The 72089-nt window shown below is 34.3% G+C and overlaps 3 protein-coding genes across 5 annotated transcripts; all 3 read right to left on the minus strand.

The window, feature by feature from the left end:
• Positions 1 to 3562: 3562 nt before the first annotated feature.
• LOC110654170 (uncharacterized) lies at positions 3563 to 5361 on the minus strand. The gene is made up of 2 exons (XM_021810071.2): positions 5154 to 5361; positions 3563 to 5062 (listed from the first exon to the last, which is right to left on the minus strand). Exons 1-2 carry the CDS (start codon positions 5238 to 5240, stop codon positions 3743 to 3745), a joined length of 1407 nt encoding a protein of 468 aa, XP_021665763.2. The 5' UTR covers positions 5241 to 5361; the 3' UTR covers positions 3563 to 3742.
• A 96-nt stretch (positions 5362 to 5457) lies between these two features.
• On the minus strand, positions 5458 to 9897 carry LOC110654161 (uncharacterized). Its single transcript, XM_058138056.1, has 7 exons — positions 9595 to 9897; positions 6641 to 6683; positions 6470 to 6548; positions 6307 to 6352; positions 6113 to 6211; positions 5831 to 5899; positions 5458 to 5735 (listed from the first exon to the last, which is right to left on the minus strand). Exons 1-7 carry the CDS (start codon positions 9790 to 9792, stop codon positions 5463 to 5465), a joined length of 807 nt encoding a protein of 268 aa, XP_057994039.1. The 5' UTR covers positions 9793 to 9897; the 3' UTR covers positions 5458 to 5462.
• A 2672-nt stretch (positions 9898 to 12569) lies between these two features.
• Positions 12570 to 50745, minus strand: LOC110654176 (ABC transporter B family member 25, mitochondrial). 3 transcript variants are annotated; one of them, XM_021810077.2, is made up of 19 exons: positions 50283 to 50742; positions 49785 to 50199; positions 49637 to 49698; positions 49428 to 49471; positions 49224 to 49326; positions 48883 to 48990; positions 47578 to 47661; positions 47350 to 47410; positions 46413 to 46558; positions 46194 to 46310; positions 45847 to 45932; positions 40138 to 40226; positions 39086 to 39141; positions 38775 to 38855; positions 38638 to 38703; positions 38460 to 38552; positions 36984 to 37048; positions 17828 to 17963; positions 12570 to 13254 (listed from the first exon to the last, which is right to left on the minus strand). In XM_021810077.2, the coding sequence occupies exons 1-19, from the start codon at positions 50544 to 50546 to the stop codon at positions 13111 to 13113; spliced, it is 2220 nt and encodes a 739-aa protein (XP_021665769.2). In that variant the 5' UTR covers positions 50547 to 50742; the 3' UTR covers positions 12570 to 13110. The 3 variants fall into 3 exon arrangements, 1 of the variants encoding a protein (XP_021665769.2); XR_002494687.2 differs by lacking the exon at positions 12570 to 13254 and adding an exon at positions 37903 to 38082 and having other exon boundaries at positions 17895 to 17963; positions 50283 to 50745; XR_009144703.1 differs by lacking the exon at positions 12570 to 13254 and adding an exon at positions 37892 to 38082 and having other exon boundaries at positions 17914 to 17963; positions 50283 to 50745.
• Positions 50746 to 72089: the final 21344 nt, after the last annotated feature.

A 72089-nucleotide genomic window follows, 5' to 3' on the forward strand; every position in this document is an offset into this window, starting at 1 on the left:
TGCACAACACCACTATGCTTTAAAATTCATTGATAAAGTGAATGAAATATGCATTTTACTTTTGCTTTGAATTGTTGAAAGTATTGTGACCTTATTTATGATGTTTTGATTTAAACTGTGAAAGTTACTGTGTATATTTCAAATGACAATGTTTAGCAAATTGTTAAGATAAGTTTTGAAACCACAGTGTCATGACCATATATTTGAACACCTCACTAGCACGACTAGTGGGGATAATTAGTTTCGAATTTTGATTCCTTCTCTGGAGAAGTGCTGAGGTGTGCTAGTAGAAGAGAATGTGAATGGATATCCATATATTTGAGCTAGCTAGCCTTGTGATGTGATTTCTCTTTAGCCTCTGGCTATTGAGATTCTATTTGTTTCGAATGGCATGATCTATCTGTGGGTTTTATGAAATGTGAGTTGATATTTCAAAATGAAATTGTTTGGGATTAAAATCTCATAATGCATGATTTGTATTTAATTCTCATGCTCAGTCAAATTTTTGAATAAATGTGATTTAAATTCTGCATAAAGATTATTTTAGTATGTTGTGCACCACTGAGTCCCAATACTCAGCGATGGCTGTTGTTGCTGTCGCAGATTTAGAGACTAGAGGAGCAGCAGACTGAGCTGCTGAGGATTAAGGATTTATCAGCTTAAAATTATCGGGTATAATTTATACCCTGCCTGTAAATATTTATTTTGATGTATGTATTGCACATAAATGTATGGACATGTAAATCGGTCTTGAGCAATTTGTACAAAATTTGTATAAAGTTGTAATAAAATTTAGTAGAATTTTCATACTGTAGATTTTGGTATGATGTATATATATATATATATATATATATATATATATATATATATATATATATATATATATATATAGTTTGTTGTCTTTAATGAATGGAAATGTTTTATTTTAATTTGAATGAGATTGATAGATATCATTTTACTGATGATTGAACTTTGGAAATTGAGAAATGTTTACTGTTGAATTTTGAGATTTGAGAAATTGTTGAGATTGATTGTAAAATTGAAGTAGTGGTTGAGAAAATTTTTGGAAGTGCTTTTTACAGGTATTTGAAGAACTGTTTTCTCAAAATATAAACGGAACTCTGTCAAAATTTTTATAAAATTGCGAAAAAATAAAATGGGCCAAAAGTTTTAACTAGTTTTTAATTTCAATTAAATGTTTTAAACACCTATTAGAAAACGCTCACCACTTAACAAAAGTAAGAAAATTGTTTTAAAATCCCTTGTAGGGTACTTAATGAGTTATCAGTAGGTGAAGTTCGGTAGTTCATTAGGTATTCTACGGGATCATGTTATGCCGTACAGAGGGGTAAGGTGTGACATGCAGACACAAATTTTTGAGGAATATGGAGAGACAAGAGCTCAAATAATCTCCCCACTCTGCATCCCCTCCTAAGGATCTGCCCCATTTACAAGGCCTCTACCTAACAACCAAAGGGAGAAAAAATAATATTTAGTCCACTTTCACACACTTGTCTGACATATATAAGGTTTAAATTCAAATTAGGGACATAGTAGGTATTAAGAAGGCTAAGATATGAAGTAGATCCATAATAAGTGTGGGTGATGTTCATTTTAGTACCATTAGCAGTATGAATGGGTGGCAAGGAGGTGATAGGAGTTTTAGTGGATAAAATTTTAGAATCAATAGTCACATGGTAACAACATGCAGAGTTAAAAAGCCAAGAAGAGTTACCTAGACATGAGAGTGGAAGAAGATGAATTAGAAGAGATAACCTATTTGAAAGGAGCCTCAAAATCACTTATTGTGATAGAAGTAGAACCCTTAGTAGTAGTAGCAATAGCAATAGAGGAAGATCCAGTCTTCGAGACAAACTTAGATTTAGAAGAATCACCCTTTGATCATAGAGGTCGAGTTGGACAATTGCCAAGAATATGACCTATACCATGACAATATTTGCATTCGATAGTATGACAATTAGCAATGTAATGACCCAGTCTAATTACAGTTCTTACAAAGTTGGATTCCATTTTTTTGAGATGCAGATCGAAGATGACTAGTAGCAAAAGCAGCTTCAGAGTGTAAGGTTTTATCAAGGTTAAGACAGGTTTCTTCAAAAATAATTTCTTGAACAGCATTATCCAGTGTAGGAAGGGGATCTTAATGGTGCAAGGATGCTCGAACAACTTCATATTCAGGGCAAAGAGCCATAAGGACTTGAATGAGATGAAGATGATCTTCACTGAGATGGGCTTGCAATAGTTGATTCCAAATCGGTTAAACCAGGTCATGAAAATCATTCACAGATTGTTTGGATTCTTACTTGAGATGATGAAGAGTAGTCCATAATTGATAATAGTGAGCAAGTTCGGTAGTGTCATATAGGTTAGCCAAGAAATCCCATACCTCCTTAGCAGTTTCATAATTAGTAAACTGAATATGAATGGATGGAACAAAGGTATTGCGAATTTAAGTGATGATCTAGTGATTTTTGCTATCCAATCTTCAACATGATCAGCAAATTTGGAATCAGTTTCATCTGGTTCCTTACTAGATTTTGTGATATCACTAGTAACAATTCACCAGAGTTTATGACCAATGAGAAAACTTTTCATTCCTTGAACCCAGAGATCGTAGTTGGAGCTAGTCAAAACAATTGTAATTAGCTTTGCAATATCGCATTTGTCCATTGAGGAACAAACTTTGACAAAGGAAAACAGGATATCAAAATTTAAATGAGTTGGGAAGATGGTTTTAATGAAGGAGGTTTGATTCAGAAATACTGATTTCAAGTAGCACAGAAAAAAAAAGGTAAAAGAAAAGAAAAAGAGGGGCAAAAATCAGATAGAGCAGATATTGACATAGGGCTCTGATACCATATTAACAAAAAAGAATTGTTGTATATTCACTTGTATATTCTGTACAATTAGATTGACTATTTATACAATGAGAGGGAGGCAAGAAAGGAAAATATGCGCAATAATATTCCACTATAACTAGGTCTATAATCTTGCCATTATGACTCTATTATGATGCCACAAATCAAGCCAACAAATTCTTACAATAATAGACCCTAACAAGATGCCATAGATTATGCTAATTAAGGTAATTAATGAAACCCCAAAGCTAGAATTTTATATAGGTAGTACATAACTCAACTAGGGAAAAAAAAATATTATAATAAGAATGTGTTTGATAGAAAATTAAAACTTAAGAGTTAAATATTATCATTGTAAGTTTTAATCTTCAAAGAGGTAACATTTAACCCACAAAAAAGATATAAATATTAATGAGATAAAAAGTTAATATAATCTATTTAAATATCCAAACAAATTAATAGGGATTAAAAGTTATAAGATAATAATTATCTCTTGTTAAATGCCCTAAGAGTTGCTAAAAGAGAAGGCAACAAAGTATAACACAAACAAACACTAAATAAGGATAGCAAACCAAACAATATAATAATTCCTAGGGACGGAAACCAGATAAATGAAAACTAAAACCAAATCACTGATTTTTAAGCCTGGTGAAGGCAATCACATTATAGAATCTTTTCAAACATTTTAGGAAACAAAATCCATAAATAGCTACTGTAGTAGTCTGTAGCATCTTTTAAAAACAGGCCAGAGGCCAATTGCAGCAATCTCTTTACATAGAAATAAATTTATCAATTCTTACTAGAAACAAACAAGGAAGAAGTCCTCCTCTTATTCAGGGCAGGGAGCCAGGGAGGCATCGAGCTTAAAGCTGGAGATCCAAATCAGGCTGCTTCTTGTTATCCATTAAGGAAGACTGTATAGCCTTCCAAAAGCCTTGAGAACTGGACTCTGCCTGATGACCTTGGGGCTTAGCTCCTCCAACAAAGTTCATTGCATTGAACATTGGTTTTTCTTGAGTTGGTAGAACTTGTGCTTGTTGCTGCAAGAGCACATTCTGGGTTGCTGCAGATTGTTTCCATTCCATTGGCATGTTCTGGTTAAATGCAGTAGCAGCTGGAGCAGCATTGCTTGACCCCTCTCCATTTGGAAACCCACTCAAGGAGGAGGTGGAGCTGGTGGCTTTACTAGTACTTGAAAGTTGACTAGTTTGATAGGGCAAGCTTGTAGGCTGGGAACGGTTGTTTAGCAGCCATGACTGGGATTCCTTGTTGATCTGAGATAACGGAGCAGAAGGAAAATCCTCATATCCTGTAAGAGGAAAATAAGTACCTGATGGAGTATGGTTAGTTCGATTTTGAATAGCACTAATTTGCATGAGAGTTGCAATAAAAAGGTCCATATTGTCACTGGATTTGGAAGAACCAGAAGCATCTCTGTTTGTGCTTTTGTTAGGACCTTGCTTTCCAAGCAAATTGTAATCAATGAGTCCACCATCAGTGGTCTGAGGCTTTGCTCCTGCTAAACTGTTGTAAGGAGGGATCAATCCTCTTCCAAAACTATTCATTCCTCGATCAGTGGTCTGAGGCCTTGCTCCTGCTAGACTGTTGTGAAAAGGGATCAATCCTCTTCCAAAACTATTCAGTCCTCCATCAGTGGTCTGAGGCCTTGCTCCTGTTAAACTGTTGTGAGGAGGGATCAATCCTATACCAAAACTATTCATTCCTCCACCAGTGGTCTGAGGCCTTGCTCCTGCTAAACTGTTGTGAGGAGGGATCAATCCTCTTCCAAAACTATTCATTCCTCCATCAGCAGTCTGAGGCCTTGCCCCTGCTAAACTGTTGTGAGGAGGGATCAATTCTCTTCCAAAATTATTCATTCCTCCGTCAGTACAGACCATCTTTCCTTTGTAAGAACCAGGAGGGTTAGAAATGATATTGCAAGGCATTTGACCACCATTACCACCATTCAGATAAGCAGGATTCTGGAGGGCCGATGGTGCAGGAAGTAGACTATCAGCAGTCTTACCAAAACCTGGTGGTGGTGTTGGAGTCCAAGAAAGAATATTTGGAGCTTCAATTGGACATTTTCCTAGTTTCTTGTTGGCAACACTTTGAGCTGTTGGTCCTAGATCTTTAACAAATTTCATTAGACTTTCTGCATATTGGGGACCTGCATTTGAAACCTAGGCATCCATCCACTCAAATAAATCAGCATACACCTAAGGATAAAAATAAATAATAAATCGCATGCTTGTCTCTTCATGAAAAACTTACTTGGGCCAGTGGTTTTGGGGCATTATAAACTGTTGAAACAAGCTTCTCATTCTCACTGAGCGAGGAATTCTGAGACAAATATGTCATACGCCTCTCAGTTGCAGAGGAATTTGATTCCCTAACATCTCTTGTCACTGTTGAAATCAAGCAAGAATAAAATGTGTTGAGTTTACTTCTTTATAAGGATAAATAAATGCTTATATATCTAGCTTGTATTTCTACAAAATTAATAACATCCTCTTAAAGTCATTGGACTAGCAGCTCAGAAGGGAGTTAGGACTTCAAACCTTAGTACTAGAAATTACTTTATCACATACCAGGAACAATTCCGTAACTCGTTTGGCCAATGTAAGGCTTGTATTGGGGTAAAGGATTGGCAGTTCTCTTGAGAGATGGTTCATTAAGGGAAATACCATCTTTGTAAGTCGCAGTTTTAGCGGTCCTAGAGCGCAAACCTCCAGCTTCACTTTGTGGCTTTCTACCAGGGCGTCTTCTTGTCCGCGAGTACTCCAATTGAAAGTTTTCAGGTTCAGTTCTCAAAGCATGGAAAAGCCTTTGAGCCAATTCACTTATAGCTCTAGCCTGGAAGCAATAACGTTTGCATTAATGGACATTCCTAAAAAACTTATTGGTATGATCATCAAGCTGCAGGTTTGAAAAACAAATAATAAGCCTACCTCTGTATAATACACTGTTGTTGAAGAATTGAACTTCATTGCATTGCTGGATATCAGAAATACATCACGCTGCAGGATGATTCAGAGAATTTAAAAATCATTTTTAGTGGAGTATGTGAAGTTCTTGACACAGCATTCAAGCTGATAGATAATTCTCAATTAATGACTAGCAGGGCAAGCATGGTACTTGTACTAATATACTGAAGGAAATAAAGCACCAGAAAAGAAAATAAGGTATTATTTATAAGAATTTATATAAATTCTTCTGATTTTGAAGCAAACCTCAAACTGTTGTAAGCTTGTATACATTCCTTCTTGAAGTTTAGCCCTCATTGTGCCAAAATCCATTGGCTCTTTAATAATACTGTAATAGCCAACCACCTTCCATAGTAAAAGAAATAATGGGTTCACTATGAATTAAAATTTTTTCAGGGTAACAGCAGTTGCATACACAACAATAGAAATGAACTGCCAACCTCTTGAGGATCAACTGGCTGTGCAAAAATTTCTTGTGTGTCTCTCCTGTGACAGAAAAAATGACTTGAGATTATATATAAATTTAAAAAAAAAAAAAAAAGGATTCTTATGCTATTCATATATTACTCAAGAAGATCAGAATAAGAATATGAAGTAATTTACCTCTGCAGTATGTCAAGGACAAACTCCAGTGTCTGTTTCTTCGGTATCCGTTGCAGAGATGGCGAATTTTCCGTTTGTTCTTCGAAAATAAAGTGGATTAATTAGAACTAAAAACTCAGAAAACAGGATTATATTATGCATATGTTTTCAACTGAGCTTTAAAGGGCTCACCAGCTTTTGTTGCATAATCTTCAGGTTTTGGTTCTTCTCCTTCCTGTTTTACAGCTAAATGTAAGAGTATGCTAGAATATAACCTTACACAAATGGTTGAGAAAATGAAGAACTCTTATCAAGGAATCTTGGTAGTTGATTAAAGTTTAATATTGTAATGGAAGCACTTATATAGGAACTTCTATTTCAGGAAAAATAAATCATCAATTACCAATGGATATTAGATCTCTAGGACAAGAGGGCTGACACAATCTGATTTCCTTCTGATAGTCAATGCTAATAATATATGTTGGGGTATATATTCTCAAATTAATTTGACTTTTTTTTTTCACTCCAAACATGGTTGAGAATGAGGTATAAGAATGAAGATTCTCCATTTGCAGCCTATAAATTGAATGAGATTAATAATTCTCCACTAAAGTTTAACTTATATGTGGAAAATATTTAGTCAAAAAATATTTTTGATTATTTAATTACAATATTAAATTAATGATATATATATTTATATAACTTATATATAAGTGTTTTCATATTTCAATAAAATTATCAAAATTTAGAAAATGGAAAATATAGAAAATAAAAAAGGAAGTCATTTTCCTTAAAAATAACTTAATTTTTCATATGTTCATTAATCTTTCTGAGTGCTTCAAATGGTAGAAAAATGTGCCTCGAAACAAATGCAGCCTAAGAGTTTTAATTTAGTAATATTAAAGTTATCACCAAAGCTAATGAGGTCTCGAATTCGAATCTAATCAGGAATAATAATAATATTAATAATAATAATAATCTGGACAGGTTTGATGAGTTATTAATATGACAAATGAAAGAACATGTTTGGCCAAACATATGATGATGAACACATAGTTTACTTGCATGTCAAAGACCACAAGCTAATGATAATTAGTAATGAAAAATTATAGAATTATCTTTATTAACTGTAAGTTGAAACAGCTTTGCATTTCAGAAAGACTTTCATAGAAACAGCTTAAACAATTGTCTTTATTTATTGTAAACACTGAACAGCATCAAATGAGTAATTAAGAGAAGAACTCTCATAGATAATTAGTTATAGAAGTGATAATAAAAGGCCGTTATTGAACTTAATTATACACATTAGTGACCAAGAAGATCAGCAATGACTACAAAGATAAATTTATTTATTGAAGTCAGCAGGAGAAAAACTACTGTAGAAAGCAACTGTAGAGCCAAAAAGTGCAACGAATAAATGCAAAATAAATAAACAAATCAAAAAATATATATAAAATAAAGCTAGTCTTAAAAATTTCACCAAGAATAACAAGTTGCATTTTATTCATCTGTCACCTTATCATTTATAATGATTTTTGGAGTTACTTAATCATTATAACTGTCAGTGTTTTTGCATGTGGATTTATTAATTTTTAGTTTTTAATATTTAAATTATTAATATATTTATAAGTAATATTAATAATTATAATATAATAAATATAAATTTAATATTATATAAATTATCAAAAGGTATATTTCTAAAATGCATTAGAAATATATAAAATGTTAAAAGAAATAATTATTAGATAAACGTATATTAATATCCCAAATAATTAAAAAAATTATTAAAAAAAATTAAAACATAAAAAATATACTTCCATTTAAAAAATTACAATTAATTTATTTTAAATATAATATTATCAATCAATACATTTTGTTAATAAACTCATTCTTTATGGATGGTAATATATGGTGAATAATATTTTTGCATAAATGATTTTATAAAAAAAAAACAATGTAAAAAGTTTTTAAATAATGCATTTAATCACAAAGGCATTAATTTTTAAAAATCAAACTTTAAAGAAAATAATAATTTAAATCATAAAAATTAAGATAATAATGTCAATAATAATACTAATTAAAAAAAATTTAAAAAAATAATTAACATAAAGAGAATTATGGTAATATGTGATAAATAATATTTTTGTATAAATAAATTTATAAAAAAAGTAATATAAAAATTTTTAAATAATGCATTAATCATAAAGATCTTAATTTTTAAAAATAAAAATTTAAAGAAAATAATAATTTAAATCATAAAAATCAAAATAATAATATTAATACTAATAATAATTAAAAGAAAAAAATTAAATAATTAGCATAAAAAAATAATTATATACTTATTTATGGAGAGTGACATGTAGCAAATACTTTAATAATTAAAAGAAAAAGTAAAATAAAAAATTAAATAATTAGATTAAAAGAAAGTTATATATTCATTTATGAAATGTGCCATGTATGCCATGTAGTAAATTTTTTAAGGAATGTCTCACATGCTAACACAATAAAATTATCTGCTTACTTTATATATATATATATTAAAATGAAATAATATATTATAGTAAATTAATTACTTTCAAAACATAAATCAATAGGCAACCTTCTCATTTTCTACTACGTACTTAAACTTTCATATTAAAAAAAATTATGACAATTTTTACAACTTAATTAATACTTGGAAAAACTAAAACTTATAGTTAAAAATTATATAAACCAATATTATACATTAAAAATTAAAACTAGCCACTTCCTATTGTACATATAAAATACAATATCTAACTAAGGTATTAAATGAAGATAAAAACAATTTGTTCAAATATCACTAGGGTAATGTTTATATTACTAAAATTTTTATTTATATAAATTTTGCTAATATCTTATTCTTTATATGCATTTTCATTTTATATTTATTCTTTATATTTATTTTCTTTATATTTTCATGATTTCTTTTATAAACATTTCTTAAAACGTCTCAAATAAATTAAATATAAATACAACAAATGTTATATAAGCATTTTTCTTCATTCAATTAAATAATATATTGATAATGATTATAAGCGCAATACATGAGAGGAAGGTGATAAATAAATAATACAAGCAATGTTTGGAAAAAAAAAAAAGGAAAGGAAGGAGAGAGAGAGAGAGACCTGTTGAGGAGAGGCAGAAACAGAGTTAGTAACGACTGCTTGGAGACTTTTTCGCTTGCGGCCTCTCTTTTTAGCAGCTGGAGGTGATGATGAACTAGCTTTCGTCTGTTTTTGGATAGCTCGCAGGCGAGCTTTCTCCTCCATTGCTAATATTCTAGCACTCTTTCTACTTCCTTCTGTTGTATCCTTCTTTACCATTTTTTACTTTGCTATTGCATATACACCCACTCGTATGTATCTTAATTGGTTTTGTTTCTGGTTACTGCTGATGTTGGCTGATAATACCTCAATGAATGTAGCATCAAGACAATAAAATAGTTTATATTATTTTTAATTAATCAGTAGATAAACATAGAGAAAATAAAGCAATAAATTATTGAAATTCAACAATTTAGTTGCTTACTGCTAAACAGAGAAGAAATCTACCATATTTTGTTGCTTACAGTTTTATTACTTCATTTCAGCTGATATCTACTATAGATACACCATACACAATGGTTAAAGGAGCAATGTAATGTGAAATAAAGACCAAGAAGATGACATAATATTCTTTGCAATACAAAACCACAACAACAATTAAGCATTAATCTCTCAAATTAAAAGATGATAATTATTTTCAAATCTCCCTTTGACTCGCCTCACACTTAATCAATTTTTCTGACCTTGTTATTATGTTGGACGGAGATGAAAAAACCTTCTTTCAGTGCCTAATTCCCGTAATTCATCCGATAATAATATATTATTATTTATTAAAATTAATTTACTTTTACATATTTAAGTATTTAAATATAATAACTTTTAATATATATATATATATATATATAAAAGATTATATTTAAAACTTATAATCCTAACTTATAACTTATTTTTTAATAAATAAATTTATATTTAAATACATATTGAAATGATAATAATAAAAAAAAAAATCTCACGGAAAACCTGCCCTGCCCTTCGGTGGGACAATTTCCGCTTGACCCTGACCTTCTGTGGAGTAGGGGCGAGGGAGGATCTCTATCTCAAACCTATCCTATTGTCATTATTAATTGGGATAGACTATATGACTCCTTTTAACCATTCAATTATGCTAACTTTGTTGCAATAAAAAAAAATTACAGAAATAGTGAGCTACACAATGGGGTCCACTTTTATAATGCTCCTAGTAATATAAGACAACAATAACTTCGCCTTAATTTCAAATTAAGGGATTGGCTATTATTTTCATACCCGTCTCAATTCACCTCGCACTGATTGATTTTTTGACCCAGTTACTATGCAGACGAATATGAATAGGCCTTCTCTCCACCTCTAATTCTTGTAACCCACCTCAATAATAATATATTATTTTTTTTATTAAAATTAATTTATTCTTACATATTTCAGTGTGTATATATATATATATATTTAAAATTTTTATTTTTAGCTTATAAATTTTTTTAATAAATAAAATTATATTTTATAATGATATATTAAAATAAAAAAAAATCCCACAGGAAAACTCGGAGGAGAAGCTTCTACTTCGACCTCAATCTTCTATGAGGCGATGGGAAGAGCAGTTTCCGCCGACCATAATTGATATATATTCCCATCCAACAACAAAGAAAAACAAAAATAGCTACACCATGGGGCCACTTTTTTACCAGGTACTGCTGGAGAGAGAGAGTGGCCCCACTCCAAAAGGGGCCTATGTGAAACTTCAACCCCATATGAAATGTTAAAAATCAATGATTTTCTTATAAAATGATGAATCCCAGGTCCACATGAATTAGCATTAAAATCCAAGTTTAATAATCAGATCTGTGTAATACGTTATGACAAGAAAATCTATTTGTTCTACAAGATCTTTAGAAGCCATTACTCAAAATCCAAATCTCTCTCATTTCAAATTGATTTTTTTATTTTTTTCCCCTTCTGAATTCAAGGGTAGAGAGACTTATGTTTTACCTTACAGAGATATTCTTTGCCATCTTTTACCCATTTTTAACATGCCATTATGATAGTTTAGTCCAACCAAAATCAAGTACAAAAAGAGATGTCAATAATTTCCATACTCAATATAAGCATGATAATTACAGGAGCAATAAATTTATAATAAACAATCAAATCAAATCTTGATCTTTTGAAAAAATGTGTTAAAAAATATTTAAAAAAAAAAAAAAAAAAGAGCATATAGTACTGGACAAAGATATATGGTCATGCAGACAAACGACAAATATTTAACATGAAAATCACCTGAGAAAGATAGCCCAAGCAATGCTCATAATAGAGATATAACACTAGAAAGTCTGCAGTAAACAAACAAAGCAAAAATTTTGTTCGAAGAAATCAAATCGACTCTCTTACCAACAACAATATTAAGAAGGTGAAAGCAACTAACACTTTTATGAGAGTAGGATAGGATTATCTTCCAAAACCGGCAAAATCTCCATTCCTTCTCCCTATCATGCAGCCTACAATGATATACTGGAAAGATATCTACAATACATCAGCATATTCAACACTACTGCTCTGCATTTAAATTGAGATTCTGCACGCCCTTGTCGGTGATATGGTAAGTGTTACGTGGAACGATCAATTTGACAAATGTACGGTGATTCAAGTGCCAGTAACTTCCTATTTGGTCCGACATCAAATTGTTTACACATTTGGCACAATGCCAACGCATAAGGTAGTGTCTTTATCGACACGACAAAATTACCATGTAAAGCACTGAACATTTTCCAAAACGGCTACGTTGAATCACTAATCTAAGACAATTTGGTAAAGATGTGCAAAAATGTGTGCATACTTATCAATATTGAAGAGCAAATATCAAACACAGAAAATAACATCGATGCACATCGCATTATATGCAGACTGCAAAGGCTAGTGCGCATTCCAAATGAGTAAATATCACTCCCTATGGCAGCTGATTCTTCTAATTTGATGCATGAAAGAATAATATGGAATGTGCAACCAAGCATAATGAAGTGATAGAATGTCAAAGCAGCTTGCTCTTATTAAGCTATCAATATATGGAACCACACGCAAAGGCTAACGTCAGCATTTCTGGAATTACACGAACTTTAAAACATCTAAATGTCATTTGATGATACAAAATTTATAGATTATTTGATATACAGTTACTCTATAACAATGATGGGAAACAAGTTCATCTCAACTATATTCAATCTCATCCAATCTAAGGACCAGAAAATAGATATGTGAGAAAAATTAGATCTGAAGTCTTTGTTGATCTATGCTATTGAGTGAGTTGTGAAGGCTTATGTACATCTCACCATAATTTCAGTTCCAAATAGCTTCTTATGTAGCATATTGTTGCTTCTTTTCTTCCAAGATATGGCAAATGTTACCCCTTTGCACACTCATTCTGAGGATGCAACCCCGCAAGAGTCACCCATCAAGTGCCCTAGTGCCCAAGTCCCATTACATGGGCTTACTCACAAAAATAAAAAGCTGAGTAAACATTCTATTTGTATGGTACCAGGACGAAGGGTTAAATAGAGAGGAAGATAACAGTTATGCCTCCAATTTAATAGCTGCATCAAGGGAATCCACCGAATTATTTTGCTGTGCCCATAACTGTGCATATCTCCCTGCCTTGGTTAATAGAACTTCATGGGGTCCCTGCTCAACCACCTTCCCATTCTCCAGAACTATTATCTGAAACCATATTCGGAGGGAAGGAAGAATGTCAAATGTAGAATTGCAGGTACAAGAACAAACAAAAGACAGATAGATGCTACAGTGCAAAGATGGCAATAAAATACATTGTTCAATTGAATGGACTGTTTTAGGTTGGAGCATCGAACAAAAAACTTAAAAACTAGTTGGTGAACAGTCCTACACTATGCAGCAAAAATATCTAACTTTATACAGACATTTTCTTATTATTTCAAATATATGGTTGCAAAACTCAATTTTGCCCTAAGGTGTGACTGCTGGCTGGCCTATTTTGCTATACCCACAATCAAATGGTATGAGCAGAAGGCAAATCTCATAATCTTGCCAATAACAATATATGCAACATTATTCCGACAGAAAAAACTAGGAGCAGAGAGATATGCCAACTGAAAAGTGATGTAGTTTGGAAGCATTGCGTCTGAAAGTGGGTGAAGATATTCATATTGACATACATAAATATGGAGTAAGAGATAATTGATGTAGGACATCAAGGGGATCAGATAGACTGATTTAAAGTCAGGGTTAGGGTTTCTTAGGATAACAAAATTAGAACGCAATTGTACTAAATCAACTAGCATACCATGATTCTTTTTTTAAAAAGAAAAAAAAAACTCAAATTTATTTTCTTTTTGGTACAGAAAATACTCCAATCAAAAGTTTAATTTATGTTTTAAATATAACCAAGTCAATGTCATTTAACGAAATTTGTAGTTAACAAAAATACAATCTCAGCATCTAAAACAAATTATGACTTTCCAATCATAATTGATTATATATATAGCAATATTTTTAGTGGAAATAATTTTTTTTTTTTTAAGATTGACAAACTTATTGACAATAAAAATAGAAAAATGAAATCAGTATATATATATATATATATATATATATATATATATATATATATATATATATATATATATATTAAGAAGCAAAAATTATGTTTCTATAGGGCCAATAGCTCTCTCTTTCTGTTTAAAAATATTAAAGGTAAAACCTTGCCTAAATATGAATTAAAAATAAGACCGATTGGAATGGCTATACAAAGAAGCCAAAGTAATACTTATGGTTTTTAAAAGGAGGGAAAAAAATTAAAAATAAAAAAGACCAAAGGTTGCATAACACAGGTATGCCACCACCCCTCTCCTCCTCATCTTCTTGGTTCATAGGGAAAAAAAAGGTGGAAAGTATCAGGCGTTGTCCTTATCATTCAATTATGAACAAAATAATTGTAAATATGAAATTCATGGAAAAGTATTGGGAAATCCTGTATCAGCAAGCCAAAATTCTGTTGTGAACTTGTGATCCCAATAAAGGACATGTTGTCCATTTTTTGAAACACAATGTAGGACTCATTAATATCAAGAAATTTTCCATTTTATAGGATTATAATTGCACCACACAACTGAATATAAGGATGACCTTTTCAATCAACACGCATTACATCGATATAGTGATGCAATCAACAAGATTCAATTTAGGAATTATGTTGATTTAATTTTTCATTGCAAAATTAAGAAGTTTAGATTTCTAATATTTAGGAATTCTATTATTATTTAGGAATATTTAAAGAGTTCTATTAGACTTAATATTTTCCTAATTACTATTGGTTTTATATTTCTCGCTAGTGGATCCTAATCCTAATAGTAGTATGATCAATATTATACTATAAACATGTGTCACCTATGTCATCTAAGCATTTTATTAGACACTTCTATTATTCAAAACTTGAAAATTGTTTTTGAGAATTAATATAAATTTTGAGAATTGTTTCTCATTGTCTTTTGAGTGTTCTATTGTGTTCTACATCAAATTGATATCAGATCCACTTTGATCTGTTGACCATGAACAATTATCACCCAATTTGAGTTTTAGCTTCCTTCGAAAAATTTTGTTCCCTTAAGTTTTAAATTTTTTCCTTTGTGTAAAAAAAAAAAAAAAAAAAAAAAAAGAAAAAAACAGTTTGCCACTGCGATTATCACGTTTTTCCTCTTCTTCCCAAAGCCCTAGCTACTAACATACACAACCGATCACTCTGCCTTTATTAAGTAGCCATGCCACCACCATCAAGCCCTTTTCTCCAGCCATGAGACTCTTCTGGTGCAAATTAGGCCACAAGACTTTGCCCAAAAACTAAGATCAAATTGGGTCAGATTTCAACCAATAAAAAAAAAGGACCAAAACTCAATATATTTCATTGCCTGTACCTCTCCCGCATCTTGCCATCCACTGGCAACTTCATTCCCACTATCGGAACTCACGTCCGACGTCATTACCACAAGATCTATACGAGTCAAGTTTCAAACCATACAACTATTTGACCCAACCCTAGTGTTACAGACCTTGCCAAAGACTCGTCGCACACTGATTAATGAGTCACCATTGTCGGGTTGCTCTTCAAACCTCTCAAATGCCTTCCCATATTGGGTCGGGTCCGACCCACTCAGAAACACACTCGAGCTCATGCTGACTGCTGTGCACCTGCCCCACACCATCTGCCTCACCACATCAGCACCCTACCACCTGCTATGATAGTGCCACACTGCCTAGCATGCCAACGCCACTCCATCTGACACTTGCCACATCACCAAATTTTAGCAAACCTTATCCGCTAATTTCAACATCCTGGTTTCAATTTTGAAATTTGTTTGAGCAGAAACGGGTATTTAAAAGCTTGTAAAAGCTTTAATTTTGTTTTTAGTGAGACTATGAATTGGAATTAAGACACTACGAGCTGAAATCAATGACTATTGGCGATGCAGTATATTGTCCTCGTAACTTATTTTACGAATATCGAATCATCAAACAACTTCCATGAGTCAAGGAGAGAGAACTTGAAGGAAGAAGGAATATAAAGCATATTGGAGAACTTTATTTCAACCAAAAATAAGTTGATCATGGATAAGGTAGGGTACCAACAAAAATCACCCTGCCAAACCAAACTAGCTTAGTATTTTCAATACCTGAACTCATTTCAAACCCAATTATTATTGCCCAAATAATACCTAAATCCATTTAACTTTATATATTTTAATTAATAATCTACATAAAATATTTTTTATTAGTAATTATATTTAAAATTCTAATAATTCTAAAAAATATTCAAATTTCTAAATTTAAAATATATCAAAAAATTTACTAATATTATAATAAAAATGTATATTTTATATTTAATTAATTATTTATATAAATTGGTTCGAGTAACAGGTACCAAAAAATACCCAACTTGTTACAATCCCCTCTTATGACGCTTGCTCAAATGTTCAAGAAGAAAAATCTCAAGGAAAAGATGAGAAGCACTTTGAAGTAACTTTGAATAAGCTGAAAGCAAAGCAGGAAGCAATATCAAGAGTTCTTGAAGAAGCATTTAAAAATTAAAAGGATGCAAGACAAGAAATTCATAATGAAGAATAAGGAGCAACTTGAAGAATCCAAAACTTTAATTGTTGAGCCTTCACATGTTGAAATCTAAGATGGTAAGACAGAGTTTGAAAATTTCGAGAAACACATTCTAGAAAAAAGAAGCTGATGAGAATGAGCAAGAAAAGCCTAAGGAATATATCCTACAAAAAGAAGAAAAGAAGAAAAACAAACCATAGACACGACAACAGAAATTGAACATTTATCTAAATCTCTTATTCCTATTGAAGTATCAAACTTAAGTGCCTTTCAACTATAACCGAGACTGATTTTATAAATTCATATATTTCTAGGGATGTGAAGAAAAGCATGAAGTTTTTTCAATTTCAACCTTATGGCTACCATCAGGAAGATAAGGTTGTGTTCTCCAATTTTAATTTTTAATTCGTTATCACTACAAAACTCAAGGTCAAGTTTTCTTCAACCAGAGGAGAATGATGCAGTCAAGTCTGATTCAATTTAGAAATTATGTTGATTTGATTTTTCATTGTATAATCAAGAAGTTTAGATTTTCATTATTTAGGAATTCTAGTTTTATTTAGGAGTATCTAAAGAGTTCTATTAGATTTAATATTTTCCTAGTTAGTGTTTGTTTTACATTCTTAGTTAGTATTGGTTTAATATTTTTCTTATTTTGGGATTCATAATCCTAATAGCATTAGGATTAATCTTATACTATAAATACCCAAGTTATCTAGGTATTTTATTATGAACAACATAAGAATTGGTTTTAAGAATTAACACAAATTTTGAGAATTATTTCTCATCCCCTTTTGAGTGCTTTATTGTGTTCTACATCATATAGACTACTAGTGCTCCTAATCCTATAGAAATATGACATAATTTAAGACCCTAAAAAAATTATAGCTTGGCCTATCCTAGGAGAATTAGAAACTACAGAAATACACGTGCTTACAAATGTATTCATGCTACTGTATTGTGAACAGTAATCTGAACTAATGGTTAATCTAATTGCCATATGACATCCACCACAAGATCATCCCACCAAATCAAAGTTCATGATTAATAAATTGCTCTTTCTTGTTTCCTTTACAGACTTTGAAATAATTCTTCTCAATAACACCCTAAAAATTTCAGCATCTTAACAAAAGTACATGATATAAAAAATGCTCACCTCATCACACTGCATTGCAGTTGTAAGCCTGTGAGCAATGAAAATTGAAGTTCGATTATTGGCTAATGACTTCAATGCACTTAATATCTCTGCTTCTGTTGTGCTGTCAAGTGCACTTGTAGCTTCATCACACAGCCTGAGGATATCAAAATCAACCAACATATATGAATAAACAGAAAGAGAACTGTTATTCATTTATTTTGACTATAAATTGTTGTTTACAATTTATATGGATTTAAGACATCATTCATCATTTAGTTCAAGCAGAAAGATTACAAGGGCACAATACACATTGGATGCAGAAAATGTATAATTGGTATAAGTTACATGAACGTTGGAAAAAACACAACATTGTTATTATTTTGGACGATAATATTGAGAGTGAGATTCATATTTATTTTTCTACATAAAATTATAAACACTTTTTACAAAATTTTATTTTTCTAAGAAAAAATTTTAATAAGAGGATTGATGGAGAACTTTGGTTTCATGTTAAGAAGATCAACTATGAAAGCAATGGAGAAATTTAGAAAGATGATCTCCATATGGTTTTATCAATTTAAACAAAAGCTTGCAACTCCTAAAAAGTGTTCTATCAAGGGTTTTGAAACAGAAAGGATTATCTTTTTGATGCAAAATTGTTGAAGGAGAAGCATGAAGAGGCAGGATTATCTTTTTGATACAAAATTGTTGAAGGACAAGCATGAAGAGGTAGCCAGTGATACAAAATATTTCCCTATCATAGTTGAACTCCATTAAGGATCAACCTAGAGCCTTTTTCATTTTGTTTTGGTCATGGATGAGCTGACAAACCATAACCATAAAGGGTATCCCTTGGTATACATGGTATTTGCAGATAAGATAATTTTAATGGATGAAACCTAAGCTGGAGTTAACAGAAAGTAAAAGTTATGGAGGAGCATTCTAAAGTCCAAAAAGCTTCAAATTAAGTAGAACTACAACACAGTATATACATTGCTTTTTTGTGATAGAAAGAGATTTTTTTTGTGATAGAAATAGATGCAAATGCAATTTGAGTGGGGCAAGCTTAAATTTGTGTTTTATGTCACATAAAGAACAAATTTAATATAACTAGACTATAGCATACAAAAAGATGAAAGCAGCGGCAAGATTTCAACTATAGGATTATGACGGGATGGATGAAACAGCAAAGTGTAGAATGAGTTCCACGTGACGTGATTGTAAAGTATCAGCTAAGTTGAAAGGGAAATTTTATAGAATCTTGATTTGACCCATTAAGATATATGTTGGTGAATGTTGGGTTGGGAAGAAATAACAGATGCATAAGCTCAAAGTTGAAGAAATGAGGATGCCAAAATAAATGTAGAACTACAAAGTTGGATCAGATAAGGATTAAAAACATTCATAGTATGGTGGAAATAGCACCGATTGAGGCTAAGTTTAGATAATGAGGAGTAATATGGTTTGACATGTACAATGTATGTTAAGATATGTACCATAAATACCTAGGATATGTGTATCTATAGTGATTGTGTGAATATATTTAGGTGCTAGAATCGTGGCTATAATTACGTATTTAATTAGGATTGTATTTCATATTTAGTTATAAATTGACACCATTTGCTTGAGGGAATAATCAAGCTCTTCAATCATTCTCAATATTCTTCTTCTGTTCTATTTTCTCACATGGCATCAAAGCCCTCGATGGGTCTGATTTGAAATCTGAAACAAAGTCCTCATAGGGAGGAACTTTCCCTCTTTTTCCGGTCACTTTCTGGGAGTCTGTGGCTGTCACAGCCTAGCGTAGTGGATTACCTAGCCCAGGATCAGCCTCAACCACGCTGGTCCCGTCACCTGTTTCTCACTTTTTTGTCACTACCTTTTCATACAGTAGGCTTTTCTGACGTATTTCTGAGCAAAATTTCAGTGTGCTTCTGTTGCCAACATGTCTGAGATTGAGGAGTCCTTCAATACAGCCTGTTAGTAGTATGCCCTAGAGCATATCATTTAGTATGTATCTTGTACATATTTTATTAGTAAAAGGCAATTTCACTTTTCCGTTTATATAATGTATTTATGTGTAATAAAAAAGGTCTATTGATATTTTGTTAGAAATTCTATTCTTAAGTTGTTAAGAATATAAGTGACAGTATTTCTAGCACAAAGTATCATAAATTGATTCATAATCGAGGATACTTCACACAGGACATGATTTATCCAGAAAGATTGTATTCATGTTTGTTCCCAAGGTATTTATATGAGATATAAATAAGATGGAATGGTGAGTCTCATGCCATATAACAAACATGATAGGCACTTATACATTATAAATAGGCCGAACCAGTGACGCATATGACAAGCACATGGAGTTTACTCTTGTCAATGCATTGTCATATATCATATCAGTGCATAAAATCTTTAGACCAGAGATAACACAGTTATCTTGTATATAGGTGGTTTGAGTTTGATACTGCTTTCATACTTGTACTGTGTATGGGTATATGGGCATGTGTTGGCGCCTACTAGTTATATATGGAGATAGGTGTTGATCAAGATGGAATATGTTGCCCTAAGTAAATAGAGATAAAATCCTATGTTCATTTAATAGTTCTTGATGTTTCAAGTTCCTGGCCAGGACAAATAGATTTAGTCAGAAAAGAGTTTCTAACAAGAAAATCTAATTAATCAAAAACTGGAATTAAAGGAGAACATAATATTCATAGCAAATGGGGTTTAACATAAACCATGACTCCAGCTCAAATTGGGATTTTGTAATAGAGAGATTCTAGTGCATGGTAACATATGATTAAAGGTTCATTTAAGGTATTCCTTGTTACTGATTGGGTGGCCATGGCACGCTATGCTAGGTGTCAACCATGGTCTATGAGATGCCTAAAATTACTTAGAGAAATCATTTATTGTAAGAAAGAGTTCTGATGATATTAATAGTTAATATCATATCTCATTGTCGGTTAGTGATGAGCCTAGTGAGTCACACACATACACAAGATAATCACCAAATAAAATATGATTTAATTGATTAATTAAATAGGTTTGATTTGCAATAAAATTGCAAAATCCCTAGCATGACTTGAAACCAAATTTGGGTTATTTGATGTATAGCATAAGTTAAATTTATATTTAAAGTGTTTAAATATGAATTTAATTGTGAGAAATTAATTAATAGAGATTAATTAATTAATTTATATTTGATATAAATTCAAATATAAATTAATTTGAAGAGGAGAAATAATGATTTTGGGTTGAGAACTCAAAATTACAACATAAGGGTAATTTGGTCATTTCACATGGTGACATGTGGCACCATGAGATGGTGACATGTGGCACCATGAGATGGTAGCACATGGCATCATATAAGCTTGCCATTTATCTTCCTATCATGTAAGATGATCAAAGTCAAGATTAAGTCTAGCTTTGACACTTGGCTTAATATGATTGAGTCAATTAAAAATAAGATGCAATGAGGTGGTGTTATGTGGCATAGGGTTTAAGTGACTTAAGGACCTAATTATATAAAAGGAAAAAGAAAAAAGAAACATAACAATTTTATTCTCTTCCTCAAGGTGGCGGCACACCTCTCTTCCTCTCCTCTTCATCTTGTCTCATCAATTCAAAGAGAATTGCCCAAAATCCTTTGAATTAAAATTGCTAGAAATTGTTTCTAGTATCCTATACATACATACTACTTCTCTAAAGGTAAAAACTCAATTTATAATTAGTTGGCAAACACTTGAGAAGCAAATTGAGGGCTGCCCATTGGTGATCTTGGTGTGGACAAGCTAGAGGGACAACACTTGGGGTCCTAAGTGCTTCCTAAAGGTGCCAATTACATCCATAGTGCATCAAAGAGGTTAGTGCTCTAACTTCTCTTTTAAACTAGGGTTTAAATGAATTAATTTGTTAATTCACAATCTTGAATGGCAAATATATATCCTAATACATATTAAAAGTGTTTTAATATGTAATTGAGCATTGAAATTAATTAGGCACATAAGAGATGTAATATGATGCATATAACCCTAGAAGAAAATTTTAAAATTCAATGCTCTAATGAAATAATCAACATGGTCCCGCTCCTTCAATTGGTATCAGAGCCACTATATTTGCCATTAGGATTAAATATGAGATTTAATTGTGTGATTGGATCAAATGTTGATTGATTCAAAGCTGGTTGGTTATTCCAAAGGTGGCGGCATCAAGATGATGCTCCTCATGTGTGGCGGCTTGGTTGTGAATCACACCCTAAGGGTGTGTTTTGGTTTTGAGCTTCTTTATGCAATTGTTGTATATCTTAAGGCCCATAATTAGGCCCACACCTAATTAAGTTGTTTAATTAGGAATTTTAATCACAATTAATTTATTGAAAATTGTTTTCAAGGTATTAAATTTGAAAAGAGTTTCTAAATTTAATTTGTTTGAATGAGATTCAAATCTGAATTTTTAAATTTATTTAAATGAGATTCAAATCTGAATTTATAAATTTGTTTGAATGTTATTCAAATCTAAATTTTTTGATTTGCTTGAATGAGATTCAAATCTGAATTTTTAAATTTGATTGAATGAGATTCAAATCTGAATTTTTTAGTTGAATATGAGATATTCAATTTAATTTTAGTATGTAGGTTTTATTTAATTGTTAAATGGTAATATGCATGATGAATGATCATGGACAATAAAAGACCAATGTGATTGGATTTATTTCTTTTATTTTCTTTGGGTTGTAAAATAATTAATTTATTTTAGTAGCATGTATTATAAGTGTTGTAATAATCTGGTTTGTAATTTCATTTATTTGAGGATATTAAAGTCCATGATCTTGTAAATTCGCCTTGGTATGCCAAGGATTCCAATGTAATTGAATTGCAAGAAGATCAAGAGTATTGGTGGGACCAATGGGAGGAAATCAAGATCAAGTGTTGATTATGTACTCCTTCAGCAACTCTTGTAAAATTAATGAATGAAATGCACCTAGGAATACCCTGATTCAATTCTTGATGACTCAGAATTGAATCCTTTAGAATGTCCATGATTATACCATATTTATTGTTTATCCATGTATGCATGAGATGCATGGGAATGTATGCAAGTATATGATATATGCATGCTAATTGGATAATATGCAAAGTGAGACCATAATAGTAATTAAGCCGACCACTAAATTTTCCAAACAAATGATTAAGTTTAAAATGGTATAATTAAAGTAATTATATCATAGACCCTCCATTGAGGCAATTATTTTAAGAAATTTTAAATACTTGCATGTGATGCATTTAATTTAAGAGATTTTCTTAAGAATAATTTTTAAGCATGAGATGTTGTAAATATGTAAATAAGTTGATGGCCAATAATGGATGTGCCTGAGGACATTAAATTTATTTGCATGTTTACTGGCTCAATGGGATCAACTTAACTAATGTAAGATAAATCAATAATGGATGTGCCTGAGATTTTAAGCATTAGAAGTTAGATGAATGATTGAACCTCACATGAGATGTGATGGGCAAAGAGTTGCTCACTTATAGTTTATTGTAATTCCAATAATAGATGTGCCTAAGGATGATCAATAAGACTATAAGAATTCAATCACCCACTAGAAATCCATCCAACTAGGATTTCCGTTTCCTACTTTGGAAGTGTAGGATTCGCCAAGTTAGTAGGAGTACCAATTTGATTAAAAGACCATAATCATTTTGGTTAATTACTTGATATATTTACTAATTAATCTAGTTATTTTCTGCAGTTAATTTTCTGATAATAATGAGCACACATCAACCACCACCATCCAATATCCATGCGAGCATACTTGATCACAATAAATTGACGGAACCTAATCTTTCTGATTGGCTAAGAAATTTAAAACTTGTCCTGAACTTAGAACGTATTGGATATGTTCTAGACTCAAAGGTTCATGGTCCCTTACCTCCAGAGGCCACTCAAGAGGAACATGATACTTTGGACAAGTGGAAGAAGCATAATATGAGAGCCAAGTGTTACATGCTTGCTTCTATGAGTAATGAATTACAGAAGCAGCATGAAAATATGCAAAGTGCAAGTGAGATCTTTCTTCACCTGCAAGAGTTGTATGGTGAGCACAGCAGGAATGCGATATCTAGACAGCTATTCCGCATGAAAATGTCTGAGGGACAGAATGTTAGAGATCATGTCCACAAGATGATTCGGCTTATGGAGTAGCTAGAACATCTTGACTTTAATATGAATTTCCAACTGCAGACGGATTTGATCCTTCAGTTCCTACCTGAATCATTTGAGAATTTTGTGACAAATTTTCATATGACTAAGCAGGAATACACCTTGGCCGGTTTACTAAACATGCTTGTTATTGCCCAAAAGAATATGTTGGGCAATAAAGGAAAAGAAGTAGCTTTGATTGTATCTTCTTCTTATGTTAGAAAGTCCAAAAAGAAGAAGGGCAATAAGAATAAGAAACCTCAAGTTCCAGGACCTTCCAAGAAGATAGCCAAACAGAAAAGGAAGACCAAAGCTGATGGAGGCAAAGGAAAGTGTTTCCACTGCCAGAAGGATGGACACTGGAATAGGAACTGCCTAGAGTATAGCAAGTAGTAGCAGCTTGTAGTAACGAGATATTAGAATCCGGATTGGCAATGGCTCAACTGTTGAAGCTTTAGCCATAGAATATAAATCTTTATACATGTGAGGATACGTTTTGTATTTACATAAGGTTTTGCATGTACCTGATGCTTTTAAGAACATCATTTCTATATCTAGTTTGACTAGAGATGGTTATGAATTTCAGTTCATAAATGATATTTGCAATATTTATTTTGAAAATAAATATATTGGTTCGGATTATATGCATGATGAACTTTATTATTTAGATAATAATGTTAAATACAAATCTAATGCAAGCAATTTAAATGAATGTCATGCCATGATGAAAATCAACTCAAGTTCAAAATATATTTAGCACTTAAGATTAGGTCATGTTGCAGTAGATAGGATTACAAAGCTGGAGAAAATGGAGATTTTATTTTCATTGGATTCTAGACCTACTCTAACTTGTGAATCCTGCCTTCAAGGCAAAATGACTAGATCACCTTTTGTTGGACAAAGGTTAAGAGCTGAAAATATTTTGGAGTTGATACGTAGTGATGTATGCGGTCCATTTAAGGAAATGGCTAGAGGAGGTTTTCATTACTTTATTACCTTTACTGATGATAAATCAAAGTTTGGGTATTTGTATTTGATGAAATACAAACATGAATCCTTTGAAAGATTCAAAGAATTTAAATCTGAAGTAGAAAATTAAACAGGAAAAAGTATTAAAACTCTTCGATCAGATCGTGGAGGTGAATACTTAAGTACTGAATTTGATGAATACTTGAAAAAGCATGGCATTGTTTCCCAGGTGACTCCTCCAGGAATGCCACAGCTGAATGGTGTATCTGAAAGGAGAAATCATACCCTATTAGATATGGTACGCAGTATGATGAGCTACACTGATATGGCAATCTCTTTTTAGGGATTTGCATTAGAATCAGCTTTGCATATTTTGAATAGGATTCAATCAAAATCAGTTTCTTCCACACCTTATGAGATATGGCATGGAAGAAAACCGAGTCTTACGCATGTTAAGATTTGAGGTTGTCCAGCTTATATCAAAAAGCTGAACACTGATAAATTGAAAACCAGATTAGAAAAAATGTCGATTTGTTGGATATCCAAAAGAAAGTTCTGAATATTATTTTTATTTTGCCTACATCACAAAAGGTTGTGGTAAGCAGAGATGCCATATTTCTTGAAAAACAGTTCATTGAAGAAGGTGGCAAAGGAAGGCAAATAGAGTTAGAATTGGAGAATTCTGACCAACCAACAGATTAAATGGATATAGATCCATCTAGCCAACCTACACCTATTGATGAAACATCTACGGTAATTCCTCGCAGATCAACCAGGATATCTCACCCACCAGTGAGATATGATTTTCTTCATAAAGATGAACAAGAGTTTTTTACTCATGAAGAAGTAAATCATGGGGATAATCCACTTACCTATGAAGAAGCTATATCAGATACAGACTCTTCAAAATGAATTGAAGCTATGAAATTCGAAATTGATTCCATGTATAAGAACCAAATTTGAGACCTTGCTGATCCACCTGAAGGTATTGTACCTATAGGAAATAAATGGGTTTTCAAGAAAAAATTTGTTCTGATGGAAAGGTAGAGACCTATAAAGCAAGGCTAGTAGCGAGAAGGTTTCGCCAAAAGCAAGGAATCGACTATGATGAGACTTTCTCGCCTGTTGCCATGCTTAAAACAATCAGGATTCTATTAGCAATAGCTGCATACTATGATTATGAGATTTGGCAGATAGATGTCAAAACAGCTTTTCTCAATGGATACATTGAAGAAAATATTTTCATGGAACAACCTAGGGTTTTTGAATCCCAAGATGGTTCCAAAATATGCAAGCTAAAGTGATCTATTTATGGGTTAAAACAAGCTTCGAGGAGTTGGAACATCCGTTTTAATGAAGCCATTAAGTCATTTGGTTTTATAAAAAATGTGGATGAACCATGTGTATATAAGAAGGTTAGTGCTAGTGCTATCACTTTCCTTGTCTTATATGTGGATGACATTCTGTTAATAGGTAATGACATAGGTATGTTGACAACTGTCAAGATATGGTTATCAAATACATTCTCCATGAAAGACTTAGGAGAGGCAACCTATATTCTTGGAATTCGCATTTATAGAGATTGAGTGAAAAGAATAATTGGTTTATCCCAAAATCTATACTTTGAAAAGGTGTTAAAGAGGTTTAACATGCTTGATTCAAAGAGAGGATTATTACCAGTGAGACATGGTATCCACCTTTTTAAAGAGATGTCTCCAAAGACACCTGAAGAAAGAGATAAAATGGCCAGGATTCCATATGCTTCGGCAATTAGAAGTTTGATGTATGCAATGATGTGTACTAGGCCGGATATCACATATGCTGTTAGTTTGACTAGCAGGCTTCAATCCAATCCAAGTTTGGAACACTTGATGGCTGCCAAGAATATCCTTAAGTACTTGAGAAGAACTAAAGATTTATTCTTGATTTATGAGGTGGTGACTTACAATTGGATGGTCATACTGATTCTGATTTCTAATCAGATATTGATGATAGAAAGTCTACCTCAGAGTTTGTGTTCATTTGTAATGGAGGTGCAGTCAGTTGAAAGAGTTCCAAAAAGAGTACGACTGCTGATTCCACTACAGAGGCCGAATACATTACTGCATCAGATGCTGCAAAAGAGGCAGTTTGGATAAGGAACCCCAGTCTCACCAGAAATCCAAACACATAGAAAGGCGCTACCACATTATCAGAGAGATAGTTAGGCAAGGCGATGTAACAATGCAGAAAATAGCATTAGCTGAAAATCCAGTTGATCCATTCACAAAGCCTTTGTCACAAGCTTAGTTAGATCGACATCTTCAGAAGATGGATCTAAGATATTGTAATTAATGGCTCTAGAGCTAGTGGGAGATTGTTAGTAGTATGCCCTAGAGCATATTTATGTAGCATGTATCTTGTACATATTTTATTAATTAAAGGCAATTTCACTTTCCCGTTTAAATAATGTATTTATGTGTAATAGAAAAGGTCCATTGATATTTTGTTAGAAATTCTATTCTTAAGTTGTTAAGAATATGAATGACAGTATTTCTAGCACAAAATATCATAAATTGATTTATAATCGAGGATACTTCACACAGAACATGACTTATCCAAAAAGATTGTATTCATGTTTGTTCCCAAGGTATTTATATAAGATATAAATAAGATGGAATGATGAGTCTCATGTCATATAACAAACATTATAGGCACTTATACATGATAAGTAGGCCGAACAAGTGACGCATATGACAAGCACATGGAGTTTACTCTTGTCAATGCATTGTCATATATCATATCAGTGTATATAATATTTAGACCTGAGATAACACAGTTATCTTGTATATAGGTAGTTTGAGTTTGATACTGCTTTCATACTTGTACTGTGTATGGGTATATGAGCATGTGTTGGCTCCTACTAGTTATATATGGAGATAGGTGTTGATCAAGATAGAATCTGTTGCCCTAAGTAAATAGGGATAAAAATCCTATGTTCATTTAATAGTTCTTGATGTTTCAAGTTCCTGGCCAGGACAGACAGATTTAATCAGAAAAAAGTTTCTGACAAGAAAATCTAATTAATCAAGAACTGGAATTAAAGGAAAATATAATATTCATAGCAAATGGAGTTTGACATACACTATGACTCCAGCTCGAATTGGAATTTTGTAGCAGAGAGATTCTAGTGCATGGTAACATATGATTAAAGGTTCATTTAAGGTATTCCTTGTTACTGATTGAGTGGCCATGGCACGCTATGCTAGGTAACAACTATGGACTATGAGATGCCTAAAATGATTTAGAGAAATTATTTATTGTAAGAAAGAGTTCTGATGACATTAAGAGTTTATATTATATCTTATTGCCAATTAGTGATGAGCCTAGTGAGTCACACACATACACAAGATAATCAACAAGTAAAATGTGATTTAATTGATTAATTAAAGAGTTTAATTGATTAATTAAATAGGTTTGGTTTGCAATAAGATTGCAAAGTCCCCAGCATGACTTGGAACCAAATTTGGGTTATTGAATGTATAGCATAAGTTAAATTTATATTTAAAGTGTTTAAATATGAATTTAATTGTGAGAAATTAATTAATAGAGATTAATTAATTAATTTATATTTAATATAAATTGATTTGAAGAGGAGAAATAATGATTTTGGATTGAGTACTCAAAATTACAACATAAGGATATTTTGGTCATTTCACATGATGACATGTGCCATCATGACACATGGCATCATATAAGCTTGCCATTTGTCTTCCTATCATGTAAGATGATCAAAGTCAAGATTAAGTCTAGCTTGACACTTGGCTTAATGTGATTGAGTCAATTAAAAATAAGATGCAATAAGGTGGTAACATGTGACATAGGGTTTAAGTGACTTAATGACCTAATTATATAAAAGGGAAAAGAAAAGAAGAAACATAACACTCTTATTCTCTTCATCAAGGTGGCGGCACACCTCTCTCCCTCTCCTCTTCATCTTGTCTCATCAATTCAATGAGAATTGCCCAAAATCCTTTGAATAAAATTGCTAGAAATTGTTTCTAGTGTCCTATACATACATACTACCTCTCTACAGGCAAAAACCCAATTTATAATTGATTGGCAAACGCTTGAGAAGCAAATTGGGGGCTGCCCATTGGTGATCTTGGTGTGGACAAGCTAGAGGGACAACACTTGGGTCCTAGGTGCTTTATAAAGGTGCCAATTACATCCATAGTGCATCAAAGAGGTTAGTGCTCTAACTTCTTTTTTAAACTAGGGTTTAAATGAATTAATTTGTTAATTCACAATCTTGAATGGCAAACATAAATCCTAATACATATTAAAAGTGTTTTAATATGTAATTGAACATTGAAATTAATTAGGCACATAAGAGATGTGGTATGATGCATGTAACCCTAGAAGAAAATTTTGAAATTCAATGCTCTAATGAACTAATCAACATGCTTCCGCTCCTTCACACCCTCCAACACAGGTTCTGAGATTCTCACACCCATATCTAACACAGGTTCTGAGATTCTCAAACCCATATTTTCTTCCATTGGTAATTCACCAACTATTAACTCCGCCTAAGTAGTAGAAAGTCAAAATTATATGTCTTGAGCTGCATGAGTGAAATTATGGTTTATGGGGCAGGATTATGATGACCACTTGGTTAAAAATGCCATAGATATAGCTTTAACAAATAGAGCTAATTGGACTAAGATTGATGCTCAATTATGTAGTCTCTTGTGGCATTCTCTAGACCCAAAATTACTTAATATTTTTTAGTCTTGTAAAACCTGTTGCAAAGTCTGGACTAAGGCAAAAACCTTATATACAAATGATGTGCAGTGTATTTATAAGGTAATATCAGATATGGTTCATCTGCAGTAAAATCAACAAGATATATCTAGTTATTTGGGACAGGTAGAATCACTGAAAGATAAATTTAATTCTATCATGCCATGTACTGATAATATTTCTAAGCAACAGAGGGACAGGCTCTTCATGGTTTTGGCATTGATTGGGCTAAGACCTAACCTTGATTATGTTAGAGACCAGATATTAACTAGTCTGGTTATTCCCACTCTAGAGGATGTGTCTGCCAGGCTTCTACGCATCTCACTCAATAAGAATAATTTATCCGGAATTGAATCTTCAGTTTTAACTATAGAAAGTGAAAACCAACCGAGACAAGGTACTTATCAGAGAGGCAAGAGTAAAAGGCTCCATTGCACTCATTGTGATAAGAGTAATCACACTCGAGACACTTGTTGGGCCATTCATGGTCAATCACCACGCCCCATTCAGTCAAATAATGTGGGCCAATCAACTGCTCATGTGGCTCAATCCCGTGAAAATGGTATTCTTCCATTACCTGATGGAAAGGATCAGGTGTCAGATTCTATCCTATTAACTGGAGCTGATTACAAGGAGTATTTGCAATATCAAACAGCCAAACAACAATCTTCTAGCAGTGCTCATTTTGGTAATTCCTTTGCTTGTCTAACACAGTCTTCGCTCACTAGTCCATGGATTCTAGACTCTGGTACTTCTGATCATATATCCGGTGACAAAAGTCATTTCTCATCTCTAGTTTCTCCACCGGTTTTGTCTAAAGTTACTTTGGCTAATGGTTCACAAACTTTAGTTAAGGGAATAGGAGAAGTAAAAATTTTTCCATCTATTCCTTTAACCACAGTTTTGTTCAGTTCAAAATGCCCATATAATTTAATCTCCATTAGTAAATTGACTAAAAATCTCAATTGTTCTGTCACCTTTACAGCTGACTCTGTTGTTGTGCAGGATCGGAGTACGGGAAAGATGATTAGAGTAGGATGTGAGTCACAAGGATTGTACCATCTTTCTACTTCAAATTCTCCAGTTGCTCTTGCCTCTACCACTTCCGCTAATCTTCTTCACAATTGTCTGGGTCATCCGAGTCTTGCGAAATTGCAAAAATTAGTTCTTTGTCTTTCTAATTTATCTTTTTTTGAATGCGAGTCCTGTCAACTTGGGAAAGAAAGTCATGTTTCCTTTCCCAAGCGAGTCAATAATATGGCTACGTCCATGTTTGAAATTGTCCATTCAGACATTTGGGGTCCAAGTTGTGTCGATACAACTTTGGAATTTCATTATTTTGTTACTTTTGTTGATTATTATTCTCGTTGCACTTAGTTATTTTTAATAAAGACTTGTTCTGAATTATTCTCTATATTTCAAAAATTCTCTACTGAAATACATAATCAATTTGGTATTTCTATTAAAATACTTCGTAGTGACAATGCAAAAGAATATTTGTCTACTCCCTTTACTCATTTATTATCTTCTCAGAGTATTACTCACCAAACTTCATGTGCTTATACCCCTCAACAAAATGGGTTGCCGAACAAAAGAATCGTCATCTAGTTGAGACTGTCCGCACTTTACTCATTCACCATAATGTTCCTCTTCATTTTTGGGGAAATGCTATTTTTACTGCTTGCTACTTAATTAACTTAATGCCTTCTTCTGTTTTGCAGAATCAGAGTCCTCATTCCATTTTGTTTTCCGACCAAGAAGCCCATCAGTTGTCCCTGCGTGTATTTGGTTGTATTTGTTTTGTTCATGATCACACTCCTAGCAAAGACAAACTTCAGCCCAAATCAATAAAATGTGTCTTTTTTGGATATTCTAGACTTCAAAAAGGTTACAAATGCTATTATCCACTTACAAATAAATACTTTGTGTCAGCTGATGTAACCTTCTTTGAAACATCTCCCTATTTTTCCTCCAACACCGCATCCAAGGTTTTTATTCCCACCGCCTGACCAGTTCCTACTCTTCCTCCACCACCGATCAGTCCACCACCTCTACACGTCTACTCACGTCGTCCTCATCCTCCCACTAACACCATTGATGCTCCTTTGCTTAATATAGGTACAACACCGGCTCCTAGTGATTCTTGCCCTCCTTCATCTTCACCTATTCCGGTCTCACTTTCAACAGACGATGTTATTTCTCATTGCTATCCGAAAAGGTATTCATTTGTCTCGAAATCCTCATCCTATTCATAATTTTGTGAGTTATCATCGTTGGTCTCCTTCCTACTATGCTTTTGTCACCACTTTGTCTAATGTATCCGTACCTAAGACTGTTAGAGAAGCTTTAGAACATCCAGGATGGTGTAATGCAATGGTTGAAGAGATGACTGCTCTCCATAACAATGGCACTTGGGATTTGGTGCCACTACAGAAGGGCAAATCTACTGTTGACTGTCGATGGGTTTACACAGTCAAGGTGGGGCCTGATGGCCAGATTGATAGACTTAAAGCTCACCTTGTTGCAGAGGGATATACTCAGATCTTTGACCTCGATTACAGTGATACCTTCTCTCCTATGGCTCAGATCTTTGACCACGTCTACTCACTTCCGCTAATCTTCTTCACAATCGTCTGGGTCATCCGAGTCTTGCGAAATTGCAAAAATTAGTTCTTTGTCTTTCTAATTTATCTTTTTTTGAATGCGAGTCCTGTCAACTTGGGAAAGAAAGTCATGTTTCCTTTCCCAAGCGAGTCAATAATATGGCTACGTCCATGTTTGAAATTGTCCATTCAGACATTTGGGGTCCAAGTTGTGTCGATACAACTTTGGGATTTCATTATTTTGTTACTTTTGTTGATGATTATTCTCGTTGCACTTAGTTATTTTTAATAAAGACTTGTTCTGAATTATTCTCTATATTTCAAAAATTCTCTACTAAAATACGTAATCAATTTGGTATTTCTATTAAAATACTTCGTAGTGACAATGCAAAAGAATATTTGTCTACTCCCTTTACTCATTTATTATCTTCTCAGAGTATTACTCACCAAACTTCATGTGCTTATACCCCTCAACAAAATGGGTTGCCGAACGAAAGAATCGTCATCTAGTTGAGACTGCCCGCACTTTACTCATTCACCATAATGTTCCTCTTCATTTTTGGGGAAATGCTATTTTTACTGCTTGCTACTTAATTAAATGAATGCCTTCTTACATTTGCGTAATCAGAATCCTCATTCCATTTTGTTTTCCACCAAGAAGCCCATCGCTTGTCCACTGCGTGTATTTGGTTGTATTTGTTTTGTTCATGATCACACTCTGCAAATACAAACTTCAGCCCAAATCAATAAAATGTGTCTTTTTGGATATTCTAGACTTCAAAAGGTTACAAATGCTATTATCCACTTACAAATAAATACTTTGTGTCGCCTAATGTAACCTTCTTTGAAACATCTCCTATTTTTCCTCCAACACCGCATCCAAGGTTTTATTCCCACCTTTGACCAGTTCCTACTCTTCCTCCACCACCGATCAGTCCACCACCTCTACACGTCTACTCACGTCGTCCTCATCCTCCCACTAACACCATTGATGCTCCTTTGCTTAATACAGGTACAACACCGGCTCCTAGTGATTCTTGCCCTCCTTCATCTTCACCTATTCCGGTCTCACCTTCAACAGACGATGTTATTTCTCATTGCTATCCGAAAAGGTATTCATTTGTCTCGAAATCCTCATCCTATTCATAATTTTGTGAGTTATCATCGTTTGTCTCCTTCCTACTATGCTTTTGTCATCACTTTGTCTAATGTATCCATACCTAAGACTGTTAGAGAAGCTTTAGAACATCCAGGATGGTGTAATGCAATGGTTGAAGAGATGAGTGCTCTCCATAACAATGGCACTTGGGATTTGGTGCCACTACAGAAGGGCAAATCTACTGTTGACTGTCGATGGGTTTACACAGTCAAGATGGGGCCTGATGGCCAGATTGATAGACTTAAAGCTCACCTTGTTGCAGAGGTATATACTCAGATCTTTGACCTCGATTACAGTGATACCTTCTCTCCTATGGCTAAGATTGCCTCTGTTCGCCTTCTTATTTCCTCAACTACCATCCATCACTAGCCACTTCATCAACTAGATATCAAAAATGCCTTTTTACATGGCAAGTTAGCTGAGGAAGTTTATTTGGAGCAACCACCAGGGTTTGTTGCTCAAGGGGAGTCTGGATTGGTGTGTCGCCTACGGCGTTCTTTATATGGCTTGAAACAATCTCCGAGAGCATGGTTTGGACGGTTCAGTACTGTAGTCCAACAATTTGGAATGTCTCGGAGTGAAGCTGACCATTTAGTATTTTTCCACCATAATGGCCATGATAAGTGCATTTATCTCGTTGTTTATGTTGATGACATTGTTATTACAAGAAATGATCATGTTGGGATCTCAAAACTCAAACGACACTCGTCCAGTCATTTTCAGACTATGGATCTTGGGAAGCTAAAGTATTTCTTGGAGATTGAAGTGGCACAATCCAAGACAAGTATCGCCATTTCTCAAAGGAAATATGTTTTGAATATACTGACAGAGATGGGCATGTTAATTTGTATACACGCAGATACTCTTATGGATCAAAATATTAAACTTGTTCCTGGACAGGGGGAGCCATTGGAGGATTCTAGTAGATATCGGAGATTGGTTGGAAAACTCAATTATCTTACAATCACACGCCCAGACATCTCATTTGCTGTAAGTGTGGTCAGTCAGTTCCTTCAAGCACCATATAGTAGTCATTGGGATGCAGTTATTCGGATACTCAGATACATTAAAGGAGCTTCAGGACAAGGCCTATTATATGAAGACAGGGGTCATTCATAGATTATAGGTTACTCAGATGCAGATCGGGCAGGTTCTCCTTCAGACAGACAATCTACTTCAGGATATTGCATTATGATTGGAGGTAATTTGATTTCTTGGAAAAGTAAGAAGAAAGATGTGGCTGCTAGGTCAAGTACAGAAGCAGAATATCGAGCTATGGCTATGGCAACTTGTGAACTTATATGGTTGAAACAAGAGTTGAAGTATGGGGAACTTAAACGCAGCTAATCTGTGACAATCAAGCTGCACTTCACATTGTCTCTAATCCAGTGTTTCATGAGAGAACGAAACATATAGAGGTTGATTGTCATTTCATCAGACAAAAGATTGAATCTGGGTGTATTGCCACTAGCTTTGTTAGCTCAAATGACCAATTAGCAGATATCCTAACAAAATCTTTCAGAGGCTCTCGGATTGAATATATTTGTAACAAGCTTGGAGCACTCCAGCTTGAGGGGAAGTGTTAAGATATGTACTATAAATAGCTAGGATGTGTATCTGTAGTAATTGTGTGAATATATTTAAGTGCTAGAATCGTGGCTATAGTTACGTATTTAATTAGGATTGTATTTCCTATTTAGTTGTCCTATACAGATTATAAATTGACACCATTGGCTTGAAGGAATAATCAAGCTCTTCAATCATTCTCAATATTCTTCTTCTGTTCTATTTTCTCACAATGTAGAACAATAAATGCAACGGTACAAATACAATAAAATGGTAAAAGGAGGGGCAAACTTAAGATTATGTTAAGAGGGAAGTAATGAGGAAGAACTTAGTGGTCCTAGATCTTCTGAAGATGTGATCCTAAATAAGAAAAAGAGGACAAAATTATGCATTTCATAAATTGCAACCAAACATTGGTTTCCATTTTGCTTCCATAATAACAAAAAATGAAAAAAGGCAACCTGAAACAAATAGAGCCTACAAGGCCCAATATCATTAGATTATAGGACCATTTGAAAGCAAAATTGATAAGTCCAACACATTGCCAAACTTAGGTTGCACTTGGTGGGTTTTACACAGCTTCACTTTTGTTTTTTGTCTAGTTTGCAGGGAAATTATATATATCACCCCCCCCCCCCCCCCCCAAAAAAAAAAAAAACAAAACAAAAAATAAATAATAATAATAATAATAATAATAATAATAATAATAATAATAATAATGATAACAGGGAGAGAATGCAGCAGATGCACAAGTTTGGGACAAATTAAGGAGAGAGAGGAGTACAGTATTTGTAGCGGCAAGATCATTGGCAACAACCCATAGATGAATATAGCAGAATCAGTGAGGAAACAGACAAAATCAAGGCTTTTTGAATATGAATAATGATTTACAGTGAAAATACTGGTTTTCAATTGATCTCATCAAACGAGACCAGATCGAACAAAGAATGGTGGCAAAGAAAAAGAAACCAAAAATTAGATGAAGTAGGAAAGGTTTCTGCTATCCGTCTAGTTTAAAATTGTTGTTTCTAAATTTCAACCATGCCATTTCACACATGTTTCATGCCCACTTCTGTTTATGCCATCTTGGCATAGGATACACATGGCAAAGTTTTGACTCTGAAAAACACAAACTGACACTGCTAAAGAAAATGGAAAATAATATTACATAAGATTTGGAACTATAGAGAGAATAAAGAATACGGATTTGTATAGTAGACCAACACTAGTACAGGGACAAGGTCAACCAGACGTTTAAAAACAGAATTTAAAATTGGAAATGCCCAGTATTGCAGAAGATTTACCAGTTGACTTTTATAGGTCTATAAACATAACCACAATTATTAACTTGATATCAGTACTCAAATATGTTGCAAAGAAATGCTAATTTTAGACTTTCAAATCCCTTTAATTTGAAAACTCATCAAGATGGTAAAGTTATATTGCTTTAAAGAAATGCTACATAAAGTGATTATCAAAATTTTGATATTCCTAAAGGCTTGAAGATTTCCATAAGTCCTGCTTAAATTTTAGAATGGCAATAAATCACCATCATGATTATAAACACAAACTAGAACTTCAAAACATGTGAATTTTTAATAACTTCTATATTATGGTTTAATACTTCATTTTCACGTCCACTAGGTGCTAGGCCAATGAAGAAACCTGAATTCGAGGAGAAAAGATATATATTCAGCCTTTCTAGGGACTGGCCGTTATTTGCAAATGCTAAGGAACCACAAGAAACAACAGAGATGAAAAGGGAATCTAGATTAAACTGCCAATACTGATCAATTTCAGACTATGATTTTGAGAAAGGAAATAGTCAACTCAATGTAATAGATATGTGCACAAGTTTAACCAAGAAGAAGAATAAAGTTCTTACAGAATAGGAGAGGCTTTCAAAAATGCACGTGCCAGCGCAACACGTTGCTTCTCACCACCGCTTAACTGGAAAAGAAAAGTTTCTTGATTATTCAAAGCTCAAGAGTCCACTGACATGCAAATATTTGCCCTATTAATTGGAATATTTATTACAAAATATCTTTTGTTTATTGTGCATTGTATTTACCACACAGATTCCCAAATCATACACATATAATAGTCTACCCTGCAACATTCTCATCATTTGTGTTTTAATATCTGTCATCACAATTTGTAGGAGTCATTCTACCAACAACGAAGACATAAAGTTACTATGCTTCCATCAATTAACGAGAACCAGTCAAAAATTAATAATTTGCCATACAATAGTTCACGAGTCCAAATTAATTTGGAATTAAAGCTTAGTTGAGTTTATATGATATTTATTTTATGGGTGAATTACATTCATAAAAACTTGACTTTGCACTAAATCTCATTATTATTACTTCAACTTGACTCTTAAAATTCATTGAACTTATGTCGTTGCAATTAGATCACTCAGACCACATTCAGGCCAAAATGTTGCAAGAATGTTGCCAAAATGCTGATGGGGCAGTCAAATTTGTTGCTTTTATCCAATTTGACTCAAAATATGTTCCTTCAAAACTTGCAATAAACTTGAGAGAGAATTTAATTTAAACTTTAAAAGGCCAACATTTGGATGAAATGGAATTATTAAAAATAAAAAATAAACAAAAATAAAAAGAAGAAGATGAAGAAGAAGTTTGATTGCCATGTCAATGTTCCAACAATATTTTTATCAGAAAGTGGTCAGGTGACCTTAATGCAACTACATGATAAGTTCAGTTGTTTTTATGAGTCAATTGAAGTGACAATGATGAGATTCAGTGCAAAGTCTGGTTATCATACATGTAACTTACTCCAAAAGTTCAGTCCATGATAAATGTATGCAGTGCAGTCCAACACACATCAAGGAATAATCCATTTGAGAACTTTCCAGGTTGTGTGGTTGTTAATGCCCCTTGCAATTGCAAAACCACCATTCTAAGCAACAATTTCAGTCCATGAATTGTGTACAGTCCAAATGAGCTGAAATACAACTGCAATGGAATGACAATGGCCAAAAACTGAACATGTCAACCACAACAAATGGAAACCTAGGCCATCTTATTCTCAAGATAAGGCAGGTTAGAATGAATGTGAATTTTAGAAAGTTAGGCCTGATTACACCTTCAACTTGTAAGCATTAAGGGAAAACACAATGTTATTTTGCAGTCTGAGCCAAAGTAGCTTTTCTCCTTGTGGTGTATGAACAGATGATTAGCAGTTAAAGTTAATCCATTTCTTACTGTGATCATTTTGACAGGCATGCAAAAATTTTAAACATAGAACATTGCCTCAGCCAAGGACTTGAGACAGGTGTCCTACAACCATACCTAATAAATGCATATTTTTGGTAAATCAGTAGACCTCTCACCTTGAGCCCTCGCTCCCCCACCACAGTAGAATATTTCTCAGGGAAATTCAATATAGTGTCATGGATTGCAGCACGTCGAGCAGCATCATACACCTAAATATGAATAAGTACAAAGCAAAATACAATCAACAGTAACCAACATTTCATATTTAGCAGAGTAAAAAGGCAAAAGACATACTTCCTCTTCTGTTGTTGAAAGACGACCATAATGAATGTTGTGAAATATCGTATCATTGAATAGTACCTGCACATTAAGTAAAGAGTAGCTCAGCTCAGCTCATCAACATCACAACTGAGTTGCTCAACTGAACTTACTGTGTCTTGTGGGACAACACCAATAGACCTTCTCAGACTCTCCAGTGTAACATCTCGTATATCTTGACCATCAATTTTTATCTGTCAAGCAGCAAACAGCACTTCCTAAGCTTGGCAGAAGTTGGGAACAGACCAAATTGGAATATAAAAGTCCAGACTGGTTGCAAGGGAGTGATAAAAAAAAACCAAGGAAATTTTCTTTTCAATATATAAGATTCCATTAGAAATTATTTAAGAGTAAAAGAACAGAAAAGAAGTGCTGCAATCAATTGGAAACCTAAGGTATTAATGATGAATGTATTAGTTCTTACACTTCCAGAATCAGTGTCAAAAAACCTGAAGAGCAATCTAAGAATAGTTGACTTGCCTGCAAGCATATATCAATTTATATGAATTAATAGTGCAGCAAGGTAACTAATGAACAGGCATTCCTTAACGCAATGCAAGAGTATCATTTAACACAAGTGCATACAAACAAATTTCACTTTGTTAGGCATCATAATAACAATTGCCTGATTTCACAGGAAAGGGAAACTGGAAAGAACATATTAACTTGTCTTTGCTCTTTATTAGCAAAATGTTGTCACACCAGCCAGCAGAAAAGGGTAGTCTAATAGCTTGCCGACCATTTAGACTGTTGGGAATCCCACCTCAGAAATATATCAAATGAAATTGCAAAATATAAATGGTTTGGAGGCAACATTGAATTGGCTAGTCATTTTAATGTGTAAAGCAGCTCAATCATTTGCACAAGCCCGTATTAACATGAATTAATGTATAATATGTCTAGCACTCTCTCCAAAATTTAAAATGGTATCAAAATCCGGTTTGGATTATGGGTTTCAGCTGCCCATAAGACTGTATAATTAATTGTGTATTGGGTTAATACTAATTAATTATCAAGAAACAACCATGTGGTTGCACTTGAGAGGGGAGTGTTACACATCCCACACCGAAAATCTATGAAATGAAATAGCAAAATATAAATAGTTGGATTGCAATATTGAATTGGCTAGTCGTTTTTGACGTGTAAAGTAACTCAATCATTTGTACAAGCCCATATTAAAATGAATTAGAGTGTAGTTTGTCTAACACTCTCTCCAAAATTTATCATAGACAAATTAACTGCACGTCATCACCTAATAGTATTTCATAAATTAGGTGCGGAAGAACAAGAAACTGTTTACATGGTAAACCTAATTTAGGTATTGGTATGTAAACATTCAGGCAACTCCAGCAAATATCCTTTTACTGTGGCTTGGAAGGCATATGAATAAAAACCAATAGATAAAATTTTCTTTCAAGATAATTGTTCTGATGAAATAAAAAAATGATGCAGAACTCTGACAAACCAATGCCTTACCACTGCCACTTGTCCCAACAATAGCCACACTTTTTCCAGCTGGTACAACAAAAGATATGCCATCAAGAATCTTTCTTTCCACCAAGTAACTGTTGCAAGTTCCAACTACAGCCCATGAGCAATTAATAACCAACCAACTTATTAGACAGTACACTGATCGATAATGGTATGATACTGAAAGTTGGCAACATATTTTAAAAAATAACAATGATTAAAAACATACTTCTAGAGGTTCTTCAGGAAAGGAAAAAAATAAATAAATAAAAAGAAGAAGAAGAAGATGAAGAAGAAGATCTTCTGGAGATCTTTCTTAGATCCAAAGGCCGCCAATCGAAAACTAATTGATAGAATAATATTGTTTTGAGAAGTGAGCACAATCTGACAAGCACTGTGAACAGCATTTTTGGGTTTTACGTTTCGTTCTATTTCACCATATCCCACATGTTCACACCAGTAATTCAGTGAAGAGATACTTGGTAAACTCACTAGACTCCATGATCCCTAAAACTTCTCTAGCCCACATTTTTAGTTGATCAGCTCATGATGTTACAAATGGCATCTAAAATTCTAAATATTGTAGCCAGGAATCTTGCATATAGCCTTTTAACACTACACTAACATCATGTTGAGATCACATCTAGGGTTAGAATTGCATAAACAAAAATTCCTAAAAGATTCAAAACCTCATTCCTTCTTGAAAGAAAATGCACGGCCACTTTTATAGACTTCAAATAATCCTAGTTCCCAATGCAACCTGTAATAGAAAGCAAAGAATTTTTTGGAACCTAAGCTAATAGAACATGTTAAAATATGTTAAAATATTAAAAGATTACTAGTGAAATAAATTTAGGAAAATTTAGATTTGTCATACCTTGAACTCCTAGGATTTTAAGAAAACATTCATTGATTTGATATCATTGAATAATTAGTAACCCCAGTATCTATTATCCAATTTGAAACTTAAAGTTCAATCTATTAACCCTATGCCAATAAGCATTCTGGTCAAAGATAAGCCATTTGTGGCAGCTGTTCAGGTTTTAATTTGCAGTTATCCTGCATTTACTTGTGTTTTCATACTTTATTATGCAATGCTATTTGCTAATCTTTTGCTTTCCTAGAATAGACTTTTGATAGGTTTTACATTCCTTTGCTTCATATTACATCAAGAGTCTTAAAAATATGGAGGTTTCAAATAGTAACCATACATTAATTCATTGCGGAGAGTCCAATAGTCTATAAACTTAAAAGACTGGTTTACACTTTTTTTAATTATTAATGGGTTAAATTTAATATTGCTAACACTTGAACCCAACCTTTAGTTTCTCCATTTAAACCAAGTGACATTGATAATGGGCTAGGAAAAAACTAAAAATGATGAGGCTTTTTAAAATAATTTTATATATTTAAATAATTAGAATTTAATATTGGCATTTCTTTTCCCTTATTTTTCAAATTAAATTTAATTTTGTCTAAGATATTTCAATGTAATTAGAAATCTTAGCATAAAAAATTAGTCAAGTTCAAATCACCTTCCAATTAGGAGCTGCATCAAAGGAACATGATTAGAGGTGCTACCGCCCACTAATAATTAAGACCATTACTGAAAATTGTAAAAGAAGTCATCACTATTAAAAAAGGGCACTTTTTTTGTTAGTAGCCATAAATTTAATAATCACAATCTCTTAAAATTGGTTATTATAAGTATTTTCAGTTTGTGAAAGAATTGCTAGTTGAAAAACATGATCTTTTTTCCTCTTTTATTCTTCCTTTTCTTCTTTTCTATCTCCCAAGGCTGCCCACAGTATTCACGTTTATGTCAACTATTACTCGGTGAACAGAAAGTTTTTCTCTCTAGTTAATTAATTACAACCCTAATCCACAAACTTTTGGTACCTTTATTTATTTTAACAAATTAAATGCCTCCTTTGCACCCTGAAGCCATAACTCCCATGCATATTATCTATTTGTTCCACCACATAAACAATCAAAACAAACATCGAAAATGCTAAATTTGATGCTGCTGTGACCGGATTTTTCAGTTTTAGCCAACAAGCAATTTTCTTTTATCCTTAAACTCCTTTGTAGTAAATACAGAAATGAAATTCTCATCCCAATTCCTATGCCCTTAAACTTAGTTTTTAAGCACTAGCTCATCACAATCAGTTCGGACAGATTTATTGGAATATGTCCTCCATCGCTATCACTATGGCCCTTATTAACATGCCTTCGACCCTAAATATCAAATTTTGAGTGAGCATATTTTTCAAAATAATATGGTAAAATATAAGTTTTCTTTTTCTTCAGTCCTTCAACAAAGAGAGTATACAAAAGCCAAAGGTTTGCTGCAATTAGATCCTTCCATGCAACCCCAGTAACTTTGCTAAAAAATTTCTCCAAGTTTCAAATAGGGACAAGTACCAAAAAATGTAAGAGGTCAGCTATCAGCAAAACCAAATGATTTCAGTTTCCACTATATCACATGAACCAAATTCTCCTATGCCTGTAGACACCTATTTTTGCACCAATGTGCATATGCACAGTTTGAGTGTGCATGGAAGCTCAATGATGAAACCTGTGGCATTTGACACGTATGGACATGAAATGTAGCTCTTACAAAGCAAATGACTAATTCAAAAGGGGTTTTAGTGATTTAAAAACGAAAGTTAGGATTGGAAGAATCAAAAGGAATCAAAAGGCCTACTAGGGTTTGTAATTGGGCCAAGCTTAGGACCATACTAGGCCCTCAAATCCCTAGATTTCGGTCCATGCTAGTCCATTACTTATCCATTAGGGTTTGTAGTCTTATCTAGATAGAGAAATAAGACTAATGGGCTAAAAGGATGGTTAATGGTCTCATTAGGGTAACAACTAACAAGTGTGCCCATTAGGGTTTGGCCTTGATAAATTTCGGCCCGTGGCCATCCTTGAGGCTTGCTTTGGTCTTATCAAAAGCTCTCACAAGGATAAAATTTTTGAATTGGGAGACAATTAGGGGTTGCTTGGTCCCAAAGAAAAGGATAACGACAAGGGTTACTTGATCCCAAAGTAAAGGATTTTGGGAAAAAAAATTGAAGTCCTTTTTCTTATCCTAACGTTGATTAGGGTCAATCCTAGTTGGCTAGGGATAAACTTAAGGTATTTAAACATATCTAAAGGGAAAGGGACTTGGTGGCTGGAAATTACAAGGGGAAGCTTACTAATTGAAATAGGGTTTGCTAAACCTAATCGAACTCCTAAGGTTTATCCTTAAGGTCTTGGAGCCTATAAATATATCATAACACATCTCAAAAGGGGGAAGCCACCAAATTAGAGAAGCTAACTGAAAACGCAAAGCAAAGGGACAAACAAATTGAAGTCAAAGGGTTGAACCAAACCGAGAGCTAGGGCTCTTTGGGAAGTGCTAGTTCCACTTTTAGGGCTTTTGAGGTAGAAGGAATTGAAGTTGCAAGCTCCATAGCTTGTTGAATTCTTGTTCTAGGGATTCAAAAACTGATTCTAATCAATTAGAATCATAGCTTTAGTCCCTAAATGTTCTAAATCACCAAGCTACAGTTAAGAGGATAAAATCAAGTTCCAGATTTCCAGGGTTTTAAAGGGGTTAAAATCACCAAAAGTCCTATTAAATAGTGATTTTGGTTCGAATAAGCAACTATTTTGTGTTCATAAAAGTCCTCATATCGAAAAGATATGTTTTCAAGGGCACTTGAATTTCACCAAGTATGCACATATATTATTTAGCGAGGGATTTGTATCTCTCTTTCAACATAGATTTAAAGGTTATGGGTTAAAAAAATAAAAAAAAAAAGGAGATATTTTTCATGCTCATGATTAGTTTAAAAGATTGACTTCATGTTCATATTAGTTTAGGCATTCAACTTCAAGTCCATGTTAATGGGAATCAATTTAGGGTCCATATGCATGATTTTGATTCACCTTACATTGTTTCCTTCAAAATTGATTTCATGTTCATATCTATGTTAATTCATTTTAATTTAATGCATTTCAATAGCACGTTTGACTTTTAAGGTACTGAACTTTATTTTAAAGTAGTAGAAAGTGCATTAGAAACATTAGGAATCAAAGAAACCGAAAACCCTAGCCTTGGTGTGGAGGTCAAAGCATTCTTGACTCAAAGGGTCATTGCTTTGTTCTATTCTATGTTCCTTTGTGTATTTTTTATCTAAATCTATTGGTTTAGATTAATTTTATATATTTTGGTCGTTTTAAGCATGTTTTATACATCTTGAATTGAGCAGTTACCGGTTTAATATAATTTGTTACTTTTGTGTACTAATCTTTGTATAAGTGTCAATTAAGTGTCCCTTTGGCAATTCTATGAAGTTTGTGCGTTCCTTGGAGGTTTGAAGAGAAGTGATGATGGCATATGGAGGCATTGGCCCAAAGGAGACCAAACAAGGGCCTCGGCCCCCTTCAAATGAAATTAGGGTTTTGAAACCCTAAGAAAGCCAAATGGATTAGTTAGCATTTTCTTTGTATTTTATTTTGGTTGTAATTTTATTCTCCTCCCTCTTTCTTTAGTTGAAGGTTTAAGTGTTTTAAAGGGTTGTTACTCTTTTTTTCTCCCCTCATTCTTTAGATTTCTATTTTGTTTAGATGCATGCTGAGGTTCAACTCCTATGTTGCTTTAATATTTATTTAGGCTAAACTTCTATTTTACTTGAATATCTATTTAGGTTAGAAACATGCTTAGGTTAGATCTCTATCTTGTTTAAATGTATGTTTCATTTAGAACTCCAATGTGAATTAAATCCTAATCGACTTTGTGTGCAATTAACCTAAGAACATGCTAATAAGGCTACTTGCAAGTGAGACTAACCCTAAAAGTAGAAACGTAGCACGATTAGGACTCTTTAATTCAGTTTGACCATGAATGAATGGTTTACTTGTTTATGTGCTTTCATGTGTGAAGACACAACTATCATTAACTACATGAAATAAAGGATCAATAACAAAATATTAAAAGGGATTGATTATATAATAAAGTGGAGGCCGATTTAGTTGCAATAAGTTGTAACTAGTAATCTCGAACGGAAAGGGTGGTCCTACACCCAATATCCGAACCCGTCCATTGAGCTATGTTTATGAAGGATTTTGGTACTCTGTAAGGGATAAAGTAGTCACTCATTCTTCAATGTCCTGGTTAGTCTTCCCGAGTGCCGAATTCTTTTGTTTTTATATGTTTCACCCCTTCCTTTGAGAAAGAAGATCAAACAATTCCCAATCATGGACCTTACAAATCGAATCATCCATATAATATACAAAAAGAAACTCCAAATATTTGATATCTTGGCATATTCCATGCACTATGGTAGTACTAGGAAAGATAGTGCTAAACCAGATTGGGGTCAAATCTAAGCTGATCACAGTATCTAAACTATTCACAATTTTCTTGTCCAAGTAAAGGAATAGATTAGCACTGGATCGCATACTAATATGACTATATTAGAAATATAATTACTTCAAGTAGAACCTAAGAATACAACTAGAGTGAAAAATTGAAAATCAATATTAGAAGATGTACAAATAGTAATTTCAGTTATTGATTCTGGGAAAGCTAAATGCAAGTGCTAAACAGATGATACAAAATAATTATGATAATGGCCTGCAAGTAAGACATTAGCTTCGTATATGGATTTGTGAAACTATTAGATTTCCAAAATATTTTAATAACTAAGAGCACCATTTTACCTGAAGTGCACGTTCTCAAACTGTATGCTACCCCGATTTAACTTAAGAGGCTTTGCAACATCTTTATCTCTAATATCAGCTCTCTCCTGGATAAATCATTATAAAGAAATTATGTAACAAGTGCCAAAGAAAATACACACAGAAAATTGTAAATCAAGAAAATACACACAGAAAATTGTAAATCCCTTAGATCAATAAACCAATCACTTGTTGCAAGTTGCAATGATCTTAATGTATTTTTTGTGCTTCTTATTCTTTGATGTTTAAGAAAAACAAGACAAAAGGAAACAAAAGATTTGTCAACTCCTGCACTAAAAGAAAATTGTAATTAGTTCCTTGAAAACTACCTCAAGTAATTGAAACATTGACTTCATGTCAACAAGACTCTGTATGGTCTCACGATAAACACTGCCGAGGAAATTGAGGGGGAGGGATAGCTGGAAGAGTAGCCCATTCACCATAACCTGCATTTTGACATTTATAAATAAGAACTTGTATTATCATCAAGTAACCAATTTACCAGAGTGTAAAGCTCTACAAGAAGTGATTGTATGAAGAAGTTTTACCAAATCACCAACTGTCATTTGGCCATTCATGATCCCATGGGAACATAAAACCATAGCTATTGATAAAGCTGAGCTAAATATCACATTTTGGCCAAAATTAAGAAATGCAAGACTTCGTTGTGTTTTTAACGCTGCACCTTCATACCCTGAAAAATAGTCCTTATCAAGTGAGAAGAAAGAAGTAAAACTAAAACAATATAAATTAGCAGAAAATTTTGTGTGTGTGTGTGTGCATGTATCATAACATGAAAATTTTGAGTCTGCCACAGTACATTGCAGCACAATGGACAATCAATGAGTTAAACAACTTGTTGTTTGGCTGCAAAATATCCACCCAAAAAAAAAAAAGCACTCAAAAAATTAAGTCTTTTATAGAGAGATTACTGGTTGGAAATAGACACTTGCCCGTGAAATGATAGCAAGAAACTAATTTTGCAAGTTGAAGTGAAATAAAACAATAATTACAATATAATTAGCATAAAAAAATTTAAAAAAAAAAAGATTGAAAAGAAATGAATGAAACATTTTGCATAGAAAGCTTTCACCTAAGAATACTTGGATGGGTGCATCTATGTTGTCAAAGACAATAATAGCATATAAAACCATGAACATTATGGAAAATCCTGTCTATAAATAATACGCAAGTAATTGCAAATCTACATAAAATTATTTTGGTTTTTGAAAGTCCCCAATTTGTTTCAACCTAATTTAAGGTTAAGTTGGTAGAATAGAAAATCTTTTGCAAAGAATTTACAAGCCTTCCTTAGTTCCTTTCCAATGTGGGCACAGATATCAAATTATGAGTTTCACCTTTTTGTGAATGATCAAGTTAATCTGACAAACCTGTATCAGTTTTCAGTTTAACCATTTGTTTGTTCAGTTCATGTTTAACATCTATGGAGAGAAGGGGAAAAACTAGAATGCTTAAATTACTTACTCTTTAAGAACTCGTCATATTTGTCTGCTTCAAAAGCTTCGTTGTTGAAATATTTGACAGTCTAGGAAATGGAATTGAAAATGGATAACAAAAAAAAAACATTAAAAAATATTCAAAAGGAACTGAAAAATACATAACCCAAAAAATGGAGAAAAAAAAATTGAAGTCAAAGGAAATGAAAACTAGATAACCCAAAAAGATATTAGAAATGAAACATTACAATCTCACCTCATAATTGATTAGAGAATCTATTGCTCTTGTATTGGCATCATTGTCCGCTTTATTCATGGCCTTCCTAAACTTTGTCCGCCACTAGAAATGAAAAGGAAGGGTTGCCACAATGGTTATCAACGTATAAAGTTTCACTAGCTTAAGAAATGAAGGCAAAAGAAAATGAAGGAAGCCCATTCTAATCCATCCTTCATCACCAACCCCCTAAAAACTATATCAAAAAAAATTGCATGGTGGCTTTTACATATCAAAAAAAATTGCATGGGTGGGTTTTACATTACATGGATTTAAATAACAGATGTAACGACAATGAAGGTTTTTGGAGGGCCCCTTACCATTACTCTTGTTACCTAACATATATATTCTTTTCAAGTAGCAACCATTACCAGCATTACGTAATAAGTAATGGTTGTTATTTGGTCATTAATCATTACCCTTTAAGTAAGGGTTACCACACTTTTAGACTGCCAAACCCACTCCCCACCCCACCTTCTTTTCAGCGACCTTTCTTTCGTTTTGTGCATTTCTTCAATCCACTTGAAATTAATTTTACATTTTACTTGGTACAAAGAGAGTCAATACCCTCTTAGACACTCCTTTTGGTGACGATAAGGTAAGTTCTCCATCCTCTACTCTATTTTGTGCTAGTTAACTAAGTTTGTTGTTCATAATAATTAATAAATATAAAACATGGATTCCATGAGTTTATTTTTTATGTATTTATGCTCAGTAGCAAGTTGGATTCTTAATTTAGTTGGTTCTATTGATATCTGTTAGTTTATAGCATTTTGTAAACATTATTGCACAGTGATAGGCCATTCCCATTACAGTCATGTTACAGCCACAACAGCCCCATTTCCGTTCCACACAATTGTGAACATTATCACAGCTCCAACCGCAATTTAAATCCATTTAACCCAAGGAAATGACACATGAGTATTTGAAGCCAGTTTGGTTAATTCTAGAAATTGAATGCAAATACTAAAATGGGACTTCAGTCAATAGTTAGGAAAACAAGGAATCCAAAATTTTTTGCTGATATTTCTACATTGTACACTATTTAATTTAGACAAAAATTAAAATCTGGTTTTGAGTACAATTTATAAAACTATCATTACACTATATGTAATTTAAACCTTTATGTCATTTGTATTCCCATTTCATATTTGGATGATCCTAACAGACCATAGTTGTGAAGCACTAAAGCACAAAGTTATGAAAGAAAACAAAAGAGCACCCATACCTAATTATTATTATGAACCTACACAAATCTGGTCACAAAAAATCGGCAGAAAATGTTACCTGTGTCACAGACAATGTGAAAGCAACATATGCAGCAACTGAAAGTGAAGTGATCCATGCAAAAGGAGCTCCAAATTTGTATGCCAAAATGCCTGATACCATAGATATCTGAAAGGATCATATTAGAAATCCATTAAAAAATGTTTCGAAGCAAGAAATTGCATGTATATTGTATAAAGACATGCAGTTTTGATATGTTGATGTAATGACCAAGGAAATGAAGGGTCCAGCATGGACAGATATTGATCGTCCAAATCCCAGAACATTGTCATGCCTACTATAACTATCAGAAAGCAAAATGAACTAAAGGCCTTGGTCAAAAAGATGAGGGGCATTCATACCTCCAAGACAGTTGGTACAACATTGAACACCATTGAAGAGAGAATAAAATTGATTGCTCGGCTGCCGCGATCAATTATTCTATTTAATCCACCAGTTTCTCGACTGGAAAAAGAGTGACCAAGTGCAAACAGAAGAAATGTAAGTCAATTGCCAAAAGCACCTTATATTTAACCAAAGCAACTTATATCATTGCACACAAATACCTGAGATGAAAACGGAGGTCCAAGTCATGCAAATGTGAAAACACCTGCGCAGTGAAAACTCAATCATATGATGTAAGTAAGATAGAAGGGACCATAACATAACATCACATCAGAAAAAGAACAAACATCTTAAGCATATGAAGCATGCATGAACCCCGACATAAGCCAAAAAAAAAAAAACGAAACATTAGAACCAATGAATAATTTACCTTTCTAGAAACTTGACGGATGGTTCGCAGAGCAACCTTAGAGAACACGGCAGTCCTCAGTTCTGCAAGAACAGAATTTCAACAAAAAATGAATGGAAGATGCCAACTTTAACTTGAAATTAGCAAGTTTACATTAAAAAATATATACCATTGAAAGCAGAAGCCCCAGAGCGGGCAATGCCATAACCAATGAGAACAGATGCAGGGGTTGCAAAGAGAGCAATGAGAGTAGAATTAGCAGTAGTGAAGGAAGCAAGGGCAGTAGCATTGCCAGTAGCAGTGCTCAACCAATCAACAGCGAGCTTAAACAGGAAAGGGACCTGAACATTCAAGACCTTGGCACCCACTAGAAAGGCAAGAGCAGTGATGACCCTTAAGCGAAATTCGAAGTTATCTTTCATCCACAAGTAACTAGCAAGGGTACGAAGAATTTTCATGTCTGCAACATGTTTCTCTTCTGATTTGGTAGTAGCAATCGATGATTTAGCTCCATGGTTCTGATTAGCATTAGGATTACTAGGAGCGGAGGTCGAGAACAATACGCGCCCATTCAGCATTGCACTCTGTTCAAAGAAAATTCTATAGTACAGATTCAAATTGGGCAAAATCAATTAAACGGAAAGAACAATACGAAATCTAGACAAACCGGTGGCCTGGAAGGGGCAGATGAAAACCCAGAATCGGATAGGAAATTTTTGAGATTGAGAGGTCCAGCGGAGCTTGTTCTGCTTCTGAGATTCTTCCATGGAAGGTACGCAGAGGAGGAACCACTGATAACACTACTGCTGCTGCTTATGCTCCCACGCAGAAGAATATTGTTCTGGGCTAAGAGAACTGGTTTCTTGCAAGAGCCATTGCGTAAGATTAGCTCCCGCGTACTAAACCTAAACCACTTTGATGCTCCCAACATTCTTCGTTCTTGAATGCAGATAAACAATAGAATAGCAACTATTATCCAATTCCAAATCGATATGGGCGGCTGTCCGTGGTGTTGGTGCGGCTGAGATTGAGCCCGGGGGACTAGCTTCGCTGCCTGCTTTGGACAAATGGTGTCGCCTCCGGCTAGTACACAAATTTTACTATTTAAGTGATTCAGTTCAAATGGGACTATTATTTTATTTTATTTTATTTTTCCGGCTCCTCGTTTCAATTTTTAGTTTTAACCTTGTTATTATGCATTTAACCGCTATTTTGGTACACATTCAACGATGGTACACATACCATGGCAGGAAGGATCAAAAGGTCATATCACTGTACAATCGATTGAAGAGCTAATTCTTGCATTGTTTCTTAAGGGTTAAATCCATAAAATATAACCCCATAGTCAATATTTTGACTTTTCAATATGTAAACTAGACCCCTTGATATAATTTAAAATGAAATTATATGACAAATCAAACATATTCATTCAAATTTGTATAAGAAAAGCTGCTTCACATCAATCGCATACCCTCTTTATAACTCAACAGAAGAAACCTTGGAATATATGCTTTTCTTTTCTTGATTTTCATCAAGGAAGGAAGGGTTTGTGTTTTTTGCAAGATGGTGGATGTCAATGCAACGGACTTTTAAGCATTCAAATAATGGAAGGGAATTGCAGTTGGCATGTCTTCTTTGTTGGAACATTTGAAAAGCTCGAAATGCTTTAGTTTTTTATTCAATTTTTCCAAATCCCTTAATGTTGTTAGAAAAGCTCATAATATTCTTGAAGATATGCAACAAATTATGGTTCCCAATCACATTCTTAGTGTTTTTTCATATCAAATGTCTTCTCGTTCCCTTAAAGGATGGACGATCCTACTCTAGGGGGTCTTCAAAGTAAACGTAGATGTTCTTTCAATAGTCCTTCTTTAGAGACAGGATTTGGAGTTTTGATAAGAGATTTGGCCAATCATATAGTTGATGGTTCTTCAGCAGTTTTTAGTTGCATTTCTCCTTTTGTGGCTAAAAGTTATAGCCTTCAAGCAACGATTTAGTTTACTACTAATAGGGGCTTTATGCGTTGTGAATTTGAATCTAACTCTCTTTAGATAATGCAGTGGTGTTCTTCTTCTCTGCATCTGTGTTCCCTGGGAGATGTGAGCGTTATTGACTAATATCCAGCAGTTATTATTAGTTTTCCATTATACTATTAAGTTTATCTTTCATTCTGCTAATCAATGTGCAAATTGGATTGTTTGTAATGTTAGAATGGGATGCTTTTATGATGGGTGGGTCTCAAATCCTCCTATCCCTTTAGCATGTCTTTTAGCTAAAGATTGCGTATCTGTTGGTTTAGTTGAATGGAAGTGATCCTTTTCGATTAAAAAAAAAAAAAAGATCACGTGCGCACGTGACATAAACGTCCGTGAACTCCCTGTCATCTCATGCTTTTGAAACACTTTAGCAAGTGATGCTACCTTCCTTCTCACTCACTTTATAGCCATGAATAGAAAAGTTTGTAGTAAACTAGCTAATTTTGTTCTGTGGAATACTTTAATCGAGCCCCATCACTCTTGCACAACTCAAGCAAGGCCGCAACAGAATTTTCTTTGCCTTTTGGAGTCCCACACCGCATAATTCCTATTAGCCTGCAACAGCCATAACCATTTCAATAGTCCTGAATCTTAAGGCTAAAACAAATACTCAAAATAGCTCATCGACTTCTTCATGTATATTTCACTATAACTTCACAAGATGCCAATGATTTTATGTGGATATCTTCCTTTATTGTTCATTCAAAATCTGAGCATATATTTATATTTCTTTAGCAAAAATCATTTCCTATAAAATGCTTAATCCTTTTTAAGAAATTGTGTTATTCATATACCTTTTTAAGATTATGGCTATTCTAAAAATGTTCATCTTTTTTTTTTTAGCATTAATTTCATTCTTATGTTTAAAAATGACACATTGTTTCTAGCAAAAAAAGTTTTTTTTTAGAAGGTGTAACACCCAAAACCAACTTACATTATTCCCAACATTGCTAATCAGATTAGATTCTAATATTTACAATGGTATTTTATTTAAATATTGTAACGACTCAAATATGGAATCATTACCAGCGCTAAAACTTCGATTAGTATACGGATGTGAGGCATTTGAATATCCAAACCGTTCATTCGAGTTATCGGTGGACTACATTAGTTATGTTGGGTTGTCAAGGAGAATAAAGTATATTATAATCATGATGTGGACTAGTCTATGTTTATGCCTCTGTGATATACATGGTGATTTAAGAACACAATATAATGGTATTTGTGATGAAGTTGGGAATGAGAACTTGGTTATTGTTGTGTATGGATATGTAGTTGATGTTGACATAGTTTATGACCATAGACAACCAGCAACATCTAAAGCTAAGACGAAGCAACTTGCAATTAGTTTGGCAAGCATTGGTGTGCCTATTGATGCAAGAGTGAAAAGTATAAGAAAGCTTTCAATTGACAATAAGAATAACAGGGGAAAGGATTTTATAATAGAAGTTGGCTATAATGAAAATAACTTTGAATTCAACTTTGTTCCAAGCTTTGAGGATAGTTATAAGGACAATGATGATTCTTTGCCATGTGAACTAGTAAGGATGGATAATGATGAGGATGATTTATGAAGTAACAGTTATGGAGATGGATCGAATGGTAATGAGTATGTGTTTAGTGATGATTATGGATCCTATAAGGCTTTTTCTATAAGAGAGAATCGTGAAGATAAAAATAGTAAGGAGAAAAGTAAAAGAACTAGGTATGATGTAGAAGTTGCCATGTATTTGTGTTTGGTATAATATTTACCAATGCAAATGAATTCAAAGCTATTGTGGCTAAGTAATCGATTGCCAAACGAGTGGTTGTTCATTATATTAGAAATTAGTTAAATTCTTATGCACTGTGAGCGAATAAATATAAAAATTATATTAATAAATTATTTACTAGATATTTTATTAAAAAATTATTATATTTATATTTTATTGAATGTATATTGTTAAATTAAATGTACCTACTTTGATATAAATTAAAATTGTGCTCCTTTTTCCTTTTACACACTGCATTTCTTGCATTAAAAGTTTTGAAATAAATTTGTAAACTTATATTGTGATTATATCAAATATTTTTAATATAAAGTGTTATAGCCTAACCCAAAATTGAATCTCTAATGGGTCGGACTCACCATATTTGAACCCGATCCAAAGTAGACAGTATCTAGCCACAAACTAACCGAAGTATGACATCAACTCAAGTTTGACCATCTCTAGGCTCATGGAGATTAGTCAGATCATCTTTTAGCTCATAGAGATTGGTTAGATCCTTTCAAGCTTATAGAGATTAGTCAAGTCATCAGTTCGTCTCCGGGTTCATAGAGATTAGCGAGATAGTCTAACCAAGAGATTAGGGCTATAGCACTAAGCTTGAAGTGACATAATCTCGAGACAAATGCCGTTGAGTATGTTTGCTTGATCCTTGCTGGAAATCATTCTGACATGGTACAATTCCCTTATGGAAAATAAGAGGAGATCTTGGGATTGGCCAATAAAATCTCGAGATTAGCTAGTTATCTCCTATTACAGTATAAATAAGCCTCAAGTGCCCATCTAAGTATGCTTTTTGCTTTGCACTCTTCCATAATTTCATTGTTTCATTGCCAAACTTTCACAACATTCTCCAACATGAGTGTCAGAATAGTCGTCATTAGGCCACCATCCTTACTTTCTTTTGTGGTTTTAAGCAATCCAAGATTCAGTGGCTTTACCTAGTGATCCAAGAATCCATGGAAGCATCATAAAATATTCACAATAATCTCTTATCATGACCCAAATTATGGGCCGGACCGGCACTAAGACTTGGGTTAGCATAAGGCCCCCAAAGCCCGTAGTAAGCCTAACTATTCTTTAGACCAACCTTAAAACACATATCCAAGCACATTTTCAAGAAATTAACTAGATAAAGTCTGGCTATAAACTGGATTATCCAAAGGGGAGCTTTTCGCTCTCTCGACCTATTTGTAAACTTAATATTTTGCCTGTATAGTTGAATGGTATGGACATATATTTTGGATGAGGGAGCTGAGCTCCCATTTGATTAATTGATTAACTATGGATTGTGAGGGTGAGCTGAGCAATATACATTTTCAAGAAATTAACTAGATAAAGTCTGGCTATAAACTGGATTTTCCAAAGGGGAGCTTTTAGCTCACTCGACCTATTTGTAAACTTAACATTCTACTTGTATAGTTGAATGGTATGGACATATAATTTGGATGAGGGAGCTGAGCTCCCATTTGATTAATTGATTAACTATGGATTGTGAGGGTGAGCTGAGCAATATATATAACTATGGATTGTGAGGGTGAGCTGAGCAATATATATAACTATTTGCTCAGCTCACCCTCACAATCCATAGTTATATATATTGCTCAGCTCACCCTCACAATCCATAGTTATATATATTGCTCAGCTCACCCTCACAATCCATAGTTAATCAATTAATCAAATGGGAGCTCAGCTCCCTCATCCAAAATATATGTCCATACCATTCAACTATACAAGCAGAATATTAAGTTTACAACCTCAATTAATAATCTTTTATAGTACCAAATTAATAAAATATTTTTTAGCACATGTGGAGTTTTAAAGTTTAAAACAATAACATAATAATAATATAAATGCAATGAATAATAGACCTGCAGGGGAGAAAAGTAGGTAAATCACAAAGAGCCTCCTGTAGTCTGGAAAAATAGTGAACAGGAGTAAGCATTCGACTCATAGAGTAAGATATTAATTTTATATATAATTTCTATAAGCATCTAAGTCTAGTGCATCCTAAGAATAAAATGTAACATCTTCACAGAATTCAAACAAGTCAAGTCATAATCACACCAAAGGCAATTTGGAGCCCTCACACACCTGTGTGTCAAATCTATACTCACACATATATGTATGGGAGCTGATCTTCTATACAGCTCTCTTAGTTCTAACCTCTGCCAGGGAGATAAATTCAAAGGCAGACTTTCTCTTAATATCCAAATGCGGGGCCTAGCGAGATCAACTCGAGCCGTGCCTACCCTAATTTATCCATAATAAGGATCGGGTCTTAGCGAGTCAAGCTCCAGGTACATCTACCCATTCTACCCATATCCATATACACACCACATGCACACCAACTCACACACGCAGCTCCAGATCGTCATAAAACAACAACCATAGCAATGTCATCAAGTATAAATGCAATACAAGGTGTGCCTAGCAAACAACTATGTACATATATATATATATATAAGTGATGCATGAATATGCCTTGAATACATAATAATATTGAAATTATAAGTAAAATCAATATCTACTCACAAATTAACCGAAAGTCACTACAGCGGCTGGGCGGAGGAGGAAGACTGACTCGGCTCACCTAGATATTGTATCACAATTCTATCATTATTTACTTAAAGCAAAACTTTAAAGAATTCAAATAGCGTCCTAAGTTTTGCTAAAAATCTGATAGAGTTTTCCCTATACCTAGGACCTACTTAATTAACGAAATGATCCAAATAACACTTCTAAATCACATTTTCTATATCTATATCTCATTAACATCATATAGCCCCTCCTAAGCCCTTCAAAATAGGCAACACTTACAAATTTGAAAAATTACATTTTAGTCCTTAAGAATAACATTTTGTAAAAATTCACTCAAATAAGCTCTAAAAATTCTAAAATTTTACCCCGCAGTCCTTAGCAATATTATAAAGTTAATACAAAAGGTATTATAATTTTCTAAGCTCCCATGAATATTTTACAGATTTTTAAATCTAAACCCGACACTAAGTAAATGGAGAAACTTAGAGTTTAGATTTACCTATGTTAATTCTGATGCTTGAAATGCGTCTGGGATATCTAAAAGTAGTGGAATAGCTTATAATTTCTGCCCTATTCCAAAGCAGCTCCAGCAGCTTATCTGTCTGATCCGAAAATGCAGACCCATGCAATAATAGAATTTCTGTGAAATAAAGGTACCTACGCAAAGCCCACAAACTTGTTACAAAAATAAATAAGCCTATTTGAAGCTCAAAAAATAGTGTGAAATTCGTGAGACCACCAAAATTTTGGTGTCAAAAAATTTTAAAGTTTATATTGTCATGAAGCTCTCGTCGAGTAGAGCACATCAGTACTCTCAATTCCTATGGAGTTCTTGGCTTGGGAGAAATTTAACTCAAAAATTAAAATGAGTTAAAACTTCTCGGGCAAAAATTGGACAATCAAATCAATGAAAATTTGTGTTTTTGGCGTCTATGGAAAGCTCTCGAGGTGTAGATGAGTTTTGGGATAAGACCCGGTCCAATTGATAGCCGGATCAGCCGGATTTTGGCATGTTTTTCTGGCCATGTGGGACATCGATCAACGGTGGGGAGGCTTGGGGGAGGTGCGTTGGTGATTGGGGAAGGGAGGGGAAGTAGTGGCTGGCGGTGGGGAGGAGAGAGAAGAGAGAAATCGAAGGGAGAAGGGAGAGTGTCGGGGCGCCGAAGGAGAAGAAAGAAGAAAAAGAAAAAGGTTGGTCCGATTCGATCAGTCGGATCTGATTCAATTCGATTCGATTCGGCCGGTCCAATTCAAGATACTAAAAATTGAATTTTTACTCTGTCCTAGGATAAAAAAATGAGGCCCAAAAATTTTGAAAAATTTTCAAAAAACTCAGAAAATTTCTCGAGTCTAAATATATTTTTAGTTTTACCATATAGTCTTTAAATTAATTTTTTAGAAATTGACAAAATTTATTGTCTTTAAAGATTAAACCCGATTTTAAAAATTTAGAAAAATTTCAAATAAATTTTCATAATATTTAATATAATAAAATATTAATATTTACATAGAAAATAATTATTTAAAAATTAAGGTGTTACATCTCTAATAAAAAGAATTTGAATCATACAATAAACATTTAAAATAACAATTTTTTAAAAATATTATGGTTTTGACTTAATTAGTTTGCTTTAAATAAAAATGGTAAAACTAAAATTTTAAAAATACAAAATAGTGGTTTGTAAGGTAAAACGTAAGAAAAATTTAAAAACAAAAATTAAATTGAACTAAATCAATTAAGGATTCAATTTCTAATCTAATTTGCTTGATCAGTTAATTTGTTCGAGTTTCTAGAACTATAAAATTAATTTAATTTGATCAAATTAATTTATTAACAGTTATATACATGACACTTCAAATATGCCTAAGTTTGTTGAAAATATGAACAATTACCTTTGGAATTGTATGAACTACACAAATGAGTTTATGAGTCATGTAATTGTTGAAGTGCATTTATTTATTTATTTATTTATTATTGTAGCAATTGGAGCATATATGATAAAAGAAAAACGATTGAAATTGCTAGATTGGAGAAACAGAAATTCTAAAAATGAAATTTTAAATAATAAAAGTTATAAATAAAAAAATAGTTATGTATACGAACAGTATTCTGCAATAGTGTGTCCAACGTACTTGAATAGATGTTGATCGCTATAGACCTCTATTTTTATGACTTTGTGAGTATATACATTGAGATCGTGAGAAACTCGATGATAAAAGAATTTTATGACTATGAAGTATATTTAAAGACATTAACAATAAATAATTATATATATATGATATGATCCTTAAAGAATTTTGAAGAGCAAAAAATGATAAATTAAATTTAAATTAAATTTATTTTGTTTAAATTTAATAATGAGAATTTATTTTATTAAAAGAATATAATTAAGCTTAATTGGGATTTATGGGCCCAATAAATTTTGAATATAGATTTTAATTAAATAAAAAGCCTACCTAAATAGATCTTTCAATTATAAAACAATTTCACACTTAAACTCTATAAATATCCCATTAGGAAGAAGGAGAAAAAAAAAAACTCAAAGATCAATCCCTAGAGCTCTCTCTAAATTTCTCACTTCCTTCTCTTTGTTTTCTTTTGTTTTTTTTTTTCTTTAGTTCAAGAAAAGTTTTTTTCTTCTTTTAAGATTTGAACAAGGTGAGGGTTTTTAATACTTTTTCCAATATTCATGCCATACTATAGTTGTTTCATATTTATATACTTTGAGTTAGTCTTATATGTTCATAATTTACATGTATATATAATAAATTTGAGGGTGATGACAATTTTGCACATGTTCTTATTTCTGTCATTTTGTTGTAATTAATTTTTATGTATTTATGCTTCTATAAAAATTGTATAAAAATTATATTTGTAATCTTCATGAAATTTTGATAATTTTAGCCTCAAAAATCATAAAAAAAAGCCATTAAATTAAGTTATAGCTGTCTAAAGTTAGGGTGTCTATAAATCGCGATTTATAGTATAGCCGACTTTCAAGGCTTATATCTCCAACAATTGTTTATCTTTTTCTGCAATTTTTATTCTTGGGTTTGAAATTAAATCTAAGATCTTGTCCAACTTTTTTCCATTGGTTTCACAAAAAAAATATTTTGTAGTTTGAGAGATATTGCAATTTTAAAAAAATAGTGCAAATTTATCACTATTAAAAGTTTCAATTTTTGTAAATTATTTAATAATGATTTTGACCTGGTTATTAATTTTATAATTTAATATGATGTTTTATCTTTCTCTCGTAATTTTTATACTTATTTAGATATTTTTAGAAATTTAAATACAAAGACACAATGAATCTGCCTGATCTGGAAATTTCATTTTTTTTATATTTAAGTTTTAAATTGTATCTTGATCTAATTTTAATGAGGTATATAATGTGATAAGGTGTTATGAAGTGTTAGGATTAGTTTAGAAAACATTTGGCAATTAGGTAGTTTTAACCAAATAGAAGTGTAAAGCACTTAGGAGATTAGTGTTAGGTTTTAATACAATTTATTATCAATTTCTAGCACATTATAAATAAAATTGGTAAGTAGTCCTAAGGTAAGTACCAAAATGGGCAATAATTTCATGGAGTTTAACGAAAATAAGACAGGGATTAATATGCTATACTAGAAGATAAAGCCCTTCTTTAAGGATAGCTAAGTAAGCATCCCTTAAACTTTCTTGAAGTAATAATTTTATATGTAATATATAATAATAATAGGAATTTATTCGATAAATACTAAAATTAGTTTTATTTGTATTTTAACCCATGTTTGGCTTATAAATTAAATTAAATTAAATTAAATACTTGATAAATTGTAAAACAAATTAGCAAATTAAAAACAATTTTTTAGGTTGTAATTGTTTGAGACCTTTAAGTGTTTATTAGAATAAATATCACATGTATATAATTTATTTAGTTTAGTTATTTTTAGGGTAATTTTAGTCACTTGGTACATATCACTTAATTAAATTTAGTAACCTTATAGATAGAAAGTACTTATGCATGAAAACTATTTGTAAACAATAACCCATGTTTGGATTATTTGTATATATAGATTTAAAAATTGCATTTTTAGGTAAGAAGTTTGAGAAAAGAATAATAAATAAGACTTTTTAAAGCATTAGTAGAGGACTGCCACTGAATTAATGAGGTTAGACCAGGTGTAAGGGGTGCCTAACACCTTCCCCTTACGTACCCACTATCCAGAACCTAGACATTGGACTATAGCAATGATGGTTGTCCTCTGCAAGGAGTAAGTTACCATCCATGACCTTATCTAAAAATTAAGTGCATTAATCAAGCCTCTTTAGTTGTCCATTCGAAAATTGATGCTTCAATCAAATTTCTCTCGGAAGAAGCAATGAATATGTCCTCGTGATTACCTGGGTGGTGACTTTTGTCTATCTATGCCTTTGTGGCATAAATCCTTAGTACCATAGTAGTGTTATAGAAAGACAGTACTTACCAATGGACTTGATTCTATTAAGATTTATAAATTGTATATTTAATTGTCTAAGGAGGTGGTACTTAAGTGATGTTGATGTGACTTTACCATTCTTTTTGGGCATTACCTGGTGCACTTTATGTAATCCTAGTAGATGATCTTTCATCTCACACCACATGACTCACACTAAAATTTGGTGACTCCACTGGGGATATGGATAGTTACTCTAACATGTTTCTACTATTCTAATACTATTTCTTTGTTAAATTTCTTTGCATTGCATTATACTATCACACGGATCACGCTTACTCTTTTAGCCCTGCTAGTAAACTGAGGAGACATAGTTACACTCAAACTATGACAAATTGATGAATGCTAACACCCCATACCTGTACCTTTGGGTATATAAAAAAGCCACATCTCTGGCCATTATGCTTAATGGATAAGCTCTCGATTAGGTGACCCTTTCTCTTTCTCGATGAAACCCATAAGCCATAGATTTCAGCCCTAGGTACCCCATTGATTTGTTGTGTTGAATTTATAGCCTTACTATCCAAATCATAAGTCTTAGTCAAAGTTGAAATGAACCGAGGCCTAAGTACAAACCCAATGTGTGTATAGGCTCAGATCCATTTCAAAACCCGTATTAAGCAAGAGGATGCCTATTTATGGTTAAATATTAAAGATATAAAACTATTGTTTGTAAGGGAAGGATTGTCCTCGATCGCTCCTTGTTAGAGTGTCTAGTGTACCAAAGCCTAGGATAGATTTTTACCCTACCCTACATGTGAGAGTTGGAGCAATAAAGGGTCAAAGATTTAGCTGCAATAAAGGTTTTGGTTTTGTGTCTTTTTTTTTTTCGATTTTGGTTCAGATTGTGGTTTTAGTTCTAATTTTGGTCCTATTTATGTGCTTCAATTTTGGTTCTATATTTTTAGGAATAGGTAAAGGTAAAAAAAAAAAAAAGGTCCATTCATACATTGCATTCATGTACATAGCATATTTAGGTTAACCCTTAATCCTTGTTTTTGTAGCAAACATAGTACCAAAAAACACCAAAGAGACTTCTAATCAGGCCACTTGGGTTAGAAAGGGAAAAGACTAGTAAGGATTTTACCTGCAACAATTAAGATGGAAGACACCATGGCTATAAGAAAATGCTTGATAAAACTTTGAATGCCAACATGTTTGAGTTGGAAGAGAAAATAGGCCTATTGAAGTTCAAATTGTGTCTCGCACCCTAAAGAGATTTTGCTAATTCAATTAACTCTTATTCAAAGTCTTTGAACGTCTCAAAGCTTGAGGCCTTTTATAACCTTACTTAGTGCACTATATGTGATCCTAGTTGATGATCTTTTGCCTCATGCCATATGTCCCCACCCCCCCCCCCCCCCCCAACAATTTCTTTATTTATATGGTGTTAAGATATAATTTAACGTGATTCTCAAGATACCTGTAACTAATCCAAGATTTTTGCATGCCGTACATACACATTTAACAATATTTGTCTAGTACCCAAATCACTTTAAGCTCATATAAGTAGCATCAATCTCTCAATCTTTGATATTGAGAACAGTCTTCCTTTATTGATTCAACCAATCTAATCTCTTCGAGATTAAAGATGATCACTTGATAAGATCCATACTATTCATATCTGGATCTAATAGATTCGACCTACTAAGATTGAAGCTTATGCTGAACTATATCATTAATCCCCTTAAGTCTGGGTTTGGTGACCATAATGACAAACTCCTCAAGCCTTAAGATGCCATGTGTTATGCAGTTATGGCAAAATTGATAGTGTGTGCAGCTGTAAATCAGGAAATGAAACATCGCAATTATGATTTCAACATTCGAGACACACTTTGGCAGTTCTTTTGAATTTCAAGCATTAATTGCATCCATTATATATATGTTGCTACATGGAAATGACTCATTTTGCCTTTTTAGCATTTGGACTTTACCTCTTTTCTCTTCTTGTTTCTTTATAATTCCATTCTAGTGAGTCACTACTATTTTTTAAAGGTAAAAACCTCATTTGATTCACTTTTCTTGTTATTTTTTTTCCTTCTTTCTTGTTTTTGAGCTTATAAATCAAAAAATGAGCAAAAGGGATAGCCAATATACTCCCCTTTTTCCTTCGATTGGCTATCTTTATAGCTTTGAAAGCAATGGAGTTGTGGTTAGTTCCTTTAGAATTGAATATAAAGTCAGTGTTATTGGTGTTAATAACATAAGATTCAAATTAATTAAGGTCCCTAAACCTCAAGGCGATCTAACAAAGTTATCAAAACTAGCAACAGATCCACCATTAAGAAACCTACAAAGGAGGCCCTTCTAGTTGACAAGGTACCTTCCATTCTGAACAATGTCGATCTCATTAAGATCAAAGAAGATTTTAATCTTTCAACTAACCAATACAAGCTGATGAGATATCGTGGGGACTTCCAAGCCGATCATGATTTCAAAAAAGGAGATCACATCATTGTTTATGAAGAGTAATTGAATGTTAGTCTAATTAGACCTATTTTTTTATTAGTGTTCTGAAATAACCAAATCTGTGTGGCATAGCTTTATCCTAACTCTTGGAGAACTTTAATAGCTTTTCATGGATTGTGAAAAGCAAATAACATAGTTCCAATTGAGAAGGTGTTCGCTAGGTTATACCAGCTTAGTGTAAGGAAATATGAAAAACATTGGTTCTTCCAAGCTAGGCAAAACTCTAGTTTCTTCATTGAGCTTCCCTCAAACCAAAAGAACTGGAAGGCGGATTCTTCATCCTTCATACTAAAGAAGTTTAAGGTTTTGAGGGAGTGCCTTAAAGTTAGAATTACTTTGCTGAGAAATGATCAAGGAAGATCACTTTGAATCTAGAAGAAGACGCAGTTATCATAGAGCTAAAAGATTTGGCTAAGTCCTAACGATATCTCAATGCCGATGTGATCAATGTCAAACTTCATTGTTTGTTCTTGAATTTGGTGGTTGGACAGAACAAAGCTCTACAACTAATTGATCTAGGACCCAGTTAGGATGCTCACTTTTGACTTGACTTACCAATCTTTGAAACTCATGCTAACTTCTTTTTTTATGCAAAAATGGCTAGAATTGAACCTGAGAAAGTTGAAAGGAAAAAGAAGAAGGAAATGGGTAGGAAAGTTCTACAAAAGAAATAAATAGCAGCTTAAGCTGCTACTGCTACTAGAAGATCTGGAAGTGGTGAACCCTTTGCTAAGAGATTTAAGACGGGAGATCCTCCATTTACTCCCCCTATCCACACTAATTCAGCTGATCTGGGATCTCCCCCATTGCCTACTCATTCACTTACTCTAATAACAATAACATTTGGAGCCTGATCTTTAGGGCCTCCACAATCAAGAGATGCCTAAGTGTTGGCTGGATCCCTTAAAAGTCAAACTGTTAATGGCAACATTGATCTGGCAAATTTAACTACTGCTTTACTGTGACTGCTTGAAGATCACCTTCAAATGGGCTAGGAAAGCATTAAAGATATCTTTCACTATTCCATGAGCCTCCAACTAGAATTTATTGAGGTGCAAAACATGGTGAAGGAGAAAAGTGCATTTTTAAAGGAGAGGGATGTCAAAGGTTATCGAGGGAGGTGATCTCCTTAAAAGGACAGCTAGTTGGAGCAGGTGCCAAAGTAGAGGAGCCGGAAAGCAATGTGAAGTCATTGGTGGAGTAAATGGCTCACCTAAAAAAATAAAAAGTAGAGCTAGAGGCGAGTTACCATGTTGCAATGTCCAAGCTAAACTATGCTGCAAAAGCAAAATATGAGGAGATTATTAACAAAGAAGCCTTTACTTATGTTCAATCTCATAACAATCTCCTAGCAGAGATGATCAAGAGCTATCCTAATGATGACTTCACTTAGCTGGAAAAGTTAGCTTCAGGTGGGGGAATGGAGAGTGATAGTGATGATGAAAGAAAGGGTGAGGGGTTTCAAGACCTAATTGTAACTAATTAAACTAGTAACAATCCACCTGCATCTAAAAAATTGTAAAAAATTTCCAAGTAATGAAACTTCTTTTCTTGATCTCAATTCTTTCAATTGAATTATTGATTTAATCCTCAGATTAATGTTCAATATTATAAATTTAATCAATATATACTGGTTTTAATGCTATGCTTAATCTAAGGGATAAAGTAACATCTTATATAAAAATAATTAGGGAAGATCACCTTACTATCCTCATTGAGTACAATCCTTTAGGTTCGTTGTCGTTAAATATCAATGGTTATTCAAAATGTTGTACATTGCCTTCATAATTTTCAAATAGCGAACTATTATCTTGATATAGCCTTTTTGGGGCTTAGTTCCTTTTCAAATCTTTAAGTAAGCAAAGATAACCTAAGTTCCCCTTTTAGGTCTTAATTAGGCCAAGATCGCCCCGAATGCCTTTTTAGGTCTTAATTGGGTAAAGATTGCCTTGAATGTCTTTTCAAGTCTTAATTGGGTAAAGATCACCTTCAATGCCTTTTTTAAGTCTTAAGAGAGTAAATATCACTTTGAGTACCATTTTTAGGTTTTAATTAGACAAAGATTAGCTTGAATGCCTTATGTAGGTCTCACCATCTTATTCAGGTCTTACTGCCTTATTCAGGTTTTAGGTGCCTTATTTAAGTCTCATTGCCTTTATTCAGGTTTCACTGCCTTATTCAGGTCTTAAGGCCTTATTCAGGTCTCACTGCCTCATTCAAGTCATACTACCTTATTCAAGTCTTTTGATGATTAAAATTTGAGATTCGAAGATCTAATTAAGTCTTTACTGATAATACTTTTTGAGGTTACAAATATTCCAAGCCTGTGGGAGATTGCCACAACTTAGGTAAGCTATCTCATATGTCCTAGGGCGTATGACTTTACACACCATGTAAGGTCCTTCCCAATTATTGTTGAGCTTATCAGGCCCTACTATTCCTCCTGAGACATTGGCTCAACTTACAATGCAAATTGTATAGCAAATATCAGGTCTTGTACACATCATAGCATACATTAGATTTTTGACCAATTTGACATAAGAAACATTTTTCAGTTGCTCTCTCTTATGAAGTCTTAGGACATAACCTTTAGCATGAAGCTTCATCTTTAAAGATAGGATTATCTATGGGTTCACAGGCTTGCATATTAAATCACCCTAGAACTTTTTTTATGCATGTGACAACCATCCATTGATAGTTTTAAGATACTCTTTATCATTTATAGTTATAAGTATGTCATTACATACAACTATAAGATTATAAATTTATCTTTAGACCAATTGATACATATGCAATTGTCCTTTTGAATCATAGTGAAATCAAACAATATGATTTCATTATGAAACTTAATATACCATTGCCTTAAAGATTGTTTAAGGCTATAAATTGATTTCAAAAGTTGATACAATTTGTGTTCTTGACCTTCTTTAATGAAACCTATAGGTTATTCCATGTACATTTCCTCATTAAATTCTCCATTAAGAAAGGCAGTCTTCACATCCATTTGATGTGGATCAAGGTCTGAATGGGCCACTACAGCTAGAATTAATCTTATCAAGGTAAATCTTTCAATAGATGAAAGGTTTCCTCAAAATCTATTCCTTCCTGTAGCGTATACCTCTCAGCCACTAGGCAAGATTGTATCTTTCGATGCTACCTTTAACCTTACACTTTATCTTGAGTACCCACTTTTTCCCAATTGTCCTATGTTTTTTAGGTAATTCAACTAGTTCCTAATCTTGGCTGGATTTCATAAACTCAATTTCCGCTTCCATTGCTTTAATCCATTTTTCCCTTAGTAAGGCATGAAAGGGCCTCATTTACATTCCCTAACTCTTTTTTAGTGCCTTTTAATCTCAATATGACGATGGTGAATTCTTGTATGACTAATATAGATGAGATTGTTTCTTAACTCATCAATGACTATGTTACTCCTAGTCAGACCAAGCATCAAAGTGGAACTCACTATAGGGTGTAATGGTGAATTCATATGAACTTATTCATCAATATTCATATTACTCTCACTTAGAAGTGTATCCATTTGAATTTATACAGCAAAAGCATCCTAGTCGTGAGTTTCAAATAGAGATAAATCTTGACCCTCACTTTGAAAAATTGTTCTCTAAGAATGCGACATCTCATGATTCAAATTTAGTTATACTTCCATTTTCTTGCTCATCTATTACAACATATCTTTTGATTGTTTAAAATATCTTCCATTGATAAAGATACATTTCCTTCCCCTTGGGCCTATTTTCCTAAATTTATAGGAAGGATCATAACCAAATGCAACACATCACTAAGGTTTCATAATATCTAGGTCTAGTTTGCATTGTCCATAACTCATATGGAGTGGAAGTAACTAATTTGGTAGGTGTCGACACCATATTTTGGCCGATCCCCAGAATCAATAAACTTTGAAACCGATCCCCAATACTAAGTCTCCCTTTGACAGCCAATTACATTTCTGATCTCTCTTTGACTAGATGGTCACATTTCCGATCTCCCCTCACAAGGAATTGAATCAATGCTAAGTCCTCACATCAGTCAAAGCCTTATCGGTCTATTAAATCACTCACCGATCTCTTAAACCCATTATCGAATCTCCTGACCAGCCGAGTATATTCCTGATCTCTTTCGATAAATGAAATTGAACTGACACTAGACCTTTGTTACCAGTTTTATTGCCAATCTCCCTTTCAAAAGTTTAGGAATGATAAAAGGTTCCATTCCGGTTTAATGATGATCCCGATATTAAATGTTCAAGCCAAATTTACAATTTTAATCAAGTCCTGTCTAGCGTTGGTTCCCTACCGATCTCATGCTCATTGTGTTTTCCGATCTCTCACACTTAGGTTAATAATCACTTTCAGTTATTTCAACATACTCAGACAATCAAGTGTTTAAATAATTTAGAAATTTTCCGATCACAACCATTCATCGAACAAAAAAGGCATTCCATTTCATTTCATTTCAAGAATTAGTACAAGTCATTCAGCTGGAGGATCACCCCCAGCCTGATCTACATTTTGTCCGTTTTCTCTCTCACCCTTAGCCTCCTCCTCGCTATCCTCACCTTCATCCTCGGGAGCCAGGTTGGCCATCCAAGAGAAGTCCTCCTCAGGATAACGCTTCTTGAGCTCGGCCAGGAGATCTCTATGAGCATTCACATAAGCGCCGGCCACTCCGGTCACCATCTCTTCTTCTTTCGCCTTGAGCTCCTCAGCAAGGTGAGCAAGTTGAGAGGCTTCATCGGCCTAGAGCGCTTGCACTTCTTCAAGAGCATGATCTCGCTCAGCCAGGACATGAGCTTGCTCGGCCAGCTTGTCCTCATAGAACTTCATTCGCCCCTCAATTTGAGATATGTAGCCCTGATCGGATGAAAGTTGAGATCGGAGGGAAGCTGCTTCATGACCCATCCTCTCGACCTCTTTACCCAGGCGATGCGCCTTCTCCCGTATGATGTGCTGGTTCACCAGGCACTCCATGTTCAGGCTCATGGATCGAGTCAAGATATCATCAAGGTTATCCGGAGACAGCCTATCCCGATCTTCTCGAAGACATATAGAGGACGCTAAGACCTTGGCGAAACCAGGGTTCTCTCGAACCGTACGATTCTTCTCCAGTGAGTGGACTAAGACTTGGGCACCGCAAGAGATGGTTCTCACGTTAGGTTGAGAAGGACCCTTTTCTGCGCTCGGAGCAACTAGAGGAGGTGGAGGCGGCTCTTCCCGGCGAGGAGGGGATCGGAACACTTCTACGACCACCAGTCCCGAAGGTTGAGACGAGCCTTCTTGTATTTCCCCGGGCTCATGCAGGTGTGCGCATTCCTCCGCTTCATCTCCCGCACCTTCCGGGAGATCTCCCTCTTTCACTTCCTGCTCTCCTTGGAGGCTTCGCCGCTTGCCATACCTGCACAAAGAAGAGGTCAGTGAGATCTCTAAGGTCCTGAGATCTAAGATGTAGAAAATACCGATGCCGAGGTCAGAGAGCCGAAGCCCGCGATCTTCGCCCGTGACCAACTCCATCGTCCAGTGATGCAGTTCGGCAGTCACTGCATCCAAACAAGAGAACTTCTCTCTGGACGCCTGCTCCTTCAACTCCATCACCATCAGGCCTTCTTCTCTATTTAAAGTAATGCGCTGCCACAGTGCGGGGGAAGCCCTCAAAGCTGTTCGAAATTTTGCTCCTCAGGATAAAGAATCGGTTCTTCCAATTCTTCAGGGAGGAGGGCAGATCGGTGAAAAGACCGCAATGTGGTTTCGCTTGGAAGAACCAATACTCGTCGTCCTTTCGACGAGTTAGCCGGTGCAGTTCAGTGAACACTTTAGCTGTAGGTCGGAGCCCCTTAGCTCGACATAGGCCTCGGAAGGCTACTAAGATACGCCACGAGTTCGGGTGAACTTGAGCGATGCACACTTGGTGATATTTCAAAACTTCCTTAAAAAAGTCATCCAGAGGAAACCGTAGACCGGCCTTTAACTGTTCCTCGTATACCATGATCATGTCATTCTCTTCGAAGAAGTGATCGACACGAAGATCACCGTGACACCGGATAAGCTCATACGAATCAGGCTCGATGTTGTACTCCTGGCTGAACGACTACAGGTCGGTTTCTTGCAAGACCGATGGCAGCTCGTCCATAGGAAGATTCTCTCTCCCTGAAGAATGTGTTCGCCTTGAAGATCCTGCTTGGCCACGGGCGGGAACAGACAATGGAGGAGGTTCAGGTCGTCCGATCGGTCCTACCACCTCTACTTCATCAGACGACCACGAGAACTGAATAGAAGGGGGGCTCATCGCTCTCTGACCTTCGGCACCGCTCATTTTCAAAGGAAATAAAGAATTTAAACTAAAAGAAAGATCAAAGCCCTTACCGAGTCCGATTGTCGGAAGAATTTGAGAAAACGAGAGAATTTTGAAGTTGTTCGCAAGAGACTGAAAATGACATAAGAGAGTAACTGGCTAACCCCACCCCTATTTATACTCGTCCGAGCATTTAATGTTCGCGAGGTTCCAGGTAATGCATCGGATAGCGGGACTCGTCAGCTGTTCTGACACGTCTCGCGAATATTCCCAAGATTCCATAAAGAGATCGGCTAACTAGAGATGGGCAGATTAAGATAAATCTTTTGAATTGCGGATCGGTTTAGGGTCATTTAAATTAAAGGTCAGATCGGGTAAATACTTCAGAGATCGGAAAATAATTAATGCAATAATAAATAAGATGATAATTGACAAAATAAAATCTTTATTTCCAAAAGATCGGATTACATCATTTGGGTGATCTCTAGAGATCAGATTGCATTAAAATTGGACTACATCATTTCGGTGATCTCTAGAGATCAGATTACATTGAAAATAAAATACATCATTTGGGCGATCTCTAGAGACCGGTGGAACATCCCATCTAAAGGCCTATGTCAAAGCCTAGTCTTGTGGCTGAGTCAAAAGATGTGTTTGACCTGGAAACCAACTGTTGACATCGGATAGATGTACAGCTCAGATGGGGTGACTATGACTCCCATGAAGATAAGAGACGTCCTCATCAATGTTACGCCGGAACACCGGTGCGGGAGGAGCGGATGAATGCCAAGGGGCAGTCGCTGGTGTTAAGGGGAATATTAGTAGTCTTCTCGCTCGAAATCAGTTCGCCATTTAAATCGGTCGAATGATTCGAGATCGGCGCGATCGAGGTCTGCGATCCAGATCGGTTAATTAGTCCAGTTCTCTCACCATCATCAGATGAGGTCATTACGATTCTTTGATCATCGGGATCGTAAATTTTCGGTCGGGGAATAAAAAGGTCCATCAGAAAAAGATCAAAAACCACAATCATGGCCGGAACAACTGCCGGAACAACTAGAGCAGGAAAGTAAGGAGGAAAAGAGGAAAATCGAATGGAGAAAGTTTTTTGGTCAGGGGTATATATAGGGGGAGATCAAGCATTTATTGCTAAGCAGAAAACGAAGCGGACGTTTTAGGAATCAAGGGGAATTAATGCTTTGACCAGACCGGACCTGATTAAGGGGAGGACCGGAACGATACAGATCGGAAGAAGGGAGGTCGGTATAAAAGATCGGAGAAGGATCATGTTAAGAAGATCGGAAAGGAAGAGAGAGCAGAAAACAAAGAGAATAAAGTGCCTACTGCTGTCGTCATAATCAGAGCCGAGGTAGTTAAAGCGTTCCAAGAGAAATCTCAACCGCACGCCCCAGAATCGCCCGCATTTCTGACATTCGTACGTCAAGACAGTGATGTACATCCTAATCTCCACCGTTGATCTTACTTGTAAGGACGAGTCTAGCCTACCACTACCTCCTCCACCACCTGCAACAAATGATCCACACCAAGCTACAACTTCTTTTACCTTCCAGTCACCTATTCCGGACCCGACAATCATTGTCAATCCGGCTACCATGAATAATGACCTACCTTACTCTCATTACCCAACCATTTCAAACACTGACCCATATCCTTCAATTCTAATCCCTCTAGTTCACTCCACCCCTCATTTCCCAACCGGAGGAGCATTTCACACAGTAGGAGCAGAACATAAGACCAAGGAAAACGAGAAACTATTTGCTCTAGAAGAGAGATTGAGAGCAATCGAAGGATTGAATATGTATGGTTCAGTCGATGTGGCATCGCTTAGATTGGTTCCTGATGTGGTGGTGCCGCCCAAGTTCAAGGTCCCTGATTTCGACAAGTACACTGGGAATTCAGACCCTCGCATTCACTTGGCCACCTATATCGCCAAGATGTCCGCTCTGACAGATGATGACAGACTGTTAGTCCACTTCTTTCATGAGAGCCTCTCCGGGGCAGCCCTAAGGTGGTGCATTCAGTTGGACAGGAGCAAACTGCGCTCCTGGAAGGATTTAGCTGATGCCTTCTTAAAACAGTACAAATTTAATTGCGATGTGGCCCCCACAAGGAGGGACCTCCAGAACCTGGTGCAGAAAGACAGGGAAAGCTTCAAGGAGTATGCCCAGAGATGGAGAGAAAAGGCGGCAGAAGTACACCCCCCGGTGACCGACAATGAGCTATGCTCTCTGTTCATCGAGACTTTGAAAGCTCCTTACTTCAACTTGATGATTGGAAACACTTCTAACAGCTTCTCAGACATCATCCAGGCTGGTGAGAGAATTGAAGCTAATTTAAGAATGGGACGACTGCAGGAGTTGGCTAAGAACCCTGCAAAGAAGACTGCCAATTTTGGCAAGAAAAAGGAGGGTGATGTGCATTCCATCACTCGGCAGAACAATTACTCCCCACTTCCCCAAAATAACTACCGGCCATATCCTTCCCCTCATGGCCAAACCATCGCAAACATTCCGCCTCGTTTCCCGAATTATCCACACCCGCGCCCACAATACCCCCCACCTACAAATTACCAACCTAGACCACCTCCTCCTCCTGCTCAACCGAGACCACCACAAAACAACCCAAGACCCCCAAGAAACCCTGATCCTCCTCTTCCCCTCCCGTTCAGTGAAATATACCGGTACTTTGTCGGTATAAACCAGATAGTACCAGTTCCCCTAGACCCAATTCAGCCTCCATATCCCAGGTGGTATGATGCCACTGCCCGTTGTGAGTATCATGGAGGGGCACAAGGGCATTCAACTGACAACTGTGGGGCACTTAGGGGGAGAGTGCACGCTTTAATCCGGAACG

This window comes from Hevea brasiliensis, chromosome 16, assembly GCF_030052815.1.
Source record: "Hevea brasiliensis isolate MT/VB/25A 57/8 chromosome 16, ASM3005281v1, whole genome shotgun sequence".
Taxonomy (NCBI): domain Eukaryota; kingdom Viridiplantae; phylum Streptophyta; class Magnoliopsida; order Malpighiales; family Euphorbiaceae; genus Hevea; species Hevea brasiliensis.

Coding starts and splice junctions, on each gene's coding strand:
- LOC110654161 (XM_058138056.1), bottom strand. CDS start 9,792: ATGGTAAAGAAGGATACAACAGAAGGAAGTAGAAAGAGTGCTAGAATA. Junction 6,212..6,306: donor AGCCAGTTGATCCTCAAGAG/GTTGGCAGTTCA, acceptor TTACTATGGAAG/GTGGTTGGCTATTACAGTAT. Junction 5,736..5,830: donor CAACAGTGTATTATACAGAG/GTAGGCTTATTA, acceptor TATTGCTTCCAG/GCTAGAGCTATAAGTGAATT.
- LOC110654170 (XM_021810071.2), bottom strand. CDS start 5,240: ATGACATATTTGTCTCAGAATTCCTCGCTCAGTGAGAATGAGAAGCTT. Junction 5,063..5,153: donor CCCCAAAACCACTGGCCCAA/GTAAGTTTTTCA, acceptor ATGGATGCCTAG/GTTTCAAATGCAGGTCCCCA.
- LOC110654176 (XM_021810077.2), bottom strand. CDS start 50,546: ATGTTGGGAGCATCAAAGTGGTTTAGGTTTAGTACGCGGGAGCTAATC. Junction 49,472..49,636: donor TCCGTCAAGTTTCTAGAAAG/GTAAATTATTCA, acceptor TTCACTGCGCAG/GTGTTTTCACATTTGCATGA. Junction 49,327..49,427: donor GACCTCCGTTTTCATCTCAG/GTATTTGTGTGC, acceptor CTCTTTTTCCAG/TCGAGAAACTGGTGGATTAA.